The 60,948-nt window shown below is 37.1% G+C and overlaps 1 long non-coding RNA gene across 3 annotated transcripts; it reads left to right on the top strand.

Annotated features, from left to right (window-relative positions):
- The first annotated feature begins 229 nt into the window (after window positions 1-229).
- LOC112653588 (uncharacterized) lies at window positions 230-38,383 on the top strand. Of its 3 annotated transcripts, none has more exons than XR_004814579.2 (4): window positions 230-383; window positions 19,462-19,729; window positions 23,917-24,109; window positions 37,979-38,383. It is a non-coding gene; the product is annotated as an uncharacterized LOC112653588 (long non-coding RNA). The 3 variants fall into 3 exon arrangements; XR_007409725.1 differs by lacking the exon at window positions 37,979-38,383 and adding an exon at window positions 24,197-26,530; XR_007409726.1 differs by lacking the exon at window positions 23,917-24,109 and having other exon boundaries at window positions 33,865-38,383.
- The last annotated feature ends 22,565 nt before the right edge of the window (window positions 38,384-60,948 follow it).

Genomic DNA, 60,948 nt, shown 5'->3' with positions numbered 1-60,948 from the left:
TAAATCAAATGGAACATTCTCAAACCCTGTACTGTGTTTCCATATGTCTGCAGTCTAGAGGTATTGAAATGCTCACCTATACTTTAGGAAAAAAAAAAAAAACACAACATTTTGCAAAAATGGAATAAATGATCATTCGAAGCAAAAGCATGCAGTTCAAAAGCTAAACCTCCCATTGGAGAACAGAAAATTTAATGAGCTTTTAATGGAATGCAATGCTCAGAGTAGTAAATTATTTGTTAGTTGACGATGCAATCAGCATGCTGATTAAGGTTGCTTGGTTTTTTACTAAACATTAACTGAATGAAAACGGGTAGTCCTTGTTCTGCTTGGGGGGCTTTAAGGAAGCAAATGGACTTTCAGAACAGAGATTGTCAATAAAGGTGAGTGCACTCCAGGTGTCATTTGAATATGATGATAAAATACTTCTGATAAATATTTAAAAGCATTTTAAATCCACAATGTTCGCCTAGTGTATTGTGGACTCTGTTTAAAGAAACAGTGGGCCTTAGCAGGCCTAACGACCATCCCTCTCTCTCTCTCTCTCTAGAAAGAAATATCTAGATCTGCTTTCTTTTATTGCAAAAGAGAAAAAAGGGAGGGTGGTATGCTTTGAAAATATAAGCCAGCATGGACTCTGAGACCAGGAACTGTTTGGAATGGGAACCTACAAAAAAAGACAAAAAAGGACAAAAATCAAAACAAAGGAAAATATTCTGACAGCAAATAAAGGAAGAGACATCTGTTTCTCTGGATAGATTAAGATAAAATTTTAATGAAGCAGTTTTGATATTCTGATGTTTTAAAATAATTGCCATTAAAATACATATATATTTTTAAATCTGTAAATGACGGCATTCTGAGGGCAAGAAGTATTGTGATATCGGAGTTATATCCTGTCTCATTCAGGAGGTCTGAAGGGGGAGTGAGAGAAAAAGAACAAAAATTGTAAATAAATTCTATAATGCTTATTTTTGTTGTTAGATGGTTGATACAGAATTTATAAGGTCTGTCATTTACCATATATTAATCGATATATACATTTACTATAAATTATTGTTTCTGAGAGGGATTTTGTTACTAACTCTGTTTAAATTGCTAGATTTCTTCCCCCCTCGAAAGAAGGGTGTTTTTTTGTTTGTTTTGCTCTCTACCAATTGCAGAATTATGGGTTTGTAGGTTAATTTTCTTTGAACAGCTACAAAGTTCTTTTTCTATAAATCCTAATTAGTTTCATCATTGGTGATTCTCTGGCAATGATCAGATACCCTTAAAATCCGATAAATAACTACCTCTCACTTTTAACTATTCCTGTTTATGACCCAAGAGGTTAAAAGCCTTTGACTGGCATTTGACTTCTGACCTCATATAAATGTTATCTTATCAGTTCCTGCTTGTTAACTTGTATTGAGTGCTTGTCCCTGATGGCTTTTAGATAAAGGGTTGTGGGCTTTTTTCTTTTTTTTTTTTTCCTTTTTAATATATTTCCTATAGGAACTAAACCATTTGCTTTGTTCTATGCCTAGTGCACTCCAGTCTAGAGAGTAACCTGCTAGAAATCTGTGATAAAGCCCTAAATACACTTTTATTTATTCTCAACATTATTTTAGTTTAGCTTTATGGGTGGGATTTGATCATTGAGAATATATGTTTATTATAATTAAGAGCAGTAATTACTAGAGATCTTAATCCTTTAACATGTTAGGGAACTGGTTAGCTTGGTATTCTCTCTTTTTTAAAGAAATGCAAAAAATAAAACACACACACACACACACACACAACAATTTTAGCTTTGCATTTTGCACCAGCATGAGATGAGTTAGAGAGATAATTTATGGAAATCTTGTCTCCCCAGACTTTAGAAGTCTGCCTAATGAGAGAGTCATCAGTAAGATATATCTTTTTTAAAAAATCGAATCCAGACCAGGAACAGGGCATTTTCGAACCTTTGGGGAGGAAGGAGGTGGCCTGGAGCCCTCCTTTGCCCTTCTGTCCTAAGAATTAAGAAGGATTTCGGCCTTTTATTCCATTTGCAGCTGTGTGTGTGGCTCACACATTCAAGTGTGTATGTATGTGAGTCCAGTTACTGTGTACAAATCTAAATACATTTGAATGTTTGCATTTTAATCTCTCCATACCTCGATGGCATTGTGAGAGCATTCTAGGCAGATATGGGTGCCTCCGAGGCTGCCTCATTTGCAAATGACCTACAATGTGATTTCTAAACAAAATATTACATTAATTTCTATGTGGAAAACAGGCAGTAAGGAGGGGAAGGAGGAAGGGGCAGCCATCTTGGAGTCATTTTGCCTTTTAGCCTCTTCTCCTCCCCAGGCTCGAGAGTTAGAATATTATCTTTATTTTTAATTGGCCTTGAATGTAATGCAGTAAGCACATACAAGAGACCTTTGTATTCGTGTTTGGGGTAGGAAAAAGTTGTAACCTCTTTGGACTTTAAATAATAACTGCGACTATAGACAAACTACACCTATTCTTCTCAATCCTTCTAAATAAATATACATATAAATGAAGCATATGCCACAGCTTGTAAGAGACCTGTACAAAACCTATTAAGGGAAACAAATGTCTATTTGGACCATTCATTTACTGCTATCTAAAGAATTAATATGTCAGTAAAGTTATCTGCCCTTCCTCGTCTCCCATTCTTTCTCTTCTCCCCAAACACACTCTCACATGCACACACACAAACACACGCATTCAGACACCCCCAATCTGCAGAAATGGCAACTCTGGAAACTTGCTTGCATTTTTTTTTTCTTTTTTTAAATAGGAATCCCCTTTCTCTTAGGTCTTAAGTATTTCAGAAAGTAAAGAAGGCCAGCTTTTATTTTTTATTTTAATTTTCTGTGTGTGGAGAGCTGCTCTGGCTCTGTAATGTCCTAACACTGCTTTCATCATGCTCATATTCTGGCGACACACAGGTTTAATACAATTTGTCCTAACTTTTCATTTCAACCATTGCTTTTCTCAAAGTGGCCAGAGTTTAAAGACTGCAAAAGCAAAGGGAAAAGAAATACCACGGCAGGGGGAAAAACAAACCAACCCCCAAACTGGTGCTGGTATTCACAGCATTGACACATTCTCAAATGTTTTCTCTGTAGTTATAACACAAAAGCGCTTTCTTCCCTGTTTTGATGTGTTAAAGACGGGAAAGAGAGAGGACACTTGGAAGTGGTAAAGTAAGTATTTGGAAGCACAGAGAAGGTGTTTCTCCTTTGAATATCCAGCATGTGTCAATAACGTGTAGTTGCTTACAGTTGAAGATTAATTAAAATTTTTTAAATGGAGAGGGGATGAAAAGTTAAATCTAAGCAAGTTGTGTCACATCTGCTGAACTTTTAAGCTACCAGTGTTGCCTTTCTGTGTGTAATTAGAAGTAGGTCCGAAGCCAGTCATTCTGCTATCTCTGAAATAAGGATAACCAGGATGCTAAGTCCCTCTGGAAAGGGTGTGAGGGGATCGATAACAAATTATCATCTAATTTTGGTATTTGGCAGAAGAAACCACAAACTTTTTTTTAAAAACTCCTTTAATGTCAGTAATCTGAAGCAATGTCAGTTATTTTTCTAGCCAATATTATTTTGCAGATTGTTTTACTGGGTGAAACAAATAAGGATTTGAAAGACAAATAATGACCTGATTCCTAAACACTCTCTCCTATTCTCATGGCCAAATTCTCTGAGTTGAATCCCAGAGTTTTTACCATTGTATTTTGTATCCTGGCTTTAAAAAAAAAAATAAATAAATAAATAAATAAGATTGAAACATGTAAGCTAGATGATTCCAAAACTGGTGTAAGTTACACTACCACTTTTTAAAGATGTAATTAATACATTAATATAGAGAGGTGAGCCTTAGTATACCCAAAGCAGAAAAAAAGTGTTCACTTAAACCAGTTTCTATATCAATCAAAGTGAACTGCCCGAAACATTTTTGGTATAATATTTTGAAATGTAGTTAGAGGAAGAAGATGAAGGGGAATCAAGGCCCTTGGTTTTTCTGCAGAGCTGTATCACCCAGATTTATAAAGTTACCTAAGGGTGTATTAAAATATATTGCCTTTGTGTGTTTATATGTTTATAAACTTACCTCAGGAATATATTAGGAAAGACAGCCCATTTGATTTTTTTCCCCCCTGTTTCTTGTCAAAGATCAAACCTGCTCTCTCTGGAAAAAAACAGAGACTTCTGGGTATCATGGCCTTTTTGTATTTCAGCAAAGAAGTAGAGGACCTAGAGTCAGAAATATCAACATTTCTAGGACTCAAGTTATTACTGTCAAGGTTTCACTTCCTTCCTTTGTAAAGACTGATGGAAATGGGTTTCTGATTTCCTTGGTTTCTGTCCTCTCTTTTGCGTGTTTTCTTTATTTGTGTAAATTAGCTTTGTCCCTTCTTAGGAGAATGTTTAGTTTGGGCACAGGCTTTCCCAGATAGATTCTCATTCTCATTCCCCCCATCTTCTCTTGATTTTGGAATGGGGAGTGGTTCCTTATTTTAAAAGCTTTGTAATTCAGACTCAGAGAGCCAGTACTCCTTCTACCCATCTGCACGCACTCAAGGGTCATACCCAAGATCATAAGCCATGTTTGTATCCTTCTTATGGGAAAATGATAAAATAATATCCACAAGGATATCAGATACTACGGGCATGGCCTGGACACACACCTTGCCTCTTCCCCTTGGCCTCGCCTGCCCTGAAGAAGGAATACATCCATCTCCAAAGTTGATGCTTAGGAGTGACCAGTCAGATGCTAGCAGGTCAGCTGGCTGTCCTCTCGGACAGAGGGGTCCATAAATCAGAGACGTGTTGGTGTGGTTGAAAGAGGAAGGTAGTCTAGCCCGAGGGAAGCCACGTAAATCTCTCCCAGAGCATTGTTCCTGGTAGGGAGTGGGGGTGAGAGTTGGGGTAGCTCCTGGGGCCGCGAGCTGTTATTAATGCCCCGGCCCTCCTGCAGTGGGTGCTAACTTGTTGTGCATGAGAGCTGCCACCACCCTTCCCAAACATCGGGCGCTTGGAAAAGTCAAGCACTGCTGAGCCCTGATTTTCATTTAATAGTCAAAACCAAGATGCATTTGGGCTATGATGATAGGACAGCTCCCTTGAAAAGATTATTTGAACTACAAAGGCATTCATTTAGGGCTAGCGATGTTGCAAAAGGGCCTGCTAGAAATTAGCAGCCTGTCCCGGTATTTGGAGAGCAAGAGTGACAACTTATTGGAAGTTCTCAAGGAATCATTTATATTTCACACTCCACTAGGCAGCTGATTTGAGATTGTCTGTTAGCATAACAAAGGCTCTGAGCCTGTGAACTTCAGAAACCTTTCGACCTCTTAGCTGCTGGCATGAATAGCCCCCAGTCCTGCCTATAGAGAGATCTCCCAAAGCTCCCCTGTTCGTGGCTAAATTGTTAATCAGGGTAATTTAATATAGTTTTCAATATGCCTCATCTCTTATTGGGAAAGGTATTCACAGCTCCCCTACCCCTGAAAAAAAAAAGTTCTTTTATTCCAGTGTGAGGGGCAGCTGCAGACAGACCCCCGCCCCTCGCGGCGGGCCCGCTCCCGCTCCGCGGCCGCCCCGTGCAGGCCCCGAGCAGGCCCCGGCGCCGCCTCCGCACGCCCGGCCCCGCCGCCCCGGGCGCCTGCCCGTCCCGCCACGAGCCGGCGCAACCCAGGCCCGCGCCGCCGCCGCCGCCGCCGCCGCCGCCCGCTCGGGGCCGCCCCGCGCGCAGGCACAGGCACAGGCGCACGCGCTCCCGCACACGCCACACCCCCTCCGCCGCCCCTCCCCCCGCTCCCCTCCCCCTCCCCCTCCGCCTCCGCCTCCGCCTCCGCCTCCCCCTCCCCGCCGGCAGCCCCGCAGCCCCGGCCTGCCCGCCTCCCCTCTCCCCTCCACCTCCCGCTCCCAGGCCCCGCAGCCTGCAGCAGCCCCCTGCCTCGCCTCCCCTCTCCCCTCTCCCCGCAGCCCCCTCCCCTCGCCTCCCCTCTCCCCGCAGCTCCCTCCCCTCGCCTCCCCTCTCCCCTGTCCCCGCAGCAGCCTCCTCCCCTCCCCTCTCCCCTGTCCCCGCAGCAGCCCCCTCCCCTCGCCTCCCCTCTCCCCGCAGCAGCCCCCTCCCCCCTCCCCCCTCCCCTCCCGCCCGCAGGCCTCGAAGCCCGGGCCTCCCCTCTCCCCTGTCCCCGCAGCGCCCTCCCTTCTCCCCCCTCCCCTCTCCCCTGTCCCCGCAGCCCCCTCCCCTCGCCTCCCTTCTCCCCGCAGCCCGGGCCTGCCCGCCTCCCCTCTGCCCGGTCCCCGCAGCCCCGTCCCCCCGCCTCCCCTCTCCCTCCCGCCCGCAGCAGCCGGGGGTCGGGGCCCTCAGGCCCAGGCCCCCTAGTTAGCGGGAAAGAGCCGGGGCGCGACGCGTTCCTGTTAATCCACTGAAGACCCAAGAGGTCTCCTAGGATATTGTCCAGCGGTTCGAGAATCGAGTATAAAACTCAGATTGTCGCCACACTGTCTCCTCCCAGACAGGCCTGCAGCCGGCCCGCGCCTTCCTTCCCCTCTCCTCCCAGCATATAAGGTACAAAAGGCAAGTGAATAAAAGCCCATCACGAGCGAATGAATCCCCATATTCAGGCAGCCACGGTTCAAATATTATTATTTTGTCTTTTTTTTGTTTTGTTTTGATGTTGTGTTTCTCATTCCCCGTGTGCAAAGCCAGAAGAAAAAAATCATACAAGGAAGGGGGAAAATTGGAGATCACGCTTTTTCAAAATGGAAGGATACAATCTCTTATTTTTTCCACGTGAGAATTTTAAGACACCTGAAATCTTATATTTTTACATGGGAATTTTTAAGACTTCTGCAAAATGTTATCTGAGCATGTCCTGATTGCTTTGGTGGTGATTTTCTGTGCAATTGTGCTCTGTCTTTGTGCGGGTTGAGGCCCTGGGTCTTGCTTCTTCCTGGAACAGCCATTTCTCGTTAGCCCTGGCTTGGTTGGTGTCCTTGCCTCCCAGCCTCCCACACTGGGATAAAACCAGGATCTAGTGCCTGAACTATTTTCTTGGAATTTGCTCTAGTTAGAGTGGTGTCTGATGAGGGTGTGGACTTCCTTCACTCACTTGGGATCCTAGTCTACCCAGCCTCTCAAAACTGCTGAGATGGGAGACGAATTCTGTTTATAGGATCCGAGACAGAATTACTAACCTCCAAAACCTCCAGAAGTACAAATAGAGACCCATAATTAACAAAACAAAACAGCTCAGCCTCTTTCTCAAGATAATCTTTCTTGGAGCTAAAATAAATAAATAAATAAATAAAAGATTTAAAAAATCTGTTTTCTAGTCAATTTTAATATCTAAACACTGCCCAGAGGTGACACTTGAGAACAGAACAAATAAATAAATAAAGTGTGTCTGGTTATCATTTTATATGGCAATCCAAAAATCTGCATTTCTCTTAAAAAAAAGAATCTGACCACTTAAATTTCAATAGTGTGGAAGTTTTTAGATCATAAGCATTTTTGTCAATAATATATGCTTGTCAATAAGTATGCATTTTAATGACAGGCCTTTTAGTTTATTTTTCTGTAAGTAGGGATTTTCATGTTCTGATGTCTCAAGCCAGAATATTTAGAAAATGTTGATAGTTGCCACAAGTCAGTGAATCAGTATTTCTGGTTTCTCCTTTAAAAAGCCCCCCTCCCCCCAAATCATTCATATATAAATTAACAGAAATTTAACTTTCAAAAGATGGTGAGAGAGAAAAAATATTATGACTTTTAGACCCAAGAAAGAAAAAATACACAATTTGCATTTTTTCAGTGCTTTTGCTTAACATTTTTTTCATTAGCCTTTTCTTCATTAGAATTTATGATCCATGTCCATCATTACACTTTCACATCTCTGATTTCTGTTAAATTTTCTAACAAAGGTTAATAAATATAAAAGGGTAAAAAGGCCTATTTACTTTCATCTGAAGTGCTCAATATTTCAAGGTTGTTTGTATTTGCATGTAAATTTTTCCATGTTCTAATTTAAATTATTAAAATTTGACTGAAATTAATTCTATTCAGAGTTAAGAAGTAACAGGGATTTTTTTTTTTTAAAGAATTAAACAATGTGATTTTACTAAATTATAACATTTTCTTGGTGTTGGGCCATCTAACACCCTCTCTAGCATGGCACAGTTTGGGCTTCACATTTATGGAAGGAAAAGGGTTGGGGGGAGAGGGATATATATTTGGAATGGTGTTTGACAGGGGGAATGAACGCAGACACCAGAACAATTATATTACAATCCCACTGGGAATGCCAGCACCAAATTTAGCCAGACTGATGGGGTACTGTCTAGACGGTCCCTTTTGTGTATCAGCTGTTTTTTCCCTGCTTTATTGCACTGCCTGAATGTGTGAGTTGAACATGCATATGGATCCCAAACATAACCATTCCTACAACCATACATTGCTATTAAACTTCCTCTCATTTGGCTCAGAATCAAGGGTTGTGTATTCCTACTGTATTCCTTTTACAATATTTTGTAATTAAAATGCAGCTTCCAGAACTAGTGGTTTAACAAAGCTTCTAAGACAAAGTACAAGGTGCCTAGACTGTTTTTTAATATGAAAAAAAAATGTACTAGGTAAACATTTCTATCTTCTCAAACATGTCCACCTCTTTTCAACAGAAGTTAAAGAAAGCCAGGAAGAAAAAAAAGAAAACAATGAGATGAAAAAGGCATAGCACATGTAAATTACCACCTTTCCTTTTGAAAAGGGCAAGGATAGAAAGAAAGAATATTTATTAAATGTTTACAGTATAATTAATGGCAGTGTGTGTGGTTTTCCTTTTTTTTTTTTTTTTTTTTTTCTTTTCTTTCTCTCTATTTGGTAAATCAAATAGAGTTCAGGAATCAGGGTTCTTGTGAGGGCTTAGAAATAGATTTCTAAACTCTTTTAAATACATGCTTACAAGATTACTTTAGTGTTATTGGGCAGATAGGAAATCCCAGAGACATTTCACATCTGGGCAACTGTCAGGATTTTGTTTTGTTTGTCAAGATAATGCAGGAAGGCTAGTTCCTACTTATATGTGATTACAGTATCCACACAAAACATTCATTGTTCAGAGGAGCAAGAATGCACCCCTAAACAGGACATACATTCCATGGGTGATAGGTACTAAGGTTGGATGCCTTTGCTAACAACCAAGAATTGAAATGAGCACAAATTAATTATTCCAATTAGAAGGTGAGAAATAGAAAAACACATTAACGTTAATGAAAGTAGGTATCAGATCTACCTCTGCCAATGAAAGGTTTATCAGCAACTTTTGTCTACAATCACCAAGAACTGAAAGGTATAAGAAATTGGAATTCCACAAAATATGTCATTATAAATAAAAAATCTTGCCTTCTAGTAGGAGTACAAATGAACCCACTGTTTAGGAAGAGAATCCCGTAGCATAGATAACTTTCACTAATATGTACACACAAACAGGAATTTTGTGTTCCATTTGCTTTAATTTTTCCCCTTAACAAGAAGAAAAACAGTAAAAGTTTTTGCCCTTAAGGAAAACAAAATCAAAGGTAAAGTTGGTCATAGAAAAAAAAATTAAGAGATATATTCTGATTTCCCGAGCTAAATTTTGTCAGTGACTAAATGATGGAATCTGATTTTTTAAATAATAATTTTCCATGCCTTACCTTTAGAATTCAATAACTACTGCCTACTCAGGACAATGAAGATTTTATCCGTCTTTTGAGGACTGGGTATTGAAGAGGGCTGGAGGGAAGAGAAAAAGTAAATTTTATTCCCAATTTTACTGAACAGGATAAGGCTAGAAGTCATCTATTTTTCACTTTGAAACATCAGATCACAAATCAACAATCATACAGTATGATGGGTGACACAGGATTGGGGAAATTTCCTGTTTGGAAGAGGTTGAGTCTTGAACAACTGACACTGACCATAGAAATCTTGAGTTGCACTTGTGGGCATCCCTGAGGCCTAGGTTTGTTATGGTTGAGAAAAATAGAACCAAAGGCAGTGACAAAGAGCAAAAGAAACCAAGATGGGAAATAAGAAAGCAAGAGAAAAATGGTGTGGGGTGGGGAAGAGCGGGGGTGGGGGTGGGGGTGGGTGGGGGGTGGTGGCATGCAGGGGCAGTGAGCGAGAAAAAGGAGAGAATGAATATTCTAAGCATTGTTTTAATCTAAAACAGAGATGCTTCCAGGAGAATGCATTTCAATGGAGCTGAGCCAAAAATAATTATAGAGATTTTCTTGTTTTGTTTTGTGAATGAAGAGCATCTCTTTTCTCTGGAGATGAGAGAGAGGGAGAGGGAGAGAGAAAGAGAGAGAGAGAAAGAACTAGAGCCAAGAGATTGAAGTGATGCCCCTCTGCCCTTTTGCTTCCACACAGCACAGTAGCAGACCTTTCTTTCTTCCCTTTTCCAAAAGCTATTGGCACCAGATTGTGCTAGGAAGAGAGGGAAGTGGCAGCAGCCCTCAAACCTAGCTGGGTTTTCTATTCTAACAATAGCTTGTTTACTTTGATAAGGCTGAAGTATTGAAATTGGAAGCGATATTGGGGGGGGGGCAGAAATACATATTTTAGGTTCTAGAAACAAAACTGAGCTATTTGCAACTAAAAATATTCCCCTATTTGAGATACCTGAAACTTCCTTTGGGGTTTGTTTTATCAATTACATTTGTTTCCTTGTTTTTCATCATCAGTCGCAAGCTACTACAGGAAACAAAGTATTCTCTCAATTTTTCTCCATTTTTTTTTTCTGTGATGCAAAATCTTTATCTTGGAACCTTTTTTACAGGGAAAAAATTGTCATTTGTTAATATAGCTTGGGCTATGGCTGAATTTTTATGAAAGCAACATAATAAACTCTTCATGAGAGGTGGAATAAAAAATTTTATACTAATATGAAATACATAGGATTGGGGGAGAAACCCATCAACATTAACAGACTTTGAGGAAGAAAGTAAGTAATCATAATTCAGAACACTACTGAAAGACTATTAGTTTTCTTAAGTTAAATTGATTTACGTACAAATCACACCATTAAGTACTGTCTGAACCTGAAATATCCTCTCCAAATCTCTTATATTAGGTGTTGTGCCATGCTAATGACCTTGTTGTCATTTTTATCATTCATAGATGTTAACTCTATACGTAGGTTTAAGGTACTACTTTTATCTTTGTATTACCTGAATTTTTAAAAAACAATTTCAGAAACCTAAGAACCAGCTCCTTTCCTCCACATTATACTTCACAACTTATAAAAATTAACTTGTTTGTTTTTAGGAATATTTGACCTGTTAAGTTAAACAATTTAGTCATCCAGTAGGAGAATAGCATAGCGACCTTACTGGGTTAACACCAAATAGGTAAACTCAATGGGTTAACATCAAAATGACCTTGATGTGAATTTAAAACAAGTAAAGCTACTTGTGTTACATTAGTAGTCAAGATTATCTATTGGGTTAAGTATCAACATCCCAGAAAGTAGCAAAAATGGATATAACTTCCTTTAAAACTTTTACATATTAAAATTGTCCCAGGTTTTCTGTCAAAAAACTCCTGAAATGCATAGTAGATGGCAGTAAAGTTATATGATTCTATTATGTGGTTAAGTTTTTTTTTTCTTAAAGATGAAAAATGTCTTCATGTACATGGGACTTTATTTAGGGATTTTCAAAACATGTTTTAAATGTCACTGTGAATATATTGTGTAAATCTATGAATATGAGTTTTATAAATCCACATTTAATTTAATTAATCATATTGATTCACTTGACATTTTTCTCCTCCTAAATCTCCCTTTCTCTTTTTTTCCCCAATCTCTCTATTAAAAGCAATTCTTTCACAGTGGTAGACTAATTTTTGAAGCAGATTTTACAAAATAAAACCTACAATGGTTTTAGAAGAACTTTTAAAAGCATTCAACTTAAATTTGTTAGAAGTGGTTAAAATGATTTTTTAAGAATTCAGAGTACTTAATCACACTAATCTTCACATTCTATGTAAAGCCCAATACCCCAAATGAGCAGATCTACTTTTTTTAAAAAGAGCACTTATTAATATTAAATAACCAGAATCATCATTAATATATACTTTAAGGCAAAACAAGTGATGAGATTAGCAACAAATACTTATTTTGCCAAGTTTTAAAAGAAAACTTTACCTCTTAAAAAAAATAACCTGTAAAACAGAAAAATATTTAGTGATATTTAGTATCAAAGCCCCCAATATACACAATTTGAGAATTTCTATTTGATTTTACTACATCATTAAAATTGTCAGGGAAAATATTGGTCTACTAAAACATTTAGAATATGGTATATAATAATTTATCATTAAAGGCAGTGCAATATATCACAGCAACATATGTATTTACTCTCAAGCTCTGGAACTAATTTGGAAATGAGCAGAAAAAGATAGATTTACACTTGGTAAATGTCCCAAAGATATTAGCAATATTAACCAAACTAAAATGATATAGAGCCCCAGGTATCTGCATCAAGGTTTCTATATTTTATAAGAATATAGAAATATAGGTATACAGATAAGCTAAATGTAGATATATTCGTCATTTGTTTGCAGCGGTCATCACAGTATAAAATGGATTTTTAAAGGTTCTATTTTGATCACTTCTTTTCCAGCCCCAAATTACTAAACCAATTTCAAAGCTTTGCTCAGAAAAGTTATATTTCACTTAAAACCAACCATAGAAATTGCCCCAAAGGAAGTCTTGTTTGCTTGTTCTTTTCATTTTGTAGTGGTATGGAGTCCAACACGCAACCGAGGGGGTGCGTGGGAGGGGGAGGAAGCAGCAAGAAGCAATCAAAAGGATTAGGATGGAAACTTCCTCAAGCTTCACGGGCTTGTTTGCTGGCCACAGATGCCATTATGGTGTATAGATAAGATATGTTTAATATTAAGACTTTAAAAAGAGCCTTCACACTCCTGAAAATTCAGAGGCAAAGCCGAGCCTCTTCTTTAGCCCATATACTTCACTACATTGGCCCAGGAAGCCTGGCTAAAGATAGTTTCATCCAGCTCACACGCTTGGTTTTGTCACTTCATGTCATAACCTCCACATTACTTAAATGTAGTTTTAAAATGTGTTAAACGGAAATGCTGATATAAGCCTAAATGTAGCTGTACTTGCTGTTTCTGCTCTAAGTTCATTCATGGTAGTGGATTTAGTTAAAGAGCCCAGAACAGCCATGCTTAACTGTAAGGAAACAAAATCCTCCTGGCTTCAATGGGGGCGAGGTATATGTCAGAGCAGAGGGAACTCACTGTAGATATTTGAGATAAATACCTTCTGTAGAAATGGACACATTTCATTGGTGGCCTGTATAATGTAAAGAAAAATATGCTGCATTACAAATAAAGCCCCATTAGCTTTTTCTTTTCTTTTCTTTTTTTTTTTTTTTTTGGGATACTAAATGCTATTTTATATATCTTGGACACAGAGAACATGCAGTAAAATTTATGATAGTAAATAGCCGACTCCAAATAAGAACTGCTAGGGATCCTAGGTGTCTATTGAATCATAATCAAGGACTACCTGGTTAGCAGTAAGCAACAATAAAGGGTATTCTTACTAAAATATTAGATGAATTGATAATAGAGAAAATGGTCACTTTCACAGAAAAGCCAACAGAAAATAGCAGTAATTATGTGTGCCTTGTACACGAGCATCCTACATTACACCCAGTATGCAGTGTACTATTATTAAAAAAAAAAAAAAAGTATGGTACCTCGTCTGGATGATCCAGCTGTATTAGGAAGTTTTACAGAATGGCTCATTTTCCAGAGCACAACATTTAGCTTTTCCACATGCTTTTTTTGGTGGAATTTCTCCTCCCAGTTAAAAACTGGTTTTCATCACACAACCGCATAATTATTTTTCTGCAACTAGCGATAATTACTTGTTTTGTGTATCTCTACTAGAGTGATTCAGTGTTTGCTGTTCTACCTCATAAAATGCATCTGTATTAGAGGCATGTGAAAAGGAGTATTGACCTTATATAATATATTGCTATATTGGTAGGGGCACACAGCTCTAATTCTTTGTAAAAGGCACAAAAGTCTATATTGCTTTGGGTTTTCCTTTTTGAATGCTATGTGAGTTTTCAGACTAAAGCATAAAACTGGAGGTAACTGAAGACAAGAAACCTCACAACATGGAAATTACTCAGTACACAAAGAAACTCCCTCTCAGATAAATGTACAATGGGTGACTGAATAAAAAAGGCTGTTGGAAGGATTTGTTGATAGTGGCATCATAGAAAAGTCTGGAATCAGTGTTTGTGAGATTTGTCACACCAAAAAATCAAGACCAGATTTCAAATCATTCAAGAATATCTAATCATTTTATGTCACTCACAAAGCTCTCCACAAATACAAATGAAAATTAAGCAGAGCCCCTCCTGCCAGTCTTCTTTTATCTTACAACAGCACTTCGCTTTCTCTCTTTTCCTTCCAACTCTTATTTGTCTGAGGTTCTCCTTTCTTTCAAGTTCTCTTTAATCCTTGCTTTCCCATGTCCCTGTTTAGTTTTATTCACCAGTGATGCCAATAAAAATAAACAGTCTATTTAAAACAAGTGAGTCAATGCCAAAAAATGCATGATTGATGTGCAGCTTAATATTTTATTTTTATTTTTTAGTGAAACTACACCTGTGGCATTGTTTTACTTATCTATTTATTTTTTATCATTCAAAAAACACAACACAAAGGACACAGCTGAGAATTGAAGGGCTATTTGAGGTCTTTGGGTTTATTTATAAATATATGTAATGTTAAATGCAGTGAAATCCTTGTGAGACTACTTTCGTGCTTACTGATCCCAGGGTACAGAAAGAATTAGCTTATCCAGGAAAACTCAAAGTCATAATTAGTCTTGTGAATTATAATAATCGGGTCTCATCCTACATTTCTTTCTCATGTGGTACTCCCAGTGGGAGTTCTGCAAGAAAAAGGACTACAGGATTGGCCATTAATAATGGTATACCTGCGAAATACGAGCATTTTCCTATCGTGCCAATCAATGAAATTAGAAATCTGCCCCCATCTTGGTTCTGTGCCCTTCAACCAATTAAAAGATTAACATCAACAGATTTTTCAAATTTCAAAAGGAAATCTTATTCTTAGTTTTAAAAATACCTCTTAAAATCATAAAATAAAAATAGAAGTTTTTCCCCCTAATGAAATATATCTTCTATTCTTGACTTAGTTATAAGGTGTAATTAATTCTCACTTTTAAGAGTTAACGATGCTTATGTTTTAGATAATTTCCTCAAGGAAACAAAAGCAAAAGAGAAAGTAAGAAAAGTCAGTGAAACTCAGTGGAAAGCTATATGTAATCTCAAGGCTTTCAGATCAGCTATGCTTCCTAAATTGATTACTCAGGGTTGACTGACTGAGATGACCAGTTGTTTTAATGTACAGACCTAGCCTAAATTAAAGGGAAAAAAAAGTGTAATAGTTTACCAATCCCAAGATGCTGACGTTTTGCCACAGAAGTGTTTTTTATATGAGTTGCATTATGATGGACTGCTAACTAGTCTTAGAAAAGTAAGCAGAATGCAATCATAATTGCACATCCATCTAAAGCCCAACCCTTCAAGGCCCTCATAACCCTAAACATTTAGACAATAGTCCTTCAACAGGTGAATGGATAAACAAACTGTAGTATATTAAAACAATGGAATACTACTCAACAATATAAAAAACGAACCTTTGATACATTTTGCATATATGGAAGAATTGCAATGTAAATATGCTGCAAGAAGCTAGACAAAGAAAAGGGTACAAATTCTTTATGTAACAATCTAGGAAATTCAAATTAATGCATAGTGACATAAAGCAGACCAGTAGTTATCTGAAGGAATGATCAGGAGGCAGGAATCCCAAAGAGGTAGGAAGAAACATTTGTGGGTGATGGATATATCCATTGTCTTGACTGTGATGATGGTTTCACAGATAGATATATCTATATATAGAAATATATATTTCACATATACATATATGAAAAAACTTTAAAAATATACAATTAAATATGAGCAGTTGGTTACATGTCAGCTTTACCTCAATAAAGTTGATAAAGATAAATGGTGTGATTAGAATGGATATAGCAACCAACCAGAATGGATGCTTGCCATTAACAATAACAAAAAATTCAGACAATAGGTATCAGGATTATCCAGGTAATTGGGAACACATATAGTTGACCACAAAGAATTTGGAGATTGAGATGGCCCTCTTCATCCCCTCCCTGATGTTTATGATCCCTGGTTTAATTCAAAACCATTTCCCACATTCTTCTGCTAAAATTCAATACAATTCTGAATGAGGTGAGCATCACAAGTTCTAGATTCTACCTCCAGCAGTGCTACAAGCTGCGTGATTTAGGAGGTATCGAACTAATGTCAGACTACTACCAGGCAAGTGTTTGAGGTAAACTGAAACATACTTTCTTCTAGAGCAAATCGGATCCATCTAGAAAGCTTTTCAATTTTACAATTGTGTGTTTTGCCACCACTTTTCCAAAGATTTTCTCTTCTCTTTCTTTACTACCATGTGTATGATAAAAATGGAGTGGGGAGCTGAACTGGGGATACTATTAGCAAAACAACAGAAATTACCAGAAGATATTTGTCTCAGCTCAGTATCCTATGTGAGCTGACCAATTTCAATTCAATTCAGCAAAAATGTGCTAAAATCTGCAATAAGGGGCAAAATCACCATACTGCAACTCTATTCTGGAATGGAGGACAACTGTTTTGAGTTACCTATCAAAGTGCTTTGTGTAGAACAAAGGACTGAAATAACCGCAGGTTATTATTTTTATTGTTCTATTTTTATCAAAGCAAATGTGCTTGCTTACTTACAACTAAAATTTTAGATGTGTAACTTGAGTTAGATCAGTGCCCATCTCAGGCACAGAGGAAAAAGAGCCCTACATAATTTTTAAGAACCTCAGGGATAAACTGAAAGTCAAAAAACATGGGGGTGGGGAACTGGAATCAAATAAATATATGTGCAAATTGACATTTTATTAAATGGACATGCTTAAAACTTTGGGTTTATCAAACATATATCAATGAAATTGAAACTGAAATCTCTTCAGCAAGTAGAATGGGTTTCTGAGTGCAGAAATGTATGTTTTACATTACCTGAAATGGAAACATTTTTCCATCTTGTTCCCATTATGACGTATTATTCTGATTTTAGAGCTGTAATGTTAAAAAAAAAGTTAAAGAAAACATTTCTGTTTAAGGACTTAAATATATTTTAGTTTTTAAAAATGTCCATCTTTTTGCCAGGGTCAATCCTCACATCTCATAGTTAGATTTCCACATTAAGATTTACAAAATGAAAAATGTGCCATTGATCTTGGATTTAAACGTATAACTTATGTTAGCATGTAGCTAATTCCTGAATTTTAAACCTGTGTACAATAGTGGTTAAATATTTTTCTAGATATTTTTTCAAAATGGAAAAAAACCCAGAAGTTCAACTTTGTACTTTGTTCATGTCTCCTAGTTTTCTTTTTCATGTCTTCTTTCCTCTGCTCTTACCTTCTTTTCCTGTCACTTCATTACTTAGCCACTGATTTTTTTTCTGCTATTGTTAATGTGGGTCAGTGACCAAGACTTTGTCTTAACCTTGAAAACGCAATTGCTTTAGGCAAGTCCCCGCACGATTTCTTGACTGTGTTTAGGCATTAAAAGAGCTCTTCAGATACAGTGTCTGTGAGATTGTTTTCTTTTGTTACTTTTAGTACTGGATTTTAGCTTTAACCAGGACCTGTTTGGTGAGAAAGAAATTCAAAAGGATCTCAAGAAAAAAATAATTTAAAAAACAAAAAAATAATAATTTTTTCTTAAAAAAAGGTTTTTAAGAGGTCCCACTACTGCCTACTTCCTGCCTGATATCCGATGTTCCAAATAATCTAGTGAGATGAGTACACATTCTTCCCCTTCAGACTTTTGGGAAGGGTCCAAAACAAGCTGTCTAGAAGCTGATACACAGAGGGGAAACCCAGTACTTAGGTTTCTGGAACTGGGGAGTCTTGCTAGAATAACCCAAAGAGTCTCTTGGTATAGAGATAAGTGAAAAAGCTGCTTTCTTTGCTCTAGAAGACTGTCAACTTCCATTCCTCCTGTATCCCATACCTGAAGGGAGGTTTAAAGTGGCCATGATACTTTATGGCCACATTCTAGATATCTATGTTTTTTTTTATCTGTATACATTGGAAAAAACCCACCTTACTCATTCCATTGGATTTTCTTTAGGGCTCAATGTGGTAATGTATGTGAAATCACATTGCAAACTATAAAAGAATGATTAAAAATATGAGTATTGTTTACTGGAAACAATAGAACATTAGAAATGGATATGGTATTAGTATTATCAGCCAGGTACATATTGATCAATTTGGGACCTCCAATTTTTAGATCCTGACACAAATACCTTGCTTGTGCAAACCTTTTTTTTAGTTCACAGAAAGTCAGATCATGAGGTAGAGCTAAAAAACTGCTCCTTGGGATGTTTTCCCTGTAATCTGGAGGAAATATTGAAAGAGTTTGTCAGCACTGAACCATTTGGATATAGGAAATCGCAGCAGAAAAAAAAAATCTTTTCTTAGTGAATATGTGAAAAATGTCTATGGACAAGCGATGATATCATTAACAAACCCTATCCTCTCTTACCACATTCTCTCCTGCAAACTTAAAGACCTTCCTTTTCCTCTCATCGATCCATTAACATATAATCATTTTATAATTCACTATTATAAGTAATTACAATTAGAATGGATTTATTAATGTCTATTATAATCATTATTAATTAATCTTAACTATACAGCATTTCATATAATCTGTTCCATAACTCTTCATCTTTTGAAAGATAGAATTCAGAGTTACCACTGAGGACAGTGGAACACAGAAAATCACTTAGGGACTATAGATAGAACAAAGAAATAAAACTATTTAGCACTTCAAAATGAAGTAATAAATATAAATCTTTGTGTTTATCTTGCCTGCACTGGGTTAAATTACTTAAGATTTAAAAAATCAATGTAATATTCAAATTCTACTGTATACATTACTTTTATTCATCAACTATCCAAGGAATGTGATCATCTCAAAATTTTACTTATATAGAACTATAATATTTAGACATAAATATTCATCTACTTTCATCTACTTTCACTAAAATTTCTGCAAAATACAAAATCAAGAGAAAGTAGTTTTTTAACCCACACCTAAGAATTATTTGCAAGATGCTGACTGGGAAACAAAACATTATTTCAATGTATGCCTAAGGAAAGTTATAAGAGCATTCTAGAACATCCAAGTTTCATGCATTTACCTAAAATGACATCCTTTGCTAACCACATTATTTATCTGTAACTAATTATTTTTACAGGTGTTTACTGTCCTATCCTACAACCAACATGTCAACACTTTTTCTAAAATAATGACAAGAATAAATTATACAGAATCCTATTTGAAAGTAAGCAAAATTATACTGTGGGGATGCCTGATGTAACCTAAGCAGAAATAACAAGCAGACACAGAGAGTGAGACATGAGATAATGGCAAAGTTCTTTGCTTTAAGAGATCTTAAAACAAAAACTGAATTAGAGGAGATACAAAAGATATACAACTATACCTAAATTTTACCTTTTCCCCAGGTAAGTAACTCAGTTATTCCTTCCTACTGATGACTGATTTATGGTTCAATCCAATAATCTCTTACTTTTAGCCACCATGGAAGGTGCTAGCTGCATAACTCCTGCGTATAGGGAAAGAACTTGAGACCATGTATCTCAAGAAAGGTGCTCCATGACATCTTTTCATATGTCATTTACACGAACCAGCAAGTATGCACCTGGTCCATTAAAAATGGCCTGGATAAGAAATGGGATAGTCTGCAGAATCCGCCAAAACTCACCGCTGCTACTTCCCAGTTTCTGTCAGTTAGCTTGATTGGTTTAAAAAGTCACTGATCTTTGGTTCTTGTTTTTACCTCAGGCTTTGGCATTTCCTGCATGACTCCTGATAATCAAATTGAGGAGCCCACCATGACCCATCTGAAACTCTTTACCAGTACTCTCGCTGCCTTTTCCCCAGTCTTTCCGTATAGTACCATATTATGCACTGACAGCTATGTCAGGTGTTCGCTTTTATCTATGTTAGCACACGTATTTGGTCAACTGAGAAAAATAAGCAGTTTATTAAAATTATTAAATAATTTTTATTAAAATTATTTTTTAAGATTTCACTATTTATTTGAGAGAGAAAGCAAGAGGGAGAGTGCACAAATGGGGAGAGGAAGGGCAGAGGAAGAGGGAGATGCAGACTCCAGCCTGAGCAAGGAGCCTGACAAGGGGCTCAAATGCAGGACCCTGAGATCATGACCTGATCTGAAGGCAGCTGCTTAACAGACTAAGCCACCCAGGGGCTCCCAGCAGTTTATGTTAATACTTAGTTGACCACCTGGGCGGCCAATTAGGAAATAACTGCATAAGATAGTCAAAAGACTGTAAAATTCAGAACTAAGATGATAGCAATAGGGAGGAAATATGATGGGGCTTAAGAGCTACTGAAGAGATAGAATCAACAGGATTTGATGACTGATTGGTTCACAGAGATAAAGGAGAGGGAAAAGCCATGGATCATGCCTTAATTCTGGCTCAAGAAATAGAGGTAATCATGAAGCCATTTATTAAAATGGGAGACACAGGAGGAAAAGCAGATTTTGGTTGAAGGAGATGTGATGAATTCAGTTTTGCATAATTGAATCATAGGTGTGTCTGTAAGACGTCTAAGTTGTGATGCCCAGTGTACAGTTAAATATTGGGTCTGCACATCAGGCAAGAAATCTAGCTTTGTGATACACATTTGGGAATAGAGTATTTTAAGAAACTAAATGGTCAACAGTGCTTTTTAAAAAAAGGAGTCAAGAAGTCACATAGGACAAATCACATAGGACAAGGACAAGAAGTCACATAGCACCAGGACCCACTGGGTTTACCACAAAAGGCTGTTGATAAATATGGCTAGTAGAGTTTTAATGAAATGATGGAACAGAAACCTGGAAGAGTAAATAGAAAGTGAGGGAATGGAATTGCCCTAGCCTTACAATGAGAACAGTATTTTTTTTTTTTTTTATTAAATCTCAGGATTAAGAACCAGAATTTCTTACATTTTTTTCTAAAAAATTTAAGATGAAGTATTTTTTACCTTTCTCATCTATTCTTTATTCTTTCAGGTATCTCTGCTGAGGTGTTTTTTTTTTTTTAAGATTTTATTTATTTATTCATGAGAGGCACACACAGAAAGAGGCAGAGACACGGGCAGAGGGAGAAGCAGGGTCCCTGCAAGGAGCTGGATGTGGGACTCAATCCCGGATCCCAGATCACACACGGGAGCTGAAGGCAGATGCTCAACCACTGAGCCACCCAGGCATCCCTGAGGTCTTTATTTTAAAGAGACAATGTGCATAAAATGTTTAGCATAAAGTCTAACATAGTAAATGCTCAAGTAATATAACTGCAGGCATTGCTAGATATCTGAATCAACCACTTCGGAAAACATGTGGGAAAGCAAAATTTTTTTGTAGCAAGAGCAAATATTTCATTATTTTAAATGGGAAAAATAACAATGCATTCTTAGTACAAGCCAAAGCCCAAACCAGTTCCCCTAAACATCATTAAAGCACTCTGAAACATCTATATAATAATCTACTAAGAATTTATGCTATTGTAAAAATATATAATACTTGATTATGTGACATTTAATGAACACACTGGTGAGTATGTTTGTATGGATTGCAGACAGGATCAGATACATATTACATTTTCCTTCTACACTGCAATGAATATGTGTTCTAATGTAAATAAGCAAGAAGATACATAAAAATACATATTGAATGCAAGTAACAACAAAATAAACAAATGACTTTTTTGTTTTAAGTGGTTACTGTCAGAGTGAGAATCAGCGATAAGGGAGACTGTTTCACTTGATAATGCATAACACCTTCAGACAAGGCAAATGCAAAGTACTGTTTATTCAGAGAAATATCAGAGATACGAATGCAACATATTTTGCACTCTCCTGTGTAAGTCTGTGGAAGTTACATGGAAATTCATTTCAATCTTAGCTTCAAGCACTAAATTCGGGGTAAATGTTTTTAAAAGTTGCTATAACCATTATTAGTGTTACATACACACCTATGCTGTGACTCCAGAGCGCTCTTGTGGGACGTGTGCAAAGCAGAGCAGTGGTTCTCAACTGGGCAAGATTTTTGCCTCCCAGAGGATATTTGGTAATGTCTGGGGACATTTGTGGTTGTCATAAAATAGAGGTCAGAGATACTGTTGAACATCCTACAGTGCGCAAAACAGACCCTCCTAACAGAACAACCCATCCCAAAATGTCAATAGTGCTGCCGTGGAGAAGCCCTTGAGGAGAGAAAGAATGGAATCAAACCAATAGTTCAGAGGAAACCTCAATTGGAATAAGGAAGACACTGAATATTGCAAAATCAGAAGTTGGAATGAATAGATGTTATTAGCTTGGGGAACTATGGCACATGTCCTTTTATCTATGGCACTAATGAATCTAAGAAAAGGAGCTACTTTGGGAAGGTACTATGAGGAAAAATATTAAATTTATTTTTTACTACGTTATACTTAAGGTATTGGGGAAATATCCAAATGAACTGAATAATTTTAAGTAATTTTAATTCATGCAAGAGTTTTTGTCTAAGTTTTTTAGTTAATTCTTTAAAAAAAAAAGTGTTTAGGGGCACCTGGGTGGCTCAGTTAGTTGAGAGTCTACCTTGGGCTCAAGTCATGATCCTGGGATCCTGGAATGGAGCCCCACATTAGGCTCCCTGCTCAGTGGGAAGTCTGCTTCTCCTTCTGCTTGTGCTCTGTCTCTGACAAATAAATAAAATCTTAAAAAAAATAAAAAAGCATTTAGGTACTCTTTAGGTTTTAAGTCAACTAATACATCTAAACTCTAACTCTATGCCATATGGCATACTTTTTTCACATGCAAGCTCAACCTTCAAGAAGTTGCTGGAGAATGATATTACTACCTCAGTTAATGAATGAGAGAGATAAGGCTTAGAAAGGATAAATGACCAAGGTGATACAGCTATGAGATCATTATACTAAGATTTAAGCCAATGTCTTCTAAGTCTTAAGCTTTTTGCTAAAATAATTTTCTTTTAGTACTCACGCATGCTCCAGTTATTTCAGACAATCTCCTGCAACCACATCTTCACTGAGCTTAATAAGTGACTTCCTCCAGCTACACACACACACACACACACAAATACAGTAATGCACATACACATTTTACATGTATTTTGTTGTTGTTCTTATAAAAGTCATTTATGTCAATGCAGAAGTTTGGAAAATATAAAGCCTGAGTCAAGAGGATAAAAATCATCATTACTTTCACCACAAAGAAATATCTACTAATAAATAACTTTTACGTAATGATTTGAATTTTTACTGTTTTTCTCTGTTGATGGCTTTGCTGATATGCAGTGGTATTTCTAAAATTAATCATGAGGAATTAGAAAGAGGAGATAAAGGGAACGATGGTACAGAAGCCAGAGAATTAGCTCTCAAATTTATAAAGAACTTTGGGTGAGGTGAGGGTAGTGAGAAAACATGGGGAGGGTAATTTCTAGAGCCTCTCTTTGCCCAAGGAGTTCTAGGGACTTAATAAGTCTTAGTTCATCTGTCATCTCTATGCTCTGCTAATGACAAGATTAAATGGAAGCTACACATTTCAGAGTGCTTATCATTTGCAGACTCGGTACTAAGAGCTTTACTCACATTATCTCATTTTATCCCTGCAGCAACTTCGAGGAGGATATTCTTATTTCCAACTTAGAGAAGAAACTTAGGCTTAAAGAGATTTTAAAAACTTGCCAAGTTCCACATCTAGTAAGTGGGGAAGCGAGGATGCAAAAGCAAATGTGGCCACAGAGGCAGTGTTCTTCCTCTTTGCCCTGCTGCCTCCTCTTACTGCAGAAAATCAAGTGCAGAAAGGTACGTAATTCAGGAAAGTGAGAGCAGAGCATAGAACACCGTCTCAAGGTTTCCAGCTTTAGATTTCCATTTCTTTTCTCTTTGTAGGAGTGGGTTGACACATGGCCTCCAGAATACAGTTCAAGTTTCAGTCACTACATGTTTTACATTGGATTCCATTGGAAAAATACAGTGTGATAGGTAATGCACATGAGAAAATGACTATGTGCCCAACACAAGAGTTTGCTGAATAAAGGATCAGAAGAAGGGAAGTCTACTAAACTGAAGATCCCTTCTCTGGAGTAACATTAATAACAAGTTGAGCCAGACACCTACCAAAGCTTACCACTTATCTATCTAGAAATGCTGCATTTTAACAGATAGATGTCAGCTGACTGAAATTACTACTCCCTGCTACTTGTCTTGAGGTCAGACCACTGTTCATGGAAAAGAGATGAATACCAGAGTTAAAAATTGTGGGATTGTCACATTTTGGCTCAAATTTAAAATAAATAAGCATAATTCCCTTGGTTCTGACAAGTATTTGGAAAAATGTCGTCTTTGGTTTTTAGCTTTAGTCCGTAGGATGGAGCTGATGTAGAAAAGTAGACTTTGAGTAATATTTTGAGTGCATTTTCTCAGCTAGCTGTCTAGCTTGGTAATATTCTGTGGTCTGTGGAAACAGGCTCTTCCTGTGAAGCTCAATGTAGATCATTGGCTTTACATGAAGGCCTATATTAATCTAATCACTCATGGACATTTTTATGCATAATTGTTAGGTAATAGTCTGTGGTCATTTTATGATAAATGTTTCAAAGCTACTGTTCTCTGGGGTTCTCACATAAAGGAAAATATTTATCTCATTGGAATTTTTTTAAAGATTTTATTTATTCATTCATGAGAATACACAGAGAGGAGAGAGTGAGAGAGGGGCAGAGACACAGGCAGAGGGAGAAGCAGGCTCCATGCAGGGAGCCCGACATGGGACTCAATCCCAGGTTCCCAGGATTAGGCCCTGGGCTGCAGGCGGCGCTAAACCGCTGAGCCACCAGGGCTGCCCTATCTCATTGGAATTTTAACCACACTACAATTAAAATGAAATGCAATAGATAAAAAATTAATGCAGGTATGTTTGAAGATCAACTACTTAATGGTTAGGCCCCTATCTATTATTCTCTAGTATTCTGAAGGTCAATATATAGCATAGTCAATGAGTCAACCAGCAAATCAGAAGCACAGTATCTGTCTAATTGTGGGTCTATTATTAATTGCTTAATGAAGTGCATGACTTGTTGATCAGAGTTTATGCTGGCTATTCTCTTTAAAATCTTATGCCAGGCTGGATTGTTCTTTAAAGTCTCAGATAATTGAACATTATTTTTAATGCTAGATATCATTGTAGCACTATAGGAAGTAGATAGAATCATAGGAAGTGCAGGCAAGAAATGGCTATATAGATCTCTTCTCACTCTTTCTCTTAGAGAAGGGGACATTGAAAATCAGAGCTGCTCAATGTGACACAGTTAGTGGTGGAGCTGACCTGGAACTCAGGTCTTCTAGTTCCCAGGTCACTGGTCTCCAAGCCACCACTGAATTGCAACTTGTGAGCCTGGTCTTTTGTTTTCCGTGTTGTTTTCTAAGCAAACTGAAGTAGGAATTAAGTAGGTAAGGCATAAAGGAGCAGCAGCAGCTTGCACTAACTGGAAATTCTATGTCACAGCGGCAGGTGCTATGGAGATTTTTTGAGGCTACCTTTGGTGAGGATGAGCCACCTATCTCTCACTCAGCAGTGAATGTCTGAAATGACTAGCACCAACTTTAATCTTATAAAAAGTACTACCTCTAGGTTCCAGGCAGAAGGATAGAGCTCCATGGTGTTTCTGCCAAGTAAAATGGATTATTGAAAAATAATGATATCTCAATTACCATTATGGTGTTTTATGCTGGCAGTAGAAGTCAAAAACTAACAATGAATTTTCCCACTAATTTCCATTGCCACTTTCTATGTGAGTCAGTTTTAATTATTCATTTTACTTAGTGCTGGATAACAAAATGATTCTGTGCTTTGGTCATTTGTGTAAGTAACTCTAGCAGCACCCTACAAAGGAGAAAAGAAAGTTCTTGAACTAAGGTTTTACTCTAACCGTACAAGCCTCTCACAAAAAAACAAAAAAAAAAGAATTATAAACAGAAATTGCTATTAATTTCAGTTTTAAAAACATTTATTTTCATCATGCAAATGATCACTGGGCAATTAGAACTAGTTAAAGATAATTAAGTTTGGCAATATTACCAAAACTGCATCAATTCTCTTATCAAAATACAGCTACTGTGTCAAACTGATCCCAGAATTTGACTTTCAGCTCTACCAAAAAAAAAGTTTCAACTGATTCAATGACACTTTTCGATTTGACTTTTAAATAAAGGTCTTTTGAAACAAATCAGATTGGCCAGTTGAATCCTAATTCCTGCTCTTATTCCCACTTCCTCATTACATTTTCATGTCTGAATAATTTAGCCAGAGTTATAGAGTAGAGAAAAGAGTCAGTTCTTCCTACAAGATGTTTGTGTCTCAGCTTTTTGAAGCACCAGAAGAGAAATGGACCTCTGGGTCTTTTGTGTATCTGTAAACTGAAATGACTGGTTTGCAGTATAATAAAGTGTTACAGCTGGCAGGGGTCTTGGACAACATTCAACCCCGTGTTTCCCAGGTTGAGGGACATGTATGCACCATTGGTGTGTACAAGATAATTTTAGGAGGCATATGGATATCGAATAACACAATAAGAAGATTTGCATCATTTCAGGTTTTTTGAGACTTCTAATTATATCAGGAAGAAAGTCACAGGCTGGTGCTGACAAAGAACTCTCTAACACTTTTCTCTTGCTTTTTAAGAAATAGAAAGTAAGCCTCAGGCTCAGTCTTCAGCAGACAGCTCTGTGGAGCTAGAATTTAATAACACTGTATGGTTTCCATTAAATTAATTTTGGCCATCTATTTATGGCAAGGACACAAAACTTCCTTTTAAGATACATTTAGTTAAAATTTTTAAGCTAATTAAGGACAAAAATTAAGTAAACATTAGTGCAGTGAATATAGCAATGCAAACGTTACATAAAGGCTGTAGGCACTGATACAGTGAAGATCACAGAGCTGCTGGGGAGCTGGAGACTGACTCACTGAGCAGGTGGGAGATTCAAAGCTTCAAGAGGGCAGGAAATCCCAATCAAGACAGCAATGCACAAGCCATTCACCAAGTAGATGCCTCCCCTTTATTTCATTTCCAAAATATTACTAATTTGAATCATTTTCTTTAAAATGGCCTTTCCCCTCATTGCTTTGTGAATAATATACTTTAAGTTTGAGCTTGGAAAACAATAAAGGGCAGAAGTGATTTGATAAGATTATTTAGAAGAAATCCTATTATTAGGAAAATTAAAGTATATTTGAGAGACATGAGGGGCGCCTGGATGGTTCAGTTGGTTAAGCATCTGCCTTTAGCTCAGGTCATGATCCCAAGGTCCTGGCATTGGGCTGGGAATCAAGCTCCCTGCTCAGTGGGGGAATTTGCTTCTCCCTCTCCCTCTGCTACTCTCCTGCTTGTGCTCTCTGTCAAATAAATAAAGAAACTCTTTTTTTTTTTTTTAAGGATTCATCAGGCATGAGTTAGAAAAGTGGAAAAAAATCCCCAGTATAAAACTTTTTAAATTTAAATTAAAAACTAAACTAGTGTTTTTTCTCTTTTAAGGCTAGTTTGCCTAAGCAAATCAAAATGTTTTGTTTTATTTTAAATTTACAAGTCCTGAATACTTGGAAAACTAACAAGACTAATTTTCTAAGATATATATATATATATATATATATATATTTAACATGTACAGGCTTTCATTGAAATATAAACCTAAATGCTACTAGAAAAAGGTTTAAATTAAGGGAAATTATGTGTCTTGTAACTCTTAAAAATATAATTAAACTTACAATTTGAGAAAAGAAATCTAGAAGTTTTTGTGAAATCCAAAGATTCTTGACAAAGTATTTTGGTGAGGTCTGAGAGGGACGGACGAGCTACTTTTACTGACAACTCATGGCCTCCTAAGGTTCTAGCCACTCCAGCTGAGCAGACATTCTAGAGCACAGGGAACAAAATTTGAGAATGACAGAAGAATGATCACTGAACTACTGACTTCTAAAAATAAATAAATAAAAACTTTCCTCTTACCATCTTGTGCACTTGAACTGAAGCCTACCCCCCACCAGAGAAGTAGAAGAGTTGGTGGGTAGCAGGATCAGGCTAGTTAATTAATCAATTGGGTGTTGAAATCTATGCTGTATATGGAAAGAGATGAAACAAAGAAAGGCATTTAATATATTTAAGAATTCTAGCCAGATGAGAACTAATTCCTTAACTTTGCACTGCCTCAGTTTCCTTTACTTAAATATTGGGACTAATAAGCATCTATGTAATTGGGTTGTCTAAAGAAATAACTAATATCTATTAATGAAATACAAAGTCCAAGGGCTGAAATAGGAAATAATTAGACTGATTCTCTTTTTTAAATTAATTTTATTTTCAAGGTTTTGTTTATTCATTTGAGACAGATGCCACGAGAGAACATGAGCAGGGGGAGGGGCAGAGGGAGAGAGAGAAGCAGACTCCCTGCTGATGTGGGGCTGGATCCCAGGATCTGAGCCATCCAGGTGCCCCTAGACTGATTCTCTTAATGCCTAAATAACATTCAGGTTGTGAATGAGGGAAAAAGAAATACACTACATTTTCCAAGTAACTAATACTCTCCCATATTGCGGATTTCCACTCTCTGGGTCTAACATTGTTGTTCTTGATTCTGAGAGCCCAGCTGAAGAGCCTTTAGAGAACTTCCAGTCTCTGGGGATTTCCAAGGTGCATACCCCACCCCCACCCCCAATCCCACCCCCATCCCCCCATTGCATGCACAGCACAGTATCGGTGTATGGGAAGTTGCTGGGCATAACTCACCAGAGAAGGAAGATGCTGCTACACCCTCTTTGATTTTCTCCCAAGATTTTAGACTCATTTCTGATGCAGAGTCCCTGAGCAGAGCAAAAATGTTAGCCATTTGAATTGGAGATCACTAGTGAACCATTCTCACAAAAATCTGGAACTCATCATTACAGCCCCTCGCCTCACTCATGAGACTGCCACAGGTGACATGGTGCCACACCATTCAGGACTCATCTCAGGTACCCAATCTTTACAAATTTCTCTCCTGCAATCTCCCCTGAAAAGGGGGAGGAGGGTAGACTAGAAGCAACACTGAGTAAAGATTCCACAATACCTCTTTAGCAGTTCACACCAGTTTGAGTCAGTTTAGTGTATGTGACTGCAAATGATTTTTATGACTTTGCTCTTATAAGTTTCAATTGTTTCATACATCCTGAAAATCTCCCCACTTCATCAGTGAGGAATCGGACACCCAGAGCTATTTACTTACGAACACCAAGTCATCCCATAGCTGGGTCGTAACTGGAATCTGCTCCAACACTCAGCCTCCCATTTAAATGTTTCTTCTACAGTGCAATTCCCAGCGGCGTTATCTCTCTCAGCTTTCCCAATATCCCAGGTCTGCTTGTCCTCATCATTTATGAAGGATGTTACAAGGCCCCATTTACAAACGAGGGCACTGAGTCTCAGGGAGACTAAAGGACATACCCTAGATGACAGAGAAGCCACCTTGGTCAGCTGTATAGCGTATTGATTCTTTTCAGTTAAAAAAAAAATCACTTATCCTTGCTTGCAGGGTTTCTGACCCAGGGGCCTCCAATCTTTCATGCCAATCCTTCTTAGCTGGCCTACTTCTTGGTTCTTCTGCTCAGCAAATACAAGTCACGTGATTCAGCTGAATTGAAGTCACCTGGCAGATTTTTTCCATCCTCATCAATAGCATACATACCAATTGTCCTTTAACCAATCACAGAAGAATTTTCTTATTCTTTATTATCTTTTAAGCACTTAAAGAGAGCTTTAAATAATTCTTTTTCAAAGGAAGCCACTATCATTTGCAGCTTTAATAATTCATTCATAAAAAAATCAAAAATTTGTAGTGAGACATTATAAATTGAAAACGTTATTTGATCCTTTGGTTTCATCATATTTGCTTGAGGAAATGACCAGGAGCTTAAAAACCTGATCTAATGTTGACAACCTCAGATATATAATCATCAAGGAAAGACTGAAGACCTTGGAATCATTAGAATTTGTTTTTGTCACGACAGATGCCTTCACCTTGTATATGTTTTTCCCTTCTTTATTAGTAGTACAAGCAGATAATTATAATAAAATAGCCCAGGAGAGTTAAAATAGCCTGAATTAATGAGAGAATTCTCATGAGAATTAAAATAGCCTGAATAATAATGTGTTTGATTTTTTTGCCCACTTTGAAAGGACAAAGATGTGGCCTCTCCAAGTAAGGCCCAAGGAGAAAGTTTTCTTTCTTTCATCCCTCCTTAAAGAAGACTGAGTTGCTGTGCTAGAGGAGGCAGGAAAAACATTCCACAAAGAGGGAACAATTCTTCAGAAGCGCAGAAATAGGAACATTGGAGATTTTAAGTTCAGGAGGTAAATAACTCAAAAACTCAAAATTTGAAGTCAAAGTTCATCAAAAATGTTTTCTCTCCTCCAGTCTTTTAACAAGTCTAATTTGTTGAGATAGCGATATCACTTTAATCCAATGCATCATTTAAATTCCTTCCATGAGCAGACTTAAATAGTCTTTTCACAGTATCCCTCCCCCACAAACTCTGGTGGGCCAGAAAGGTGCCAATAGAGAAGTGAGTTGACATAAGGAGGCCTGCATGGTAACCGACTGGTCACTTTCTCCAAAACACAGGTCCTCATGAAAGAGCATGTTGTAAGATGTGGAGTACCCTAGAATAGATGCCATTATAAAACCACATGGACTCGGTTAGTGAAATCTAAGGTTAATGGGTCTAAATTTTGGAATCAAGAGGTTTTAAAATTCATATAGAATCATATATGTGAGGCAGGGAGGTGATATGAAAGTGGAGACCAGTGTTTTTTCACAAATGATTATTCAAGGTAGTAAGGCTGTCATGGAAGGATTCTTTGCATCAGGAGACATTTTGGCATGGCATGAGGTTGTTGTACATTCTTTAAAAGCATGAGGATTGGGATGCCTGGGGGAGGGGGGGGAGGCGGGCCTCAGCTGTTAAGTGTCTGCCTCTGGCTCAGGGCGTGATCCCAGGATCCAGGATCCAGTCCCACATCGAGCTCCCAGTGAGGAGCCTGTTCCTCCCTCTGCCTATGTCTCTGCCTCTCTCTCTGCGTGTCTCTCATGAATAAATAAATAAAATCTTTTAAAAAGGCATGAGGATTATTTTTTTTTACTTTCCTTATGATAGTAATTTTACAGTTAGATAATCAAATATAACTGAACAGCAAATCATCTACTTTAGGTATCTCCATGCATTTATTCAAACTGACTCTATAGAGCACATTCTTGGGTGCTAGGGATACAAAAAAGAAAGAGAGAAAAAAAGGCCAGAATTCCTGTCCTTCAGGTGCTGCCATTGTGAGATTTGAATAATATGTTAATGTGCCAAAAGGCAGTGTGAAGACTATGAATCATGCTTACTTTTGGGAGGTACTATAGCAATGGGAATGGTTAAAACTCAAAAGAGAAATAATTCCCATGGGAAACCTACAGTCATTTGAAACGTATTTCCTTTAGAAAGTATGAACTTTTTTTCTCATTGGATTCAGGATCAGCAAACCATCACATCTTGAATAATCTGGAAATCTCAAGATGCTATAAAAATGGGCGTCTAAATACATGACTAGAAAAATACTTTAATCCTTAACACCACTCTGATAAACCTAAAGAATCCATGCCCTACTACTCCTACTATAACCATACACATGAAGTAATTCATCAGAATTAGTGTTTTTTGAAAAAGACTTTATTTATTTGTTTGAGAGAGTATAAGCAGGGAGAGGGGCTGAGGGAGAGGAAGAAGCAGACTTCCCACTGAGTGGGAGCTCTACCCAGGCCTCCATCCCAGGACCCTGAGATCATGACCTCAGCTGAAGTGAGACACCTAACCAACTGAGCCACCAGGCACTCTGATTTAGTGCTCTCTTTGATGAGGCAATAATGAGCGGATATCTGATTTGCTATATATCGTAAGTAAATTATGCCAGCACAGAGAAAGTGGGCATTGTCACTGATATGCACTGAATTAACCTTACATAATACAAAGACCATCCATAAACTACATGTAGAATTTTCATGGGATTTGAGGAGTTCTTGCATCACATTTTAAAAGCCATAAGTCCATTGTGCTTTATGCTGGTGTCTTCTTGGACAGTGTATGTCTAGGTATATATATCTGGAAAATCCATGACTCTAAAAACGCAAGAGATGGAAACTTTTGGTGTGCAACTTTCAGGAAAACTTCAGAAAAAGCTTCAGGTTAATATATTCACACTTTCTCACTAGATTGCCTGGAAAGGATTTTTGGTCAGAATAGGTTTTTGGGTTTTTTTTTTTTTTTGAAAGTGTAGGAAGTTGCTTTTTTTTCATCTGTGATATTTAGCATTCCAGCCATAGAGGCATACTTTTATCAGAGATGTTTAATCATTTTTGGTTTACTTTTCAAGAAACCTGAAATGAGTTTGGGTTTTCTATGACTTTGGTAAATAAATATGTAGTAGAGAGAAAGTCCACCTCATTTTAAATTTGCATTTCTTCTCCGGAGAGAGCATATTTACCAGTCTCTATTCCCCAATTTTTGTCATCACTGCAATAATAAACCAGACACACAGGCATGTGTGCATTCACATGCACCTGCACACCCACGCATACACATTCCCATGCACATCCTCTCCTACCATGACATAAAGTTTAGTAGTTTGTCATTCTGATTCCCACTGGTTGAATTCTGATTTCAAAAAATTATGAAACAAATTGAAAAACCTTAGACTTTACATCATCCATGTACCCAGCAAGAGAGATAAAGCTTAATTTGAAAAATGGTGGTGATATGGACTAGATTTCCTATCCAGCAGGAAGATTTGTAGCATGAGTGAGATGCCAAGAAATGAACCAATTTGGTACAGTGTATGGTTGTTTTAAAAGGGGAAAAATATTCTACAAGACTCATGAGCCATTATTTCAAATGCTTGTGTAAATATGGTTTAGTTCATCATCACCTTTTCCAATTATGTATACGTTCATCTCCAAAGTACAGCCTCTGCTTCCTTGTTTGAAATGCCACCAACTGAACTAGCATTTTCATTAATAAAATGTTTACAGTGCCCAGAAATGATGGTAGGAATATAGGAGTCTTTTATTATTTGTAAACTAAACATACCCTATTAGTTTCAGCTTAGCTTTTTGAACAGAGCCATTTAAAATATTACAATTTTTAGGTACTTCATGAAATTTTCATATTTTTTTATTTTTTTAAAGATTTTATTTATTTATGAGAGAGAGAGAGAGAGACAGAGACAGAGACAGAGACACAGGCAGAGAGAGAAGCAGGCTCCATGCCAGGAGCCCAATGTGGGGACTCAATCCTGGGTCTCCAGGATCACCTGGGGCTGAAGGTGGCACTAAACTGCTGAGCCACCTGGGCTGCCCAAATTTTCATATTTCTATAAGAATTATTATCATCATGTAAGTAAAACAATATATTTTATTTCTAAAAGTATCATTGCATACTAAGGAGATTAGGAATTAAATCATAGTTTCTTAATAAAAACAATTTTATTTTTCAGGTGAGTTATGGACCCACTACATACTTGGAAACTACCTATAGCTCTGTTTGTACTGAAATTTTATTCTTGGAAGACTGTAAAATATTTTAACTGCATTAAATATGTAATGCAGCAAGGCATTATTGCATAGCTGTTAAGAGCAAGGACTGGAAGAAGATGGCCTGGTTTCACTAACTACCTGCATGACTTTGGGAACTTGCCAGACCTTTGGGAACTTGCCTGAGGAACTTGTAGTTTCCTCATCTGTAAAATGGGATAATAATAGATTCTATCTCAGAGGTTAGTTGTGAAAATTAAATCAATAAGCAAGTGTTAGAAGAGTGAAACAGAAGTGTTTACTTTTGCTTCTATGGCATATCACGATAGTAAAGAGGGGTTCAAGAAGGAATAAAATGACACAGAAAGAAGACGTTGCAAGTGCTAGTTTGTGAAGGATGCCTTTACATCTTTGGCCCACTCCAGGAACTAGAATATTATCTATAAATGTAATTGAATCTTCCTGATTCAGGCATCATTCCTTAATAATACCTTAAGACCATGTTTTTAACACTAAAAGATCATCAAAAGGTTAATGAAGAATACCTGAATGCAGAGCTCTCTGAGGGTCACGACTGTCCAGGGTCCTCAAGGTCGATGTTTGCTTTTGAGTCTTCTTCCTTCCAGTGTTTAGCTATTGGCTCATTTGGGCTTTCTTTCTGATCATTCTAATTTAGTCCAAACTTGGGTCATTATCTGTCTTCTCTGTTCAGAGCTACTCCTAGCTGTCAGCTACTTTCTGTTGCTCACCCTAATTCCACCTTTCTCAAATTCAAAAAGATTTTTTAAAGGAATATATGCTTATCCTACCTCACCTGGTTGCTTATATCCAGCTGTCCTGCTTCTGTAAGCACAAGAGACACACCATGTGTCATGAGAGTGAATGATGGTTACTGCTCTGCTAGTTCTCAGTAGTAACAATCCTAGTTGATTCCTCACCAGCACCTCTAAATCAAAATAGGAAAGAATGGTTTTATGGTACAATATACTAGTTTAAAGATACTGGTCTGCTCTTACTGCTTAAAGTCATAGGTTAGAAGAAGAGGGAACCATCTATCTTTGGACCTGGTGTCCTAGACATGAGTTCCAGCACCTGTTAAATATCCCAGAGCTATTCTACTAGCCCTGAAAGTGATGCCTCACTGTTCATTTGAAAACAGATGCTAAGGAGAAGGAAAGGGACATACCAAAAACCAAGCCTGAACTAAAGACCTTCAGAAAATCACTTTAATATTTGCCTAGCCACGCTCAGTGGGAAGACTTGCTCTATTGAATCCATACTGTATCAGAATGCCTTCTCAGAAGACACCCTGGTGGAAGAAAAAAATAAAACATAAAAGCCTTGTTCAGCAGAAAGCATCTTAGATAATAGAAGGCAACAGGGCCAAAGATGGTGTTTATTCCATGTCACCATACCTTCTTTGGTCCCTTTTTTCACTGAAATTCAGGCAAAGTAGTATGGTGGGCAGAATGTGGTGGTATTGTGGAAAGAATCCTGGACTAGGAGATGGGGTCAGGGTGTGGTTTCAATATCTGTTTTCTGGAAAAGCCATTGCTCTCTCTGAATTTCAACATCTATTCATATTAGGAGGTAATAATATCTACCTCACAAAACTGTTGTGAAGATTAAATAAGACCTTTGTGTGTTACAATAGCAATATTGGACATTATTGGTTTTTATTAGTGACAAATAATTTTGATATTACAGATCCAAATAATTAAGGTCCCAAAGCCTTGTTTTCTACCAAACTAGATGCTTGAAGTTTTTGGAGTTTTTTTCCCAGAAATTCATTAATCTGCATATCTTCTGGATACAGTAGGCAGAGTGCAAAGAGCTCAAGCATTGGAATGTGAGAGATCTGAAGTCAAGCTGTGGTTAAGGCACTCTGAATTCACTTACTAGTTAGTGCCAGTCAAGTCTTTGATCCTTGGTTTTCCTTTCATAATATGGGGCTAATGGCATTTTGCATAGTTGTAGAGAGGATTAGAGATAATGTCCAATGGAGCCTAGCATAGGGAATAGTTCACAGTAAACAATCATATAGGATATCCAATATAGGATTTTTTTGGTTTTTCATTCCTTTATATTATTATTGACAATATGGGTTTTCCTTTGTTCACAGTTACTTTATAGGTTCTCAAGCAGTGTGCTTAATGGGCAGTAAATTCTGACAAGATTACACCTTGACAAAGAAAAGTCATTTGGATTAATGAATCATTACAAAGTAACATGGGGGGGGCTCAAAAATTATTTTCTCTTTAGATAACTGGAAATTCTTTAGAAATTCAAATTATTAAAGAATATGAACATTGATAAGACACGGTTAGTGCCTTCAGGAAGCTCACATCCTAGCTGGAGGAATTTCTTTCACTAATATCTATGTTCAACCAAATGTAGTCTTTGTATGATGACTGGGCTGTGGATTAAGAAAAAAATACTTTCAGAAATTAGGCAAAAATCTGTGAAGTCATCTTTCTGTCAAAGGGGATGGGTGACAGGGACCTGGGTAGTGGGAGAATTAAAATCTGTTAACTGTATTCTATGTGTCAGACACAGTACCAGGCAATTTAAGTTCCTTGTTTCAGCTAATCCTAAAAACAAGCCTATGAGAAAGGCTGTAAAATGTTGACTTTTTATTTGAAAACAACTGTGAATCTCAGAGAAGTGAAGCAATCTTACTTAATATCATACATCCAGTAAATGTTGGAAATGGTATTCAAATCATTAATGGGAAGACTGGGGTTTGAATGTGGGTTTTGTCCTATTTAACAGATTTTAAGAAATCTGAGTATTTCACCTTCTTCAAAAAATGCCTCCTTTTCTCTCCTTGGTTTTCTCCTTTCCTTTTCTGTTGGGCCTGATAGTGAGTTCAATTCTAGACTTTGGAACCCTCTGATCAGGGCTATAGCTATTTTTTCTGTGCACATAGCCCAGAGGGCTTATCCTATTTTTTAATTTACAAAAAGAACTGATAGCCACTTCAGATGTGCTAGTGTTGAGTGTTCAAATAAAAGGAAATTCACCCAACATGAATTTAATTGTAGAAATGTGGCACAGGACAAGCTCAATTAAGATACACAGTTCAATCATTTATCCTTTTGTTTAACAAATATTAGTGATTATTGCTCTCAGCCTCCAATAAGTCTCAAATCTTTATAAAGCAGTTTTAGGTAATCAATATAATCAGCCACAAGTAACAAATTCACATGGCTCACAAGAAGGATGCTTTTTTTTTCTTTTATGTATCAGCCAATGTGAGGATGGATAATCTGGAATAGGTAAAGAAGAAGGGCGAAGAGGTGAAGGAATCAGAAATTGTTTTGCTCGCTCTGTGTGTGAGTGTAGAACACTTAACAGGAGGTCTATCCTCTTAGCTAGAGATCTGCTGTGCAACTGAATCTGTCTCTTTTAAGAAGACATTCAGGGGAACCCAGCTAGCAACTTCATCTCAGTTCATTAACTTACATCTTCAGTCAGAATCTATCACACGGTTACTCCTGGGAGAAAGAACTCTGTTGTGGCTTGGAATGTAAAATTGGAAGAAAAAAGTAGTATCAGACACAAAGAAGTCTTTTTCAAATGTTAGGAATTTTAGTTTTCTAGCCTCCAGAATAGAGAAAAGCAAGGCAGAGAAGGGCTACTACGAATGGCTTTGAGGTAAAGCTATCAGCTCCTCTACAATGCTGACCACTGGAAGCTACTGGTCTTCCCCGAGCCATGTATGGTGCCACAGAGGGCATTGTGGTTCTACTATTTACTGTGAAACTGTATTAAAGGTTCTTGACTTCTGCCAAGCTTAGCTTCCCTATTTATAAAACACGGATAACTAAAGTGTTTATTGTAAAGGATTCTTGTGGCCATTTTATACAACAGTGAATGTTAAGTGCTTAACAAAGTACTTGGCACACACTGAACTTCAATAAGTATAAACAACTATAAAGATAATAATCATTCATATTATTAATACTGACACTTCTCCTTGACCAGAGTGAGCCTTTTTACATTATCTGTATATTGCCAGGTTTTCTGCTTTGTTTTTTGTTTGTTTGTTTCTGTTGTTGTTTGTTTTGGTCCTAGGAATACCCATCCCGAGCTTTGGATGTGTCCTTTGAGAAGGTACCCATGACACAGACCACGCTGGACACCAACTCACACATTGGGGAAAGGTTCTATGACACTTGAGTGTGGACCTGCCGATCACAGAGCTCACTGACGCACAGTCACTAATGTCTCCTCTTGAGCTGATGGAGGCTGGTGCTGCTTTGAAGCATTGAGAGATGCCACGCCAATTCACAGCAAGGTCTTTATTGTCGAAACTCCTGCATAATGACATCTTTATTCATGTGAAAATACAGGATGAATTTCAACTATATGATATTGTTTATGTTCATCAGAAATGTTATTTGTCTTTACAAAGTCTGGTTTCAATGAACCGGCTATGTAATGGATATTAAATAAACATGGAATTTTACACATTCATAATATTTGGTTTCTTGTTGTGATTTTGATGAACTACACTTTCAAGCACTGTCAGTTCATCCTTATTTACAAACGAAACATTTGCTTGTAGCAGAGTGATATAGTGTCTTGCTTTATTTTAAGATAACTCAACTTTTCTATTCAATGTTTAATGTGAAACTGACTCAAAAATGTTCTTTTAGGCCACAATTACATTTCTCTCTGTATAACATGTATTATACTATTTTAACTTAATGCTGTGAGCTATATAAACCAAAGACATTCTAATTCTGTTTTTAATGTATTTTTTCCAAGATAAATAATTTATAATGTACTAATAAAACTAAGGAGCTCGTATTAAAAGACTTATTTTATATGACCTACTGAAACTGATCTATGGGAATTGACTCTCTTAAAAGTAATTTTGTGAAATTATTTCGTATAAAATTGACTTTCTTATATGAATTCTTGACAACAAATATAAAACAAAAAGAACTTGAAATTTCTCTCTCCATCCTTCTACACACTGAAGAGAAGTAATCAAATACTTTCTAACTTTATTATTTGGAGATTTCTTAGAAAAAGCAAGCAGATGAATAGTAAACATTTTATTTATGCATATCAGCCTCTGGCTACCTCTTTAAAATAAAACTCCCTTTCAAAGTACACTTAGTCTTTTCACATCTTTAAACGGATACAGTTTTACTTATGGGTTTATTTGTAAAATGTTCTCATTTTGCCATCCAGGGGAAGAAACGTCCTTTTTTTTTTTTTTTTTTTTTCAATGTGAAAATAAGTAACCCTAAGCCCATGTTCCTTCATCCTTTCAGCCTCGGCTCCTAACAGGCACCCTGTAAGCACTCATAGGCATCATGTGAGGTAAGGAAAGCTCTGGAAGGACAATATTCCAAACATTAAGGTTCCTTTTACATTGAAAGGGCTTATTTATTTATTTATTTATTTATTTATTTATTTATTTAATATTTAATTTATTTATTCATGAGAGACACAGAGAGAAGCAGAGACACAGGCAGAGGGAGAAGCAGGCTCCCTGTAGGGAGACCAATGTGGGACTCGATCCCAGGACCCCGGGATCATGACCTCTGCCGAAGGCAAACACTCAACCACTAAGCCACCCAGGTGCCCCAAAAGGGCTTATTTAAAATGGGTACTCATGGCATGCCATGAGCAACGTATGTCATCACATGGGCACGTTTTTGACATTGCCTTCACGGGGAGGCACCAGGAAGGTGCTGGGAAGGGAAAGCTGACAAGCTTCCAAGAGGGTTTCAGAGGGGGTGACGGTATCTGCATACCTAGTGTCTAGTCTTCAGTTTCAAAGCTTGAGGTGGTGGGATTGGAAAGGGAAAAAAAAGGGGGAGGAGGGAATTGAATAAATGGAAAAGCAGAATTGAAGGAATAAAGGAAGTCTGTAGGAATTTTAGGGATCAAACGCTGATTCCTGTGAGCATACTTCAGAACATTCTCGTACCAGCTTGCAAGGGCTAGAAGAATAACTTAAAAGAGTTAGAACTTTTTAAATTCCATAAAAAATGCTTTTCTATGCCATTTCTTGGATTGGGCTACTTCTGTGGGTGACTAACCTCACCCATTCCTAGGATTCTTTCCTTTTGACTAGTTCCATTTTTCAGGCAGCGACCCTTCCCTGACCTCAGCCCGAAACTCTGGGTCACCTTGCTATAGCCTTGGTGTAGCACTGAATAGAGGGTTTACCAGATTGTTGGCACCGGATAAGTGGTACTGAGCACAATCGTCCTCTTTCATGAGCTGGAGGGAAGTTGCCTTTTCTAGGGTTCAGAGAGCTGGGTTGACTTATGCCTCCTTTTCATTCTGTTGCCCAGTAATTTTCCCTCTGGCCAGATCTGCAAACTGGTTGCCTTGCAGGAAGGTGACATGCACCACTGATGCAAAAAGGAAAAAAAAAAAAAAAAGACTATTGGCATCTGCACAACATTCAACGGTACTTCAAAAGTTTCGTTTTACAGTGAAATAGGTCAATTATTTGCTCAAATAATTAAAAAGTTTAATTGCTTAAACTTAATCTCAGATATCTTTATGTTCCTGTGTTGTTATTATACTCCTCTTCTGAGTGGAATCATTATCTGAACACCTGCTTTGCCAGTTTTCCAATCCATCCCCCAAATTAACTCAGATATCAACTTCCTCTTCTTGAAAAAAAAAAAAACCACCTCTTTTTCCCATGTTTTCAAACATAATAAATAAATAAATGAAAAATAAATAAATAAATAAATAAATAAATAAATAAATGTTTGATTATACCCCAGAGACTCTACATTACCTCTATCACTGGCCCCCATGTTGCCACATAGCCATGGCTCTACCAGCAGGATGGTGATTTCTGATATTCTAGACTGTTCTGCGTCTTTTCTAGGAAAAAAACCTGATGGGTCTCCATGCCAGGACTCAAGGGCTACAGTGAATAGCGAATTCCGATGTCACACTGAAAGGCAAGTGCAAGGTACCAGCCTGTCTCTTTGACATAAATCGATCCTGCAATATTGACAATTTCCCAGGCTATCTATATTCTGTATTGGCTCCCATTCTAAGGATGTTAGCACTAAAAAAATGACCAAAAAAAAAAAAAAAAAAAAAGAGAGAGAGAAGGATCTCAATGGCAAACAGGAAACCTCAACTAATCCCTATCTCGTCCAACTTTGTCAGTTCTTGGGAAAATAGTGCTAGAAACTATTTTTCAAATGAATAGACTCATGTCTTACGTTTGGACATTTAATTAGGCCTAAAGAGGGGAAAAGGTGGAAGTTTTAAATACCATTTTGCTAGGTAAAATGCTCATGAATATTTCCACCATATTAGGTAACTCACCCTCAAATATACTTGTGATTCCAAGTGGCTTGGCCGCAGGACCGCAGAACGCAACCATCATTCACTGTTAGCTCCGCGCAGGACGCATTGTGCCCTGCGCGCTCTAAAGCAATCAAACGAGTCTGCAAATGTTCTTCAAAGAATACGTGTAGAATGTTACTTCGTTAAACATCTCCTTGGCATTCATTCTATTTTCCACTTTGAATTGCTGCATTTAGTTTTGTAATGACCTTCTATAGCAAGGAGGTTTTATTAACTCTTTGATCTTCTAGCTTTGGGATGAAAACAAAGAAAATATAAATGAGCACTTTGTACACTGTCTTATAGAGGAGAGCAGGAGAAAAAAAAAAGGAAATATGTTTTCATCAAACAGATTGGTCTGTGTGGAGACTTTCAGCCCTTTCTGTTCTTTTCTCCCTTTAAGCAAAATGCTTATCAATGTTGTACATGTGTTTGTTTTAATGTCGTTTGTATAACTAAGTCTTTGTTTCTCTTCTCTCTAGCTCCTGTAGCTGAGGTTAGGGTCAGATATCTCTTTGTGGATTTTCTTTTTTAAGGCATTCTCCATCCTTGGTTTCCTCTAACCCTAAGTGCAATTCTTGGGAAATCTGCCATCCTATTTGTGGGATGCTGGCAGCCCTGCTCTGTTTCCAACTGTTCCTTTGTGTGTGTCCATGTGAGTGGGGAAGGGGAGGGGATCCCTGGGCAGGTAGTTGCCTAATACTGCAGTGCAGAAAACACTGGCAACTCTGCATCCCAACCCAGTTCTGTACTTTGTTGTGACTGGGTCTATATTCTGGAGCAGAATCTCAAAATTTAGTTATCTTGCTCCTGAAGTCCAACACTTATAGAATTATTAATATATAGATGAGATATTGCCTTTCACACTATTTTTTTTTATCATCCTTTAGCATGCTTCCTTGAACATATTCATTTGATTCTATCTTTTAGTCTTTAACACAACTTTGGAATCAGAACTTTAAGTGCGATATTTTAAAATACCAGCATTTTATGATATTAGTTCTAAAGCATGAAAATAGGTATCAATCAGAACAAATCTTTTCCCAATATTATAAACAGCTACTTATTATAACATACACATTTTCTCTTGAAATTTGAAACTCTTATTTGTTGTTGTTTTTTAATGATTTTATTTATTTATTTTTGAGAGACAAAGAGATTGAGTTAGAGACATAGGCAGAGGGAGAAGCAGGCTCCCTGCAGGGAGCTCAATGCAGGACTCAATCCCAGGGTCCCTGGGATCACCACCTGAGCCACAGGCAGACACTCAACCACTGAGCCACCCAGGTGCCCCTGAAACTCTTGTTTGTTATTAAATCGAAAGCATCCTGAACTGAGAGCCTGGGAATGTTCTGGATTTCCTCAATCTAGACTCTAGAATAATAGATGATCCAGTTGTATGCTGATAATGTCATCTGGTCCTAATGCAGTGCCTTAGGTTTACTGGAAATGGAAATCCATGTTTTATCGTGAAATGGATTCATTCTGTTTTGGCGAAGGTTTTCTTTTCCCTGACTCATTAAACACTAAGCGTTCATTATGGTAGTGATGTGCCTTAAGTGTTAACCTATATAATTCACCAGTCTTACTTCAGAGATGAAAAAAAAAAAATGAGTGACAGTGTACTTAGGTTTCCTGTCCAAGGAAGCATCACCTTTTCGTTTCTCTTCTGCTTTAACTTGATTTTCTGGGTCAGACAAAGAATGGGAGGAAATGATATACTATTGCATTGGGAGACATTCAGCTTTCCATCCTTGGTGTTTTCTCAGTTGACAATCCCATCAGTAAGAGAGGTGGCAACCAGCTTGGTGAACTCCTTTTCACATCCTCACTTGTTGCCTTTCAATTGTTTTCTACTTCTTTTCTTTTTAAGATTTATTTATTCATGAGAGACACACAGAGAGAGAGAGAGAGAGAGGCAGAGACATAGGCAGAGAGAGAAGCAGGCTCCATGCAGGGAGCCTGACGTGGGACTCCATCACAGGTCTCCAGGATCATGCCCTGGGCTGAAGGTGGTGCTAAACCGCTGAGCCAACCGGGCTGACCGATTGTTTTCTACTTCTGAGAACATTCCTTCTTCATCTAGGCAATTCCTTATATTGTTGTATGTTTATTTGTCTAGTCATACTTTAAATTATAACTTCCCTAAGATGAAACCTTGCTTATGTTCTAGAATGTATTCTAAAAAAAGTTTCCAATGATATTAATAAATATAAATGGCTAAAAACTCAGACTAGTTCTTTTAGGAAATTTAAAATTATAAATAACTTACTTTAAAGGTGTCAGTCTGGCATTTATGATCAGATAAAAATCTAAGTTATATACGCATGAAGAATATTTCTAAGCATTTTACAGAAGTACCTTTTTATAATAAAATAAATAAAAGAGCAATCAGTATTTACATACATGCAATGCTTTGACCTTAGGCACAAAGCAAGAGGACAGGCAAAAAAGAATAACTTAGAACATTTATTAAATAAAAATTTGATTAACATATACATGAAGAAATGCTAAAATTTGAGATCTTAGGGGCCTGGGTGGTTCAGTCAGTTAAGCACCTGCCTTTGGCTCAGGTGATGATCCCAGGGTTCTGGGATGGAGCCCTTCGGCAGGCTCCCTGCTCAGCAGGGAATCTGCCTCTCTCTCTCTCCATCTACTTATCCCCCAATTCATGCTCTCTCTCACACTCTCTCTCCTTGTCTCTCTATCTCAAATAAATAAATAAAATCTTTAAAAATTGTTTCGAAATCTTGAAATACTAATTGTTTTAAATGGTCCCAGAAAGATTGGAAAAGATTGGGAGAAAAAAAATCAAGTTACTTACAAAATTCTCTTCTACTTTTACCTTTTGGTGGCCCATTTGAAAAAATATTTTAAACATCATATAGCATTTACTCAGTGGCTAATAGCATTTTAAACCTACTTGATAATATTTTATACTTCTTTCAAAAATCTCAAAGTATACAATCATAGAATAATATTATGGAGGGTGTACATAGAGTGTACACAAACAAGTGAAGAGGAAAATGCTTTATAGAAGACAATTATTTATTTAGTTTTTTTTCAGTCATGTCACTAGATCAAAGAGTAAGTTTGTTTTTCTACTTTGCAAAATGATGGGAGAAAGAGAATGTAAGGATCAAGGGCTCTTGTGAAAAGTTCTGATTGCCTTGATGCTTTAGAGAAAAAATTCTAAGGAGCTCTTGGTTAAAAATGGTGAATTAATCACATGTACTTAACTCTTCTCCTTCTACAAACTCTGCCAAAATGATAGCAAAGGAAAAACAAAGGTATTTGCCTACAAGTAAAGAAAATGAGAAAGAAATAAGAGTGGACATGGGATTTCAGCAACTACATAGAAAATAAGCAGATAGAGAAGTATAAGCAGATCAGAGGGACACAGCTAGGAGGTATGCCAAAAGGTCCTGAAAGGCTGAATATAGAAGAAAGGATAAAGTGCAGGGCTGAAAATTAGAGCAGTGATGGAAAGTGTGAATACAGACAAGATGAAACCTTCCTACCCCTGCCTACACAAACAGATATATATACATACAACACACACACACACACACACACACACACACACACACACTACCCATCACCCTCTCCCAAGCACCAAAGAGGAGGTTATTTTCCAATGAAAATAAACTATACTGGCCCTAGTTTTAAGGATTTCAGGCATCATAGAGGCTGAGGCTAAGACACAGGACTAAAATAAATGAAAATTTAATATTTAATTGTAAAACCTCCATCCCCTTCTCTGGCTCAGCTCTCAAAATGCTGACAACCAGGAACATGCCTTTCTAGGTAGGACACTTGAAAATACCTCTCTGAAAAAAATTAAATGGTCCTCAAGAAAAGACCCATACAAACTGAAATTTGGGATCTCCCAGGAAAATGCTGGCTTATTAATCAATCCCCCTACAAGGAACTTTACTATTCATAAGCTCTGACCATACATGCAGATTTTTCACTCAGCTTTAAAAAGTCCCATTTTAAAAATATGATTGGTAACTAATGATTACCACACACAGAAAAAAAGTCTTCAATATGATAGATAAAGACAAAAAATCTAAACTGAGAAAGAAAGTTACCCAAATAATAGAAAAAATTCAAGATTACCTATAGTTATGTATATTCAGATATATGAGAAAATACTGTGTCCAAAAAGCAAGAACAGAATGTTATTTAAAAAGGAACAATAAAATAAGTTTTTAACTTTTTAAAAAATTTTTTATTTATTTATGATAGTCGCAGAGAGAGAGAGAGAGAGAGAGAGGCAGAGACATAGGCAGAGGGAGAAGCAGGCTCCATGCACCGGGAGCCTGATGTGGGATTCGATCCTGGGTCTCCAGGATCGCGCCCTGGGCCAAAGGCAGGCGCCAAACCGCTGCGCCACCCAGGGATCCCTAAAATAAGTTTTGAATACGAAAAATGTATCTATAGTCTTAATTTAAAATTCAACACAAAGGTGAAAAGATAAAATTAAGAAAATAATCCAGAAAGAATAGCTAGTTAAAGAATTGGAAACCAAGAGAGAAAAGAGATGAACTAAGAATTATATCTCAATACATTAAATATACAAAGAAAATACATTGCTCTTATAATCATGTCCATGAGCTAATGGTAAATATCTTGTGTGGCTGGAGTTATGGTTGCCTTGTGAATTCTGCAACGGAAGAAAATGCTACAATTTACAGTGAAGCGCCTTCAAAGACTTGAGAAATGGCCAAGCTTGCTATGTACCAAACTCAGTGTGGTCCAGACTCGAATAAACACAGTTTCTCATGAGTTTATGGACTCCAGATTGACCCAGGTCACTCCTCGTCCCAAGCATTCTCGGTATGGTAGCCAACTGATCAAAAAGACAATGAGAGGGACCGAGTCAACTTTGGAATCTTGGAGCTACCCACAATCATTAATGAGATACTCAAAATTCTAGTGCTTCATTGATTTATCTGTTCATTCTTTGATTCTTCAAACATTTAATTACTATCATTCTTCCCTCTTCCCTGTGCTCTAAGACATTTGGTCTTTAATATGCAAAATAACAAATAAATGTAGTTAATTGTCATTGTAACCATCTTTGGTCCATCTATACTCTCACCACTGCAATTTATTGCTAGCTCACAGCCTCCCAACTTTTTCAGAAAAAAGTCACATTAAAAGTCTGTCTCAAAAAAAAAAAAAGTTTGTCTCATACAGCACTGCCTATACAGTGCTGGTTTATTATAGTAGATTCATCTCTGAAATATTTTATATTAACTTGAATACACGTGGTGGCATATGTACTGTTGGCCAAATAGTCTTGTGCACACAATAGAATTATATTTTCTTTTCCTCTTTGAAATTAGCTGTGTCCAATGAATTTGAGCAAAAGTGCTTTTTCCCTCTGCCATGGTGACTGGATATGTCCCAAAAGCTTTTATCGGAGACTAAAGTAAAGATGATAAAGAGCAAAAATCCAAGTAAACTCATGGATAAGTAGAATGAGCAAAAAAAAAAAAAAAAAAATCTTTGTTTTATATAATCTCTGAGATTGGTGGATTATTTATATTATGGCAAAATCCAACCTATCCTGACTGATACAAATGTAATATAAATACAAATATAAACATATACAGGGTTTTTTTCATAGTAAATAAGCCAATATATATGATGGGTATCATTCTAAGCTTTCAGTTAGTGAGCACTGATATGGCATTCTGCATTTTTCCCTGAATGGTACTTCTCTCTGTTGTTTGTTTAGTTCTGCCTTTAATTTAGTTCAGGAGAATAATTTTAACCAATACTGATAAACAAATATTGCAAATGATTCACGTAAACTTCCTATCAGGCTAGATGTTAAGCTGTAAACCTTCAAAGAAACAGAGGAAAAAGAGGCTGAAGGCCAACAGGTAATTAGAACTTGGTTGGAGATAGGGGTACCTGGGTGGCTTGGTCAGTTAGTTAAGCATCTGCCTACAGCTCAGGTCATGATCCCACCCTGGAATCTGGCCCATATCAGGCTCACTCTCTTTCAGGAGCACTCCCCCCTCCCTCTCAAATGAATGAAATCTTTTTTTAAAAAAAGAAATTTGTGGAAGACATCTGACATGAAGTGCAAGCATCATTGCAAGCTGGCAGATGTTACTAACAGTATGAAAAGTAGCTGGAAGAAACCATGGCCAAACACCTGTCATAATTCAGGTGTTTTGAAGATAGAGGCTGTTCATTATCTCTTGCTGTATAACAAATCTCCCCGCATTAGCAGGAATTTAGAAGTGGTTTAAATGGTGGTTATGGCTCAGGGTTTTTTTCAAGTCTGAAAAGTTCCTTGGCATAAGAGTCTCATCACAGGGCTTCTGGAATGACCTTACAACACAACAGCTAAATTCTCCCAGAGCAAGTTATACAAGAAAACAGGATAGAAGCTTGAATGTTGTTTGTGACCCTACACTTAGAACTTATCCTCTGTCATTTCCACAAAATAAAGTTTGCTACACAAGTCAACTCCATTGAGTGTGGGAGGAACTAACAAAAGGATATAAATTCCAGAAGACAAGGACCATCAGAGGCCACGCTGGGGACTGGCTACTACAATGGAAGAACCTTCAACAAAGAGTAGTGCAGTGATTGCATCTTTGCAAAGGATTTTTGCTGTGATGGCCTGTTTCTGTGAATTCAGTGCTCCTGTTCTGGAAATGCCATCTATCCATGTCATCTGCACCTGCCTAATGGGATATAATGAATAAACATATTTTAAAAACATAAAAAATGACTGATTGATTGAAACCCCACAAGAGCTACTGGCTTAAAAAGATATTGTACCCAATATTCCACAGTGTTTTGCCATTATTTTCATAAAATTGTAAATAATTTAAAAGATTGAACTCTTGGTGTCTCAAGGAAGTCTTTCTTTGTTAAGTATAATATTTTTCTATCATGTAAATATAAATATAGGTTAATCAAGAAAAGCTAAATTATAATTTTTCTAAAAGTAAAGTCTGAAAAAATAACAATTTACATCATATAGTACTTACTATCAGCTACAACTGTACTTTTGGAATAATTATTTCCTCAGTTTATTCTGCAATGACTGATAATCATCGTCTTAATTTCCCTCCTTTTCTCATGTTGTTAAAATTGGAAATATTTCCTAAATTTCATTATAATGTCAAATTCATTAAATTTTAAAAATTCTCATTTGAAGTTTTTATTATTTCACAAAAAGACAAATATAATGAAATATTTCATTTACAAATTTTTAGTAAAGATATTACTTCTACCCTTGTCTGAAATTAAGATCAACATTTTAAAATTCATGTTGATTTTTTTTTAAATTTTTTATTGGTGTTCAATTTACTAACATACAGAATAACCCCCAGTGCCCGTCACCCATTCACTCCCACCCCCCGCCCTCCTCCCCTTCTACCACCCCTAGTTCGTTTCCCAGTTAGCAGTCTTTACATTCTGTCTCCCTTTCTGATATTTCCCACACATTTCTTCTCCCTTCCCTTATATTCCTTTTCACTATTATTTATATTCCCCAAATGAATGAGAACATATAATGTTTGTCCTTCTACGACTGACTTACTTCACTCAGCATAATACCCTCCAGTTCCATCCACGTTGAAGCAAATGGTGGGTATTTGTCATTTCTAATAGCTGAGGAATATTCCATTGTATACATAAACCACATCTTCTTTATCCATTCATCTTTCGTTGGACACCGAGGCTCCTTCCACAGTCTGGCTATCGTGGCCATTGCTGCTATAAACATCGGGGTGCAGGTGTCCCGGCGTTTCACTGCATCTGTATCTTTGGGGTAAATCCCCAACAGTGCAATTGCTGGGTCGTAGGGCAGGTCTATTTTTAACTCTTTGAGGAACCTCCACACAGTTTTCCAGAGTGGCTGCACCAGTTCACATTCCCACCAACAGTGTAAGAGGGTTCCCTTTTCTCCACATCCTCTCCAACATTTGTTGTTTCCTGCCTTGTTAATTTGCCCCATTCTCACTGGGGTGAGGTGGTATCTCATTGTGGTTTTGATTTGTATTTCCCTGATGGCAAGTGATGCAGAGCATTTTCTCATATGCATGTTGGCCATGTCTATGTCTTCCTCTGTGAGATTTCTGTTCATGTCTTTTGCCCATTTCATGATTGGATTGTTTGTTTCTTTGGTGTTGAGTTTAATAAGTTCTTTATAGATCTTGGAAACTAGCCCTTTATCTGATATGTCATTTGCAAATATCTTCTCCCATTCTGTAGGTTGTCTTTGAGTTTTGTTGACTGTATCCTTTGCTGTGCAAAAGCTTCTTATCTTGATGAAGTCCCAATAGTTCATTTTTGCTTTTGTTTCTTTTGCCTTCGTGGATGTATCTTGCAAGAAGTTACTGTGGCCGAGTTCAAAAAGGGTGTTGTCTGTGTTCTCCTCTAGTATTTTGAGGGAATCTTGTCTCACATTTAGATCTTTCATCCATTTTGAGTTTATCTTTGTGTATGGTGAAAGAGAGTGGTCTAGTTTCATTCTTCTGCACGTGGATGTCCAATTTTCCCAGCACCATTTATTGAAGAGACTGTCTTTCTTCCAATGGATAGTCTTTCCTCCTTTATCGAATATTAGTTGACCATAATCTTTTTTTTTTTTTAAGGCACCAGAAAACATCTATCATGATGGTGACAAGACCATAACCATCTAAGTGGCACCTACATTCCGTTCTCCTCCTCAAACAAAAACGCACTCTATTGGCTTTCCAATAGTATCCTAGTTGACTGATGGGACTCATTTCAAAGTTCTTTTTTAGTTTGGTTTGTTTGTAATCTGGAATGGATATCCTATAGAAACAATGTTAAATATAGTAGTGAGGCAACCAAATTAGTCCTTGGAAGCCCTCTTAACCAGAGAATTCCTCAATTTACCATTCTGCATCTACAGAATCTAATCCCTCTTGTGTGGGAAAGCCCAAAGATGGGGAGGTTTATTGGAAGGATGTGCTACAGCTTCTTGTGGTTTAGAGAAAAAAATTAGTGGTCTTTTTGAAAAAAAAATTTTTAAGATTTTATTTATTTATTTATTTGAGAGAGAGGGTGCACAAGCAGGAGAAGCAGAGGGAGAAGCAGACTTGTCACTGAGCAGGGAGCCTGATGAAGTGGTGCTCAATTCCAAGATTGAAAAAAATATCATGACCTGAGCTGAAGGCAGATGCTTAACCAACTGAGCCATCCAGGTGCCTTAAAATTAGTGGTCTTAAGATTCTTTCTTTTGTTTTCTTCCTGGTGACCTCCATATATCTACTTTTATTCCCTACTGTTAAATCTCTTTGCTACTTTCTAGAGTGTATCTGCATCCTTGGTTCACAATAGATACAAAACTTACTTCTTAAATAACAACAACAACAATAACTCCCACCACTTCTTGAGCACTACTGAGGATTAGATGCTGGTCCAAGCACCCTGTGCGTATTATCTTATGTTAGCCTCACAACAACTGAGGTGGAAGGCATTGTTATTTTCATTTTACAGCTGACATAACTGAGGAATACAGAAGCTGAATAACCTCCCTAGAATCATGTAGTTAGCGGGTAAGGGGATAAGAATTTCAACTTAAGTAGTTTGATTGTAGATTTCATCTCTTATTAACCACAAGAAAATAGATAATAGATTAGATGATAGATGATAGAAAGATAGATACACAGACACACACAATTTCATCTCTACTAAAAATGAAAACAGACGGAAATAACACCTTTTTTCTTTTTTAATTTAGCAGCAGTGGGAAAAGTGAAGTCTCAGAAATCAGTAATAACTTGTACAGGTCATCTCCATATCAAAGTAAAAAAACTGGTTTTCGGAACTGAGGCAGTAGCACTGGGTAGATGAGGGAAGAAATCTGATAGTGGATTCTGGCCTGGGTATGGAAAGCACAGCAATTTGTTGGAGAGATCTGAAGGGAGCAACTTTTCCTTTTCCATTCATCATGGGACCTTCTCGTCCCCACAAACCTGACGGTGAAATAGCCTTCACCAGTCCCTGGAGAGCATGATAAGGAGGCTTTGGGATTCTGAGCTTGCCAGACCTGGAGGGAGCCCTGTATCAGGATACACTTCAGGTTGGCAGTATGAGGAAGAAAGAAGAGGTTCAGAAGAGAGAAAAACAGCAAGTAGCACACACTCGTTTCTATCCTTAAAAAAAAAAATAAACAAAATGTATAAAGCGAAATTTGTAGATGCTATATTTTATATAGAATTTAACTGAAAATTCCTTATTTGATGCTAATATATTAGTTCATTTTTTTCATCCATTGCTGATATCTGGGAACAGAATCAAATATCACAGACACCTCTTGAGCAAGTTATGAGTGGCTGTGAAGCTAAGCCGTTCTCAGTTCCAAAAATTAGAAATACTTTTCCATTATGCATTCTCATATCCTTGCCAGGCAAACAGTGACATTTCCTCTCTAGGAACAGAACAAGGTCACCTTGGCACAGGTCATCAGGAACTAACTCAGTACCAGACATTTGTCTACAGGAAGATAATAATATTGTTATTAAAGATTTCTAACATTTCCTTTTTTAAAAAGATTTATTTATTTCTTTTTAGAGAGAGAGAGAGAGCAGGGTAAGGGGCAGAAGGAGAAGGAGACTCTCAAGCAGAACCCCTGTTGATGCAGGGCTCGATCTCACAACCTGAGATCATGACCTGAGCCAAAATCAAGAGTTGGATGCTTAACTGACTGAACCTCCCAGGTGCCCCTCTATCATTTCTTTAAAAAGAGAAGACTAATAACATATGGAGATTTAATTAATGTCTAACAAATATGAGATAGCAATTTAGTTTATACTGCCAGCTAAGTGATTGTGTTTAAAAAAAGAACAAATGAATGAATAAATAAGCAGTGCAACAGTCAAGTAGTCAACTGACTTTCTCTAGCTAGAGAGAAAAGCAGAAAGTTGCAGAAGTTGCAAATGGAAATAAAATCCAAATAGCAGTCTGTTGGGGCACAGAGAGGGACTGGGCAAGTCTTCACCAAAGGAGCTATGGAGGTGGCTGGCCATTGCCGGGGAAGCTAGACATCCATGATGAAGGCAAAAATTTTCTCATATACAAACATAGTATATGTCAGAGTCTGGAATTTGGAAATTCACTGTTGATTCTGAAATGAATAGGTTAGGAATCTTGAGAAAATTGGTTTTCTTCTTTGGGGTCTTGGTTTCGTCTACAAAATGAGGGAGTTGGAAAAAAAATCAACATTCCCAAGGAGTATGCTTTGAAATAGTCGCTCTTTGGGATCTAAATACACACAGCAAAAAAAGCCTGAGTTTCAGTCAAATTGTGTATTGGTTAGGGCTTTCTAAGTTGCAAGTGACAAAATACCTGACTCAGGCTGGATTGATAAAAAAATGGGATTTAGCCTCTCAATAGTTGGAAAGTTCAGGAACAGAGCTGGCCTTTGGTATAACTGATTCTCTGGCTTGAATGATATCCTTAGGAACTGTGGCATAGGCTGAATAATGGCCCCCCAAAGAGGTCCAGTGCTCTAGACACTGAAAATTGTGACTATTTTATCTTAGATGGTAAAAGAGATTTTGCAGATGTGATGAAGGTTTGAGATGGGAAGATATTCCTAGAGCCAAACTTATCTTGCAAATCCCTAAAAGTGGCAGTGGAGAAAGGTGACATAGGAAGCACTCAACGTGCTGTTGCTGGCTTTGAAGAGGGAGAAAGGGGGCTACTGCCAAGGACTGTGGTGGCTTCCGGATGTTGAATACAGCCCTTAATTCAATAGCCAGAAGATAATGAAGGCTAATCAAGGGAAAAGAGTACCTTCTAGCATCTCAGTTCAGTGCTTTTAAATTGGGCAACTTTAAACTGCCAGAAGGAAAGATTTTCACTGGTGGGGGATGAAATGAATGAAGGTAGAGGGGGTTAGAAGAACAAATGGGAAGAATAGAAAACAAGGAACCGTGGTGGAATGTGAGTTGTGGCTTTTATGGCTAACTAAACCTAGCTGTTTTTTCCGTTAAGTCTTATGTTTCAAGCATTCCACATAGTTTTCAAAGTTGTTTCACATTGCATTTGATTCTTAAAACACCTTGGGAGACAGGTAATGCAGTATCCTTATTCGTCTTCCACACATGAGGAAACTAATATGCAAAAAAGTTCAATTTCAAGTGTTAGAGTCAGAGAATGAGTGGTATAATGGACCAAAGATGGATCTTGCCTGTAAATTCTGTTTTCCATCTGAGCAGTGCCATTGGGAAGGAGTTGCATCAAACCACTGAGCTTCTGTTTGCACAACTGTCAAATGGAACACATGATATCTGCCTTATAGAGACATGAGGATGAACCGAAATGGGATGTACAAACACCTAGGATACAGAAGAGCATGGACAGTCAATAGCCATAAATTCCTTTTACCCTCTTCTCCACCCAGAGCTCATATTCAGCTTAGCTAACTCCAGATTGGTCATTATAAACCACATGGCTGCTATTGTCATTCACACATTCATTCATTTCCATACTGATGTAAGCTTTGGTTTAATGAGAATCCAAAAGAGTTGCTTTGGAGAAATTAAGTTTCTTACTTTTTTCATACAAAATCCCCTCAATTACGTCATTATGGTTTTGGAATGCTTCTTGCTAAAAGGGGATCCCTGGGTGGCTCAGCAGTTTAGCGCCTGCCTCTCGCCCAGGACGTATTCCTGGAGTTCCGGGATCGAGTCCCGCATCAGGCTCCCTGAATGGAGCCTGCTTCTCCCCCTGCCTGTGTCTCTGCCTCTCTCTCTTTCTCTCTCTGTCTCTCATAAGTAAATAAATAAAAATTTTTTTTAAATTACCAATAGTGCTTCCTGCAGATGTACTAAGAGGGTTAGCAGAGTTTCATAGTTTTGTGGGAACAGAGAAGAAAGAATGCATTACTTTTGTGTTAAACGACAGTACTATCAAGGTATAAGAATTGTTTTAGATTTTATAGCTAATATTTTACTGTGCATCACATGCAAGTCTACTTAGATTAGAGCATAAAGATTGAGAAGAGGCTGGGGAAAAATTTACCATGCATATGATCTAAGAAATTACTGTAATTTAAAATTTTTTGTAAAATCAATGAGTTTAATAACTTTATCATGATGTATATATAAGTTTATATATGCATATATATGCTGATCTGATGTTTTAGTGTCTTAAACAGTGGTTGTTTATGGAGATGTATTCTGATAGCAAAGAATATAGAATTTTTAAATTGATGCTAGCACTGTATCTCCATATTGAGAGTAAACAAATGCAACAGGAGTCTTTTTTCATATTTTTAATATTGCAGTGCTGCTGACATCATTATCCATTGGTCATGTTAATCTCAAAATGCACAAAGTATTTGTATGATTTGTATAATGTATACAAAGTGTTCAAAGATGTGACAATATACAGCTTTATTTGGGCATTTATTATCAGATTATTGTAATGTGCATCTACTTTAAGGAATCTGATCTGAAAACAAGCACCTTTTTAAAATACTGTATCACACAGTGTGCTGGAAGTGGCTATAGAGAATCTTCTTTTCATTTCTGGATCTATGCAAAAACCCACTTGCAGCTAACCAATAGCTGCAACAAAAAAAGAAAATTTGTAAACAGCTGGTTTATATAGATTTTTCAAAAGGCTTATGCTTTGATTCATAATATGTGTGGAATTTGTATTAGGTTTGGGGAAGGAAAAATGGAAGTTACTACAGCTGTGAGTCAAGAAATTAATTCCAGGGAAAAGAAATAATATTTCTTTTCTTTAAAGATAGCAACAAAATGTGTTCTTGGTAAGGATGCGTTTCTTGATTTTGTGTTATTGGCTATGAAATATACCTGCCTGGAAGAGCAATAGCATCTAATATGAAATTATTAGCCTATTTCATAACTCTAATATGGGAACAACCCCACTCATAATGTTTAGTTTATAAACTGACCTCAGTGGAAGTCATCAAGGTAGTAAAAAAAGGTTTTACAGGATTTGCAGAAATTCTTTGCCTGTGTGCATGTGTTTAGTTCATATAGTTTAATGTCCATGAAAACTGGATAGTAAAGTGAGAAGCTTTGTTTTTGGGGGGATAAGAAAAGCTCAGGACATAGTTTTACATAAAATAAACTCATTAGAAAAGATCTTGTTTGTTAACAAATTCAGTTGTTTCATGGTTAAAATCAGTTCACCATGTCACTCTATCTCAGAAAATGTATTTACTTGGGTTTGATCCTTATTCCTTAAATTCACATTTGAAATATAGCTCTCCCACATCATTATGTTAAGTTATCGTTTACAGGTGTTGTAAGTGACCAGTCTCTATTCCTTTTCCTGGACAAAGTTTCCCAAAGGCTTCATTTTTAGTAAACACTGCAGTAGCATATGTAAAAATATACAGTTTAAGACAAGAATTGCTTCAAGATATAGTACCCATTGGTTCCTTCTAAGAGATATATGGATTTATCATTTTTACAAATTTAACTTTAATTCAAAGCCGAACCACAGTGTTTCTGTATTTAATAAATTACTAATGAAGATTCTGTACAAACTTTACAGTGATCCCTGATAATAAAAACCTTTGCAAAAATGTACTGCTTCTTCTAATATAATGATTATATGGTATAACCATAACTCAGAGCCTAAAAAAAATATGTATCAGTTTCCTTTAGCAAACCAGACCTAATTTAATGATAAATTCAATATTATATCAAGCTATGCTGAACTGTCAAAAGACATTTTTTGTAATTTCTATAACCCTTATTCTAATGATTGTTTTTATTCATAAAAATAGGATAGATATTTCCTTATCCTTCCTTTACATGGCATACCTATTTGAAAAAAAAGTTAGAATACCAAAGAATAAAAATTAATGTGCTAATATTATCAATAAGATCAAAAAATAAAAGTCTAGATCTCTAATTATTGGAGACTGGTTAAGTTATAATAGATTCATATAATGGAATAGCATGCAGGCACTTAAAGGATGTTGTCAAAGGATATTTATTGAAGTGAGAACTTGGCTATCACTGATAAGAAAAGTAAAACCAGCATATATAATATATGTGTGTATATATATATACACACAAACACACATATACATATATATATGATAAAAAAACTAAAAACAGAATATGTGGTCAAGATATACCAAGATCTTAACAGAGATTATATTTGAGTGGTCATATTGGTGATGATTTTTGTTTTTAAAATTTTCATTCTTCCTTTGTACCTTTCTGCATTTTTTAAGTTACCTGCATTGGCTCTTTCTTATTTTTGAAATTAAAAGAAAATTATTAAAATATTCTCATTAAAGAGCAAAAGATAACATGACTGTAGAGGTCATAGCAGTATGCTTTGCCAGCGAGCATGATGTTGTAGTTAAACCCATCTGTCTTCTGCCACCAGGCCCCTTTGATGACAAGTAAGAGGAAGGAAGACTGGTTAGGGGCCCATATCTAAAACATTCTCAGGTTTGATTTTGATTGCTCAAGCTAGGGGAAGAAGTTCATTATCTGACTCTCATTATTTACTTTTCCCCCCAAATGTTGGGCTTAAATATCTCCTTTTACCATTAAACTTATACTGAGCATAACTGCTTTATGACTATTAGGTGTATAATAGTGCTTTTATATCATATATATAAAAAAGCACTATCTTCATTTTAAAGCTATGCTTTTTAAAGTATTTTGCAAAGGCAAAAGCATTTTTGACTTATTTAGCAAACTAAGAGGAAAAGAGAGTTTCTGTTAACCTTTATCTTAGCTCGATATTAAATCATCTGGCACATTTGTCATTTCCTCCGCGTTTGGCATTTTCTGCACGTTGTTAATGCTGATTCTATCTGGTCATCTGCCAAATAGAAATCAGGTGTCAACAGTCGATTCTGTGTTCCAGAGTTCCTAAAAGAAATAAAGACACACACTTTGGTAAAAAAAAAATGAAAAATTGACAAATTCTTACAGCATATTTTAAACACAGAAATTTAATTTAAGGATGCTGAACTTATAGTATAATTTTGTTAAGTATACAAGTTCTCTGTAGATATGTGGGCCAAAGAATAAAGATAGGTTTGGAATTGAAGCCTACTCCCTCCAAATCCTAGGATTTTTATTAAATCATTGTAAGTAAAGCATTGAGAAAAATAACCCAAACTTCTTGCTTTCTTTCCTAACAGTTGCTTTTAGGAGACCATGAAAAAGTAATTAAAATAGTAAAGATAATCACTGGATAGAGAAATCATCTATTTAAATAGTTCTAACTAAGCTGCTTTGAGTTATCCACTAATGGACATGGCTATGTACTCTTCCTAGGAGACTAATACCCTAGGAGTCAAGAGCCACGCCTGTTCCACCCAAACCAATAGTGCGACCTTGAGCGAAACCAACAGTCTTTCTCGGTTAAAGTTCCTTAGTCACACTTTACACAAAAATTTTGATCACATGTTTGAGTACATGTTTAATGGTAAAACTGAGTATTTCTGCCTATAATGATAATTTGACTAGATAATTTGTCAGGTGCATTCTAGCTTGAAATCCATTTGATTTTATATATGTGTGTATTATGTTATATAGATAACATTTATAAATTTTAAAACATAAAGATGTGTTAGAACTGAGAGCTTACATATCGAACTGCCCTACTTTTCTATTTGCAGCCAATTACCACCCCAATCTAATGTTTCACTGTATATAAATTCATTTATTCTTTCATTCATTTCAAATATGTGATGATATAGCTATAAAATCAATGTTTGGTTATTTTGAATAACCCAAAATAGCAAATAATTTAAAAATCACTTCCACTTGACTTTGGAATCTATTACATGCATTGTTTTTCCAGAAAATTTACCTCATAATTATGTTGTGTGAGAGCGAAATGAGTTTCTATTCCAAATTCACACATTGAATTCTGACTGCTGGGTGATGAGGAGAAGCATCCCAGGGTTAACACTTGTCATGTTGCCACGGATAATTAGGATTGCTTGAGTGTGTCTTTAACTCTAAATTTGGTATCAACTCTTATGAGTACAGGTCATCATCCACTGTTTTATATTTTTTGGACCTTGTCAGGATCTCGCCTTTCCTTTTGTAAATTTATACACTTTGCTTTTGGAGACTCTATTTTCCATACCTCGCCCCCCTTCTTGCTTCTATGAGTTACCTCTTATGATAAAAGGTAAGAGATCCCTTTAAAAAGGAAACTCTTCCTAATGTTTACTGTATTTACAAAACATTACTATACAAGTTAATTCTTAACCTCACCCATAAACCTTTACTGTGATCTTAACTCACTTCAGGTGAATCAAGGTAGAGAGTTTCTTAAGCACTGCTCTTCTCACTTGCTAAATTTCCACTTCCAGTTATCCTTCACCATCAGAACTTTGAACAGGGCTCATTCCATTCACTGTATATATTTGCTCCCTCGTCAGCCTCTCTTAACCCATCTCCAGGTTTGTTTGTTTTTCTTAAGAGTTTATGTCAACCTACAACCTCAAAAAACTTGATTTTGTGCATTATGATTCTTCAGGGATCTAGTTCCCAGAGCTAGTACAATATATTTTGACCACGGAAATACGATCACCTGAATTTATTAGGCCCTTTGCAGTTGACACATTAATAATTAATTATTGCAAAAAAAAAAAAAAGCTCAGCCTGCTGTTACTTTTAGTAGTTTTATTGATTGCTAAATTTCTAAATATACTTACTAAAACTTCTGGGGCTTCATTCATGTATTTTTACATTCAGCAAATATGAACAAGTGTTACATATGGACCAACACTGTTGCAGCTGCTACGGATACTGTGGTTGACATAGCAGATCAAATGCCTGTTTCTGAGGGAGGATATTTGTTTACTTGGGAGAGTTGGACAATAAACTAAAAAAGAAAATATCAGATTGTGACAAGCTATGAAAAAAACCTAATAGGGTAATGGTCACAGAAGACATCTGAGGAGGGCACATTTGAGTTGACCCCCCCCCCCAAACCAGCACCCCCTCAAAAAATAACAGCCAAATGTGAAGATCTGGAACACTAGAGGGGATGCAACTGCCGTAAGAAGGTGTGAGCTTAGTGTGTTCACAGTGGGTCCTCTTGTGCAAACATCATGAAAGAGAAACGTGGAATGAACTGAGGTTGGGGAGGCCAGCAATATCTACATCACATAAGAGCATTGCAGACTATGGAAGGAGGTGGCAGTGGGAAGCCATGAGAAGGTTTAAATTAGTGAATGTAGACTCCAATTTAGATTTTCAAAGATTATTTACTGAGTAGAAAATAGACTATAAAGCAGTGAATATGGAAGGAAGGAGATTAGTTGTAGGAGGACTTTGCCTCCTACAGAGATGATGATAGTTTGGACTGAAGTGGTAGCTGTGGAGGTGCTGATGAGCGGACCTATTCAGAATATGTTTTGAAGGCAACACTAATAAGACTTCTGAAGAACTGATTGCATGTAAAGGGATCATGTGAGGGATGATTCCTAGTTTTTTTTGCCTGGGTTGCTGGGTGGGTGGATAGTGGTACATTTTGCTATAAGAAAGATGGCCATGGGAAAGGAAATTGCTGGAAGGGGCAGGAACCAAGCACTAGCTTTGGACATGCTAAGTGTGAGATGCCTATCGACTTCTAGTGGAGACAGCAAGCAGGCAGTTGGCCTTTGAGTCTAGAGGTTAGGTGAGGTCAGAGCTAGGTATATAAATATGGAAAGATAAATGAGATCAAATAAAACCTTGCAGTTAAATCTTCAATTTTTAAATTGCACTCAATCTGATCTCATTTTCTCTTTTTTTGGGGTGGGGAGGATCAAGAGGGAGTCTAATCATTTTGTTCTGAAAGTAGAAGTAGATGCAGAAAGCCATTTCCTTGAGGTAGCTCTTTTCCAAGCACATTTATTTTAAGGATGGAAAATTCATCACAGCAACTTTATTCTGATGTGCTTAGATGATCAGGAGAAAAAACCTCCTCAGTCTCAGATTCTGACTTAAGAATCTCTGAGGGAAAAGCTGTTCACATGGTAGCTACAAATATTACTGACATCACAGTACATCATCTAAGAACAAGGGTTAGAAATTCCATAAGCAAACTTCTTGTAAGATTTCTTGGCAGATGTTATAGATAGAAAAGTTCACCCAGAATTCCAGTAAGCAGATAAATATTTGCACGGTTTTCTATTTTTTAAAAAATGCACTTTATATCTTTTTTTAAAAGATTTTATTTATTTATTCATGAGAGACACACAGAGAGAGGCAGAGGCATAGGCAGAAGGAGAAGCAGGCTCCCTGCAGGGACTCGATCCCAGGACCCCGGGATCATGACCTGAGCCAAAGGCAGACGCTCAATCGCTGAGCCACCCAGGTGTCCTGCACTTTATATCTTTAAAATTTCCACTTGGCTTATTATCACTGGAGGAGTGATATTAGGGCATGGCACCCAATAGATGTATGATGACATAACGGAATAACCACTTTTAGTGACACTTTAGTAGAGTCTCTTAAGTATTGGAGAGATATATATAACTTATGTAACTTTTGTATATAACTACAAAATCATGCTAAAGACTATCCTCCCATATTTTTATTTTTTTAATGACACAAGAATATTGGGATGTATATTATCAAATTTCATGTTTTAATGCTATACGTTAAATGAAATACATCTTGCCATATTAAAAATTTTTAGAAAGGATAAATGAGGTTTCATTCTTCCACACATCATTG

This window comes from Canis lupus, chromosome 3, assembly GCF_003254725.2.
Source record: "Canis lupus dingo isolate Sandy chromosome 3, ASM325472v2, whole genome shotgun sequence".
Taxonomy (NCBI): Eukaryota; Metazoa; Chordata; class Mammalia; order Carnivora; family Canidae; genus Canis; species Canis lupus.
This window is presented reverse-complemented; position numbering and strand designations above follow the sequence as displayed.